Source organism: Lipotes vexillifer, unplaced genomic scaffold (assembly GCF_000442215.2).
Source record: "Lipotes vexillifer unplaced genomic scaffold, Lipotes_vexillifer_v1.1 scaffold1469, whole genome shotgun sequence".
NCBI classification, from domain to species: domain Eukaryota; kingdom Metazoa; phylum Chordata; class Mammalia; order Artiodactyla; family Lipotidae; genus Lipotes; species Lipotes vexillifer.
The window spans coordinates 289,551-361,639 of NW_006770161.1; positions in this window are offsets into that span (position 1 = coordinate 289,551).

Consider the following 72,089-nt stretch of genomic DNA (forward strand, 5'->3'; position numbering starts at 1 on the left):
CAGCCAGGAGGGGCTCCCATCTCAAAGGTAAAGAGACTGGCAAGAGATTATTACACAGTAACAGTTTCAAAGACAAAGTGATCTTAACCTGAAAGTGGAGAAAGAGAGAAACAGATGGATGGAAATGCTTTTGGAACATAAGATCCACAGAACTTGTGGCTTGATTGCTTAGAGATGGTGAAACTTTTCTCTTAGGATGAGGATGGTAGATGGATAGCAAGGCCAGTGTCCACTAGGAGTAACAATAAAGTCCCTGCGAATCTGCAACATGCTGGAAAAGCTGACCATTGGACCAGAAAAATGATTTTAAAAAGCAAGGATACAAAACTAAACACATTCTTAACATGCAATCCAACAATCATCCTCTTTGGCATTTACCCAAGAAGTTAAAAACTTAAGTTCACACAAAAACCTGCACACAGAGCTTCGTAGCAGCTTAATTCATAATTGCCAAAACTTGGAAGCAACCAAGATATCCTTTAGTAGGTGAATGGATAAGTAAACTGTGATACATTCATACAATGGTATGAATTCAATGCTAAAAAGAAATGCACTATCAAGCCATGAAAAGACATGGAATTTTAAGCACATATTATTAAGTGAAACGTAAATGTATATTACTTAAAAGGATACATATGTATGATTGCAACTATATTATATTCTGGAAAAGGCAAAACCATTGAGAAAATAAAAAGATCAGTGGGAGGGAAGGAGGGAAGGAAATAGGTAGAGCATAGAGAACTTTTAGGGAGTGAAAATACTCTGCATGATTTTATAATGATGGATATATGTCATTATACTTTTGTCCAAACCCATAGACTATATAGCAGCAAGAGTGAACCTTAAGGTAGACTATGGACTTTGGGTGATTACAATGTGTCAACGTAGGTTCGTCCTTGGTAAAAAAGTACCATTCTGATGAGTGATGTTGACAACAGGGGAGGCTATGCATATGTGAGGGCAGGGGGTTTATGGGAAATCTCTGCACCTTCTTCTCAATTTTGTTGTAAACCTAAAAGTGCTCTAAAAAATTGTCTCTAACTTTTTTTAAAAGGACAGCCTCATGAAAATAAATTCAACCATTGGGATCATCAGAATGAGTAGTGTGGAGACCATTCTTCCTTGAAACCTGGTTCCCAAGCTCCAATATCTTGAGCCATTTTTCACTTGTTAGCTTTCCCTCTGCCCTTTAACTATGCTCATCTCCCAAGTAAAGCTGCAACCTCTTCTAGTGTTCCAGAGACCTCCTTTTTGACCCCAGAATCTGGTTCTGTCCTCAGTTCAGTTCTAATTCAGACTTCAGTGTCTGATTTGGATTAATTGAAACCACGGGTACATATCAGATTTCTACATTCTGTGTGTAAGTATGTTCCAAACTTCTTAACCAGCTAGAATCAGCTGGCATCTATTGAGCATCTACTACGAGCCAGGCATTGCTCTAGCACTTTACATTTACTAACTTAAATTTACTCCTTGACTGACCCTGTGAGATGAGTGCTATCATCACCCCAAATGGGGACGTGGAAGCAGATCAAGCAACTTGCCAAGTAATAGTTAAGTCAGAATTTGAACACCAGCCGCCTTATGCCAGATCCTGTGATTTAAAGCAATTAGTATATTTTTACTTCAGTTCGTCAAGCATGTGCCTTTCAATGTGTGAGGGTCTACACCTTCCACTTTAAATAAACAAAGAATCAAACATCATAGAAAAGCAGAGTTCAGGTCAGTTAATCCAGATCCCAAATCAGATAGGAAATCAATACCCAAGAAAGGAAACTGATTTATCTAAGGTGACTTCATCATGACAAAGCCTGGATTCAAATCTTTGTATTTCATTTCACTGCTCTGTCAATGATACAATGCAGTACATGAAAGTACTTTGAAAAAAAATCTGCTCTACAAGTTTATGATGTATTTATTATTGTTAGCATCATACCTCTCCCACCAGGCAAAATGTTTTTCACACAATAGGTGGCCGACAGACATGTTTAGGCTATAAAAAGTGGACTTAGGAATATAATTTAAAATTCAAGGTCTTCGATAAAAAGGGCTTTTTAGAAATATATATGAGGCATTTTTGCAGGGCCAACATTCCATTAATACTTCAAATCATTAATCATATTTTGTGCTTCAAGTCAACACAATTCCTTTTGCCTGTAAACTTCTAACAGATTGGAAACAGGTGACTGGTTTCCTGGACTCTCCTTCATGAGGGAAGCACTTGGGAAAAACTGCATTGGTTAGCAACTCAGGTCCAGGCTAATGAGGGCCTGGACTGCCAATGAAACTGAACTGTGGAATAGGCTGAGGTATCACGGGACCTCATGGATCCGACTGAAGAAATCGGTCAAGGAAACAAGATGACCAGTTTACAGAGCAGGACACCAAGGTTCCCCATGGGCTGTGTGCACAGTGACTGAACTAGGAACTGATGGAAATGGAAACCAAACTCACATCTTACAACTCCAAAATTCTAGACCATTAATCAAATACTTTCACTCTAAAGTTATAATTCCATTATGGAGGGGAAGTAATCAATAGCTAATTGAAACATATCTATTGAGCAAATGCCTTTTGCGTAAAACTAGACTGACTTGGGATTTCATGTGAACTGTATGACATGATTTCAGCCCCTCAGAGTGTCTGTAGCAACAATTAACATTAGAAATGTTTGGAAGAATTCTCTAAGCATCTGTTCCATTTTTGCATGATTCTGTTTGATCCTAAAGCCACATGACAAAGTGGCTAAGAGCATGGACCCAGAGCCAAGTTACCAAATCTCTTCTAAGCCTCAGTTCCTCCCTCTGCAAAGTGGGACAATATTAGTACCTATTCCATAGGGCTGTTGTAAAGGTTAAATGAGTTAGCATCAAAAAACCCTATGTCATGATTGAGCGTATAGTAAGCATTCTTTGAATATTCATTATATCTCTATAGATAGGAAAGTCAGGGCTGACAAAGTGTCAAAGTCCCCAAAGGCAGTGCAGGCAACAGTGACAATATAAGAGTCGAAGTTGAAGGTCTGTTGCTATGATGACATGCGAGATGTGAGGCAAAGGCAATTGTTGAGCTATCCTGACAGTACTGGAAATGGACAATTCTACTCAAACTCCTTGGTGTACGTACTTATTTGTATGTAATAATCTGTTTTTAATCTTGTGTATAAATGAATACAGAGGTTAGTTGGTGGGTGCATATTAATCTAAAATAAATGAATATATTTGAATTAATCAGATTTTCAGTCTATGTAAATTGATGATTTATAATGATATTAGCACAAATTGCAATGATAAATCATTTTAAAATTAGATTTAGGGCTGCTTAAAGCTGCAAGGACTCTGGAGATTTGAATATAACTTGAGACAACTTTAAGTTGTAGATTGGTCTTTCTGTAGCTTCATGGCAGAAGCAGGGGACAGGGAGACCAGAGGGCAATGTTAAATCACATTCTATGAAGGGGAGATGGTAACAAGACCTGCAAGGTCATGAAAATAAGAAAAGAACAAGAAAAAGTCAATGAAACAAATATTTTGAGTTTCACAGTTCATTTTCTGGCTTGGGACAGAAAACCTTAAGACTGATTCAACTCAATGCAACGAGGACGAATTAAATTGAGGCAGTTTGAAGAGGAAAGGTTTCTGCTAGTTCCTCCACTTGTTGATGAACTTGGGGCAACTGACTTTACTCAGGCTGGTGATTTCATCTGAAAAATGGGCCTTATCATCCCAACTTTAAAGTATTGTTATGAAAATTATATAATATTGGATGTAAAGTGAAATTTCCAGTTCATGCAGAACAGAGTAGTAATTAAAAGAATAAAGTTTGACTGCCTGGGTACAAATCCTGGCATTGCCATTTCCCAGCGATAAGGCATTGGGAAACTTAAACAGCCTTTCTGAGTCTCAGTTTTCTCAATTATAAAATAGGGATAATTTTAGGGCCAATCTCTTAGGATTGGTGTGAGAATTAAATGTAAACATGCAGGTCCTGTAACTAAGGAGTCACTTGGCAAATATTATCAGCATAAGTGATTGTCATTGATGTTACCATGACTCCTGAGTAGTGATACTGTGAAACTGACTTAAGAAGAAAGAAAGGAGAGACAGAACTGTGATGAATATACCAATGGAAGAGAGACTATGCAGCCAGAGAGTCAAGAAGAAAAGGAAGAAGATAATTGTGCAGGGAAGCTAACATATGGCAGCTGATCTCAATTCCTTTCCCTCATGCAAGAAATACTGCTAATCACATATATCTTCCCTGGACTTAACCTGATCATTTTTTTTTCATATGTATGAGGTTGGAGAACTACCTGCAGAAACAATCACCTGAAGTTAAGAAATTGAGCAAGATAAAGAATAAAGGGTCAGGATTGCTCTGGGCTTCCTCTCCTGAGAATAAGCCCTGTGTAAAGAATAATGATGATCTGTGAAAAGCCTATGATTAGGTAAGCAAATTTGCCCTGGTGTCTGTGATTCTTACCTGTAACTGTTTAGACATAGAAATATCAATGCCCTGAGATCCAGTCAGAATTTATGAACCAACTGGCAATAACATCATTTTGGCATCTTAAGAAGGAAATCCCAAGATGGTTGTAGAACACTGCTCCATAGCTATCTTGGGTGAGGGAAGAGAATGTATAAAAGAATAACTGCAGCAAGAAATCATCAACTACAAGTTTGTGACCCACAAAGAAAATCTTTGTGCACATGTTATGAAAGGAAGTACCATTCTCCTAAGAGCTTGGAATGAAGATGAGGTAACCACTTTTTATGGGCTGAATATTTGTGTCTCCCCAAAATTCATATTTTGAAGTCCTAATTCCCAATATGATGGTACTTGGAGATAGAGTCTTTGGGAAATAATTAGATTTAAATGAGGTCATGAGGGTGAGGCCCTCATGATAGAATTAGTTCCCTAATAAGAAGAAAACATTTTAAGTGTCCTTATAAAAAATATCTACTAGATTTTTCTCTCTACCATGTGAGAACACAGTGAGAAGTGGCCTCCCTCAAGCCAGGAATATGCTCACCAGGAACTGAATCAGCCAGCGCCTTAATCTTAGACTTCCCAGCCTTCCAAACTTTGAGAAGTAAATGTCTGTTGTTGAAGCCTCCCTGTGTGTGGTATTTTGTTAGAGCAGCCTGAGCTGACTAATACATACTTATTCTATGATTAGCACTTGCCAGAGTTGGGAAAGAAACTTGTCAGGGCTGGGGAATATGATACCTCATATTTAAATAAAAATTATTCTATGTGTGTAAGCACACCTTCATGCAGACACATACATGTGTATGCACACACATGCAACAAATGCACACACACACATGCTCATATTTAAAACACACAAACAACTTGACCATAAGTTGCAAAATCACATTAACTGTATTCATTCTCCCTAAAAATCTTACTTTCTGAATTATCTTATAATTTATAAAGAAAAATAGAATGTTTTCCTCTAGACAGAAATAAATGGTGGTCATTTGACAGCCATCCCATTTACCAGCAAATTCTTCCTCATCATCACTTAGTGCATAATTGCTATAGCTTTTGGACATTAGTCCTAAATTAACAAACCATCACTAAATTAACTATTTCTAGGAGAGTCAAATCAAATATGTAAAGGGACATGGGAATTTTCAGAGACACACAGATCTGTTGAAGGATATCCTCCCTAGAGAAACACTCCCACATGGGTCCAAAGAGTCATGCACTATATACAAAGATGCTTATTATATCATCATCTGAAACAATAACTAAAGTTAGGAAGCAATCTAATGTCCATCAATAGGGGAATGTATAAGCAGAAGTGTTTTGCCTTGTTTTGTTTCAATGAAGTAACTCTATAAATATTAGATCTCTAAAAAGTATTATTGAATAAAAAAAAAAAAAAACTTCAGGTAGACATAGAGGGGTGGGATAGGGAAGATGGGAGGGAGGCTCAAGAAGGAGGGGATATGAGGACATGTGTATGCATATGGCTGATTTGCTTTGTTGTGCCACAGAAATTAACACAGTATTGTGAAACAATTATACTCCCATAAAGATCTATAAAAAAAAACATATACTAGGATGTGTGCTAAGTAGTTTACATACATTAATATACAACAGTGTTATTAGGATTTTGTGAGTTTACACAACTTAAGTAACTTGCTGAAAGTCCCACAGCTATTGAGAAGCAAAATTTGAGTTTCAACCCAAAACTGTCTGACTCAAGATCCTAAGTTATTACCCCCAGATTATGGAGCCCTTATCAATCCCCAATAGTTTGATAAGGCTAAGAAGGTAGGCAGAAACCACTATCACATGATGTTGGAGTGCCCAAGGGCTGTGTTTGTAGTATAACTCTCCGTGGGGCAGGATACAACATTCCCCTCATTATTTGGTCCTTTTTATCCAGACTGCCTGGTTTTGAATTCCAATTTTACAGCTTATTAAATGTAGGTAGGTTTGATGATTTACTTGACAATTTTGTCTTACTTTCCTCACCTGTAAAAGGGGAATAAATTAAAATATCTACCTTAAGGGGTGTTATATTAAATTAAATAATTAAATAATGGGATAATTAATAATTATGTATAATAAGTCTACCTAACATTTTTATAGGATTTACTATGTGCCAGCCACTATTCAAACTACTTTTCATAAATTATCTTGTTTAATCCTCACAGGGACCCTTAGACATAGTACTGTTACTCTTCTAAGTTTATATACAAAGAAAATGAGACAGGGATAGTTTAAGCAATGTTCCTCAGGTCACAGAGTTAATAAATAGCAGAAATGGAATCCTAGCTGGGCAATTTGCTTCTTGATATCTACTTTCAAATCAAGAATAGTCTGATTGCCTACAACAGCAGTGATTTTTTTTTTTTTATTGTGGTTGATGTGTTATTTAAGAGAATGTACTCAGGGATTATGCTCACACTAGGGTCCTACCACTGGGCTCATTTACCCCCTGCCTGTGAAAGGACAACCTAATGACTGGAACAGAACCAGATAATGTACAGAAGACTGTTAATAGACCTCTCCTAAAAAGGAAAGCTGAAACACCAGGGCTGCAGGGCTCTGACCCAGGCTGTTCCTCTCATTGCAGATTAAAAACAAATAACTCTCAAGAGACCCACTTATGGAGCCTTAAACTAGATTTTCTGGCAAGGAAGCTGAGAAGGCACTTTACACTTAAAGTCGTGTCCCTGACGTGTTTGCTGCTTTTAGGATGATTGATGTAAGTGGTTCCAAATAAATAACAATGAGCTGGGGGTGAAGGTGTCCTCAGCTTCCAGGCTTGAGACGTTGGATGCAAGGACCACGTACACACAATCACCTACGGCCGCCTTATTGCTCAGCCTCCTGTCTTTCCCGAAGGCAAACCTTGTCCTTTCTTCTGATTATTTTAAAATGGAGACTGGTGGATCACAATAACAGGGTTTCAGTTTCATCCCATCATCAGAACTAGGAACAGAAAAGCACAAAAAGATTGACTAGCTCACCCAAGGTCATATTGCTGGATGTAGAAGAAGCAATGCCCATCCCATATTTTCCTGTCTCCCTTGTCTCTGCCCTTGTAGCTACAATAGTGTTTGGGAAGAGCTTGTTGCCAAACCAGGTTCTTTTGCCCCACGCACAGCAAGCCAAATGCTGAGATGCTGAGGTTTGCAGCAGAGAAAGGGTTTATTCACAAGGCAGCCAAGCAAGGAGATGGAAAAACAAATCTCAAATCCACCTCCCTGAAGATGAGGGCCTTGGGATATTTACGGGATAAAGAAGCGGGGTGATCTGAGGCATGGGGAAAGGTAGTTGGAGGTAAGAAAAAAGTAAAGTAATCAGTGTTACGTGCAGGTGTATCTGAGTTACATGCTTCTACATAGGAACCATGTTCAGAAAAAGATGGCATTAGCATGATCTGAGGTTGGAGTTTTTGGCCCTCTGATGTCAAAAGATCATCCATCAGACACTCATGCAGGCCCAGTGGCCTCTACCAGTTTGAACTGGACAAGACTAGCTCCACAATCCTGAGAAACAACTTAAGCAACCTTTATTATAGTGACCCATACATCAGAGGTGTTATCCATAGGGGACAGTTAAAGGAGTATTGTAATATATTGTTTAAGCTACATGAAGCTTGGAACGTATGCAATTTGCAGGAACATTTAAGGTTAGCTTGACTGGCAAAAGCAAATTAGAGGGTATTATTTATTAAGCAAGTTGTAATTTAAGGAATCTGATGACTGCCCTCGATTTCAAGTTTGCCTCAGTAAGTGTGATCATCTCTATGCAACTGTGAACCAGAGCCCCTTTGAACCCTTTCCATCATCTATAGAAAGAAAAAAAAAAGTATCACAGTAAGATGATAAGAGAACTAGATTCAGATATTCAAAGCAAAACTGTCCTCTATTGAATTTCTATTACTTAATACATTTGTAAGAAGTCACAAATTAATCCTCTAAGCAAAAGGTAGACCCTAAAAGATTTTAATTTATTGGTGAGTCTTGCTCAGTGGTATTTAAGGCTATCAAGTCAAGTGATAATGTAGTATATGGATTATAGAAGAGTCTAGACTTAGAAAGACAAGTTAGGAAGTAGTAGTAAAGACAATTCTGTGTCTGCCACAACATTTCCTCTTCCTGTACATAAAAAAAAAAAAAAATCTGAAGTTCCCAGTTTACCCTGCAATTTGGCTGAAGACATGAAGCTGAGTTCTGGCCAAAAACAGATGGGCAAAGTGATATAAGCCATGTCTAGTCATTCACTATCAGCAATTTATCCTTAAGAAATTCTTGTACAGTTGCATGAAATTGTATTACAAAACTGTTCATGCAGCATTATTCATAATAGTGAAAACTTAGAAAGAAACCACAAGTCCAACAGGGTACTACTAAATAATTAATTGGCATATCCAAAACTTGGAACTGTATACAGCCTCCAAAATGAATAAAATAGTCTCAATTATTATGAGTGGCTTGTGACATACTAACCCTCCTGTTGAGAACAAACTAAAAGCTGGATTAAATACATTTTAAAAAGACACTTTTTGAAGGCATCAGAGAGCAACCAATGCAGATGAGAATCAAGGAGTTAGAACAGCAAAGAGAAAGTAAAGTACTAAGATGAGATTTACTCCATTGTTGATTTTTTCCTTTGGGGCTTTGCCAATCTGCAGCAAGGGGTACAAAGGATAAACAGAAAGTAGTGGCAGAGAGTTTGCAGTAGTTTCATTGAAAGAGGAAGACAAAAATTAGAAATAAGGGTGATTAAGGTAGCCAGGACTAGAGGGGCCCAGATCACATAGTAAAGAGCCGCACAGAAAACTGAGCCCAAAATTACTCATGCAATGTCCCCAAGATTACTCCCTGATCCTAAACTGTACATTTATGGAGCTAGATAATGAAATTGATAGCAGAAATCAACTGCTAAGAGGTTAAAATCTAAGCAAGGATTCAAGCAGTCTTATGGTGATGGGGAGCAATAAATTGGAGTCCAGAGTCCATCATGGAAGAAGGCCCTGTAGAAACCTAAACTTTCAGTTGAGAGCATTACAAACTATGTTCAAAAAGTAAGGGAACACATAAAAAAGATAAGCCCTAATAAAACCAGAAACTCAGGCTTAATTGGATCAATTCCCATACTTTACATAGCTTCCAAAAGAAAAGTAAATCTCTCCAGGAAATTAATGTCATCCAGAGACTCTAAAATTTTCCATATACAATGTTGGGTATTTAACAAGAAATTAAAATCATGCCAGGACAAAATAACAAATGACAAGAACCAAAAGAAAAAAAACAGACAATAGAAACTTTCCCAAAGGTGATCTCACAATTGAATTTTCAGACCAACTTTAATGAAATTATGATTAATTAATTCAATAAAATATAGGATAAGGTAGAGAGTTTTACCATTTGTAAACTGATATCTATAAAAATAGCCAAATACAAATTCTAAAATTGAAAATTATAACTGAAATTAGAATAAAAAGTCACATTAAAGAAAACAAAAGAGATAATTAATGAACTGAAACAGATCAGTAAAAAAAAATGTCCATATTTATGCACAGAGTAGAAAGATAAGTATAGAGAAAAAAGTGAAGTTTTTTGTAACATGGAGGAAATGTCTAATATATGTGTAAGAAGAGGAAAGAGCAGAGAAGAGAAAAGAAAATTGATCAGAAAAGTATTTAAAGACAGAATGGCTGAGATTTTCTAAAACTGGTGAAACAAACTAAAGATTCAAGAATATCTTCGAACCCAAACAACATGAATATAAGGAAATAAATCACAAAAGAAATATCATAAAAAAATTGTTGAAAAACAGAAACAAAGTCAAAATCTTAAAAGAAGAAAGAGAGAAAAAAAAAAAAGAAAAACAACTCATCATTCTTAGCAAGAATTATGGAAGCCAGACAATATAATGAATTTTAAACTGCTTCCAAAAACAAACAAAAAACAAAACTAACAAACAAAAAAAACTTACCAAGCTAGAATGTTTTCTCTAATAAAATAAATATATCTTTTGAAATGAAGGTCAAGTACATTTTCAGAAAAATAAAAATGGAATTTGTGATCAGCAGATCTATAAGAAAGGAAATACTAAATGCAATTCTTTAGGCAGAAAAGTAATCCCAGATAGAAGCATATTAACATAAAAAGAAATGAAATACAACAGTAAAGGAAAATATGTGGAATGATAAATGAATATTTGCTACATAAAACTAAATAATAAAACATTTTGGTGTTTAAAATATAGAGAGAATCAAAATACACAATAGCAATAGTACATGAGTTGGTAGAGAGCTAAAATGAATTAAAATATTCTTAGGCCCTTGTATTATCCGTAAAATGGTAAACATACTAACTTGCATTAGACTTTAATAAGTCAAGGATGCATATTGCAATCTCTAGGGTAATCACAAAAATAATAATAAAATTTTATTGTGTATTATATGAGTGTGTGTGTGTGTGTGTATATATATATATATGAAATAAACTAATAGAGGAAAATATAATTTGTGAAATATGATTAATCCTACAGGAAAGAAAAAAAAATAGAAGTGAATAAGACAAATAGACTAAGCAACTAATAATAAGGCAAAATTAATTTAAATAAACAAACAACTTATATTAAATGTAAATAGACTAAATCTTTCCATTAAGAACAAAGATTGTCACACTGGGATAGTCAGGAAACATACCTTAAATATAGGTACAAAAATGTTTGAAAAATCAAAGAATAGAGAAATATACCAGGCAAAACATTAATTGAAAGAAAACTAATATGGGGCTTCCCTGGTGGTGCAGTGCTTAAGAATCCACCTGCCAATGCAGGGGACACATGTTCAATCCCTGGTCCGGGAAGATCCCACATGCCACAGAACAACTAAGCCCATGTGCCACAACTACTGAGGCTGAACTCTAGAGCTGCTCACCACAACTACTGAAGACCACATGCCACAACTACTGAAGCCTATGCACCTAGAGCTTGTTCTCTATAACAAGAGAAGCCACCATGTTGAGAAGCCTGTGCACCACACCAAAGAGTAGCCCCCACGTGCCAAAGCTAGAGAAAGCCCGCATGCAGCAACGAAGACCCAATGCAGCCAAAAATATAAATAAATAAATAAATAAATGAAAACGAATATATCTATATTGACCTTATATATAACTTTAAGGTAAGAAGTATTACTAAAAATAGTTTTTACAATGATAAAGGAGTAAATCAAAAAAAGATATAAAAATTCTAAATTTCCATACATTGAAAAATGTAGTATCAATATATTTATGCCAAAAATTGACAAAAAGAAAAATCTATAAGTGTAGTTAGAGGTTTTAACACAGTTTTCTCAGTGACTGGTACAACAAACAGCCCCCCAAAAATCAGTAAGGATGTCACGGATTTGAATATCACAATTAACCAATTTAACTAAATGATCCTGTATACAGTATGGCATCCAACAACTGCAGAATAACATGTTTTTCAAATATACATGGAATATTTACCAAATGATCTTATGCTGATCTATAAAGCATATGAGCAAATTTCAAAGAATAATTATGACAAAATATGTTCTGTGACATCCATGGTATTAAGCTAGAAATCAATAACAAAAACAAAACTAGAAAGATCCACAAGTGTTTGGGATTTAAGAAATCAAGCAATGCCCTTGTAAGCAACACCAGGGTAAAAAGAAAAAAAGCACAATAAAATTTTTTTTAACATTTTGAACTGAATTATAATAAAACTACATTATTCCAAAGTTTGTGACAGATGGATAAATCAGTGTTTAGACCCTTATCTTATTCCTCACCTTTCACTGTGATATTTTGCTGCAAGTTTCATATAGATATACTTTAATAAGTTAAAAGATCCCTATTTCTAATATTCTAAGAATTTTTATATAAATGACTTTCTCAAAAAAAAAAAGAAAGAAAATGTATAACTTTAAAAGTTTATATTGTTTCCCCTGGTCTCATTAACCTCAACATTTATTAGTGTAAATTTGAAACAGTAAATAATCGAGTGTGTTAATTGCCATGTGAGGATAGAATTTCAGCCTGTCATAAGAGCATGTAGCAGAGGTGCTAACCCAGTCAGGGATTCAAGGAAATCTTCGTGGATGTAATGACTTCTGAATTGTTATGAGGGGGAATCATTAGTTATTCAGGTAGATAGGGAGAGAAAGGGTACTCTAGATAGAGTGAATATTATGCTTAAAGACCCAGGACTGAGCATGGGACATACTTGGGAACATGAGACAGGTGGAAAATGTATGATAAAATATGTCTGGTAGAATGGAAGGCAAATTCCTTCCACACCTAATTCAGCACACCTGCAAATTTCTAATTATTAAATTCCTTGCAAATTCAATTTTTCTAACCTCACTGACAACACTCAGTCCAGCTAATTTGCCTCTCATCTGGATTCCTTAATCATCTTCCAAGTAGTCACACTCTATCTTAGTTTGCTACCTGCCCCCACTTACAAACCATTCTCTAGAGCATAAAACCTATCAGCTTTTCATTAACCTAGCTAAATTCTCAAGTTTATGTTACTTTATAAGCCTCTCTACACCCTTCATGATATGGTCTTTGTATACCTGTCTACCTTCCTAATGTGAACATCCTCTTTCCTTCAGTTACCACAACTGCATATATTAAAAAATAATAATAGGGCTTCCCTGGTGGTGCAGTGATTGAGAGTCTGCCTGCCGATGCAGGGGACACGAGTTCATGCCCCAGTCCGAGGATCCCACATGCTGCGGAGCGGCTAGGCCTGTGGGCCATGGCCGCTGAGCCTGCACGTCCGGAGTCTGTGCTCCGCAACGGGAGAGGCCACAACAGTGAGAGGCCTGTGTACCGCAGAAATAAATAAATAAGTAAATAATAAAGGCTAAAGATTTATGATTCAAATATTTATCTGAAGTAGCATTAAAAAGAATAGTAAATAAAACTCAAGGAAGTAGAAAAAGGAAAATCATAAATATAAAAGAAAAATCAGTAAAATAAAAACTGTAAAAAATCAGTAAAGTAAAAATTTGGTTATTTTTAAAGACTACTAAAATTTATAAACTTCTCGTAATTCTATGGAAAAAAATGAAAGGGCACAAATAACATATATCAAAAAGAAAAAAAGAACATTATCACTGCTTGTACAGTGATTAAAAAGATAATAGAAAGATAATATTAACAACTTCTGCCAGTAAGCTTGAAAGCTTAGAATAAATAGACAAATTCCTTAAAAGCACAGTTTACCAAAATTGACATAGAATAAATAAGAGATCTGAATATTCCTGCATCTCTTAGGAATTTAATCCATAAGTAAAAGCCCTACCACAGAGAAAACTTCAGTCCAAGATAGCTTAACCAGGGAATTCTTTTGAATATAGAAATAAGAAATCATGCCAAACTTACATCAATTCTTCCCAGGAATGAAAAAAAAAAAGTGTGGTATCTCTTGTTATGATATTGGCACAACCTCAACCCCAAAATCTGTCAATGAAATTACAAAACAAAATATTACAGATCAATCCTAATGAACACACACATACACACAAGTGTCTGAAACAAAGTAATAGCAAATCAAATGCAGTGATACCTAAAAGGACAATGCCTTGTAACAATGTAGGGTTTATTCCAGCAATGCCAAGTTGGTGTAATATTTTTAAAAGTTAATCAGTGTTGTTCACCACATTAACAGAATGAATAAGAACTCCACACGAACATCTAAATTAGTACAGAGGAAGCATTTGATAAAATTCATCATGCATTCATGATTATAAAAAATGTACTCTAGAAAAGAAAAAAAATAGAAGGAAACTTTTCTAATCTGATAAAGACTATCTGGTTTAAACAAAAAAGAGAAACCTACAGTAAGCATAATATTTGTGATGGAATATTAGAAACTTTTCCCCTACGATTGGGAATGAAACAAGAATATCTGCGGACTGAGATTTTCTCTGCCGCCAAACTTTTAGTCAAGATCCTCTGAGCCTTCTGCTCAACTAGCCCAAACTGTGACCTTCCATGTCTATCCTTGTAGAGTCTAGGTTTAGCAAGAATCCTGCTATCAGTTTAGTCAGAATCCCCACCCTCAAAATCTTATTACCCTGATATTTGATCAAAGTCCTCATCTCCCACCATCTCCCAGGTAATATCTGATCACCCTGCCTGCCTTCAGCAAGAATCCTATCAGGTCAATTTAGCAAAGAATTACCCTACCCTTAATTTTTCATTCATCAACACCACCTCCCCTTGATCCTTGGCTATAAATCTTGACTTTTCCTTGTTGTATTCTTAGTCAAGCTGAATCTCTATCCTGTATTGGAAAATCCTATGGCAGTCCTTACATCTATCATGATTATCCTTTACTATTTCAACAAAAGTCATGAATAATTATTTTCATTAACAGTGCTATCACCTCTTCTACTCATTATTGCTATAGAGGGTCTAATGAGTGCAATAAGATACAAAAAGAAAGTAAATAAAGTTAAAAATTAAAGGAAGAAATAAGTAGTATTATTCATAGAACATGACAATATAAATATAAAATGCAAAAAAATCTACAAATAAATTCTGAAAATAAATAAGTAAATTTTACAAATTTCTAATTACAAAGTCAATATAAAAAATGATTGTATTTCTACATTCTAGAAACAATTAGGAAATTTACAGATTTTAGTATACCTACCCTTAAAATACATCAATACCTAGGAATAAATCTAATTTTTAAAATGGGCAAGATTGCTACACAGAAAAACACAAATATTACTAAAAGAAAATTAAATAATTAAATAAATGGAGGCTTACACCATGTTCATGGATTACAAGACTCAATATTCTAAAGGTATCAGTTCTTCTCAAATTAATGTATAGTTTGCTTCCAACAAAAATTTCACAGAAATTGATTAGATGATTATAAAATGAATATAAAAATGAAAAGGGTTAAGAATAGTGAATATGATTCTAAAGAAGACTAAAGCTTAATGACTTACATAACAAGATACCAAATCTTATAAAACTACAATTCTAAGTGTGGTAGTGGTGATAGGATATACAATAAAACAAAGAAATAGAAGAGACTCCAGAAACAGCCCCAATCATATACAGACTTCTGATTTATCACAAAGTTTGACCATGAAATGCAGTGAAAGAAGCATGGTCTTTTCAATAATTTATGCTAAATCAAATAACTTTACCCCTTTCCTCACACCATATACAAAAACAAATTTTAGATGCATCATAGATCTAATTGTGATAGATGAAAGAGTAACACAGGAGATAAGATAACAGCTTCATTTGGGGTAGGCAAAACATTCCTAAATAGAAAACAGGAAACACTAACAATAATACAAGAAAATACAAATAAATCAACTTCATTAAAAGATGACTTAAAGAGCAAAAAAGCAAAACACAGAGTGGGAGAAGATATTTGCAACACATGCATCCAAACTACATTCAGAATTTATTAAAAAACTCCAATAAGTCAGTAAGAAAGAGGAAAACAACCCAATAAAATAAAGGCAAAAGACTTGTCCAGCCACTTATCAAAAGAAATTGACCAACTGATTCATAAGGTGTTCAACCCTTAGTCATAAGGTTTTCAACCTTTAGTCATAAGGGAAATGTGAAATAGACACAATAAATTACCACTAGAAAGCCACAAAATTGGCTGAAAGTTAATTTTTTTTTTTTAAAAATGACCAAAGTGTTGGCAAAGATGTAGAGCAACTAGAATCCTAATACAATGCCTATGGAAATAAAAATTCTTGTAAGTCACTTTGGAAAAACTGTTGGCAGTAGCAACTAATGCTAAATATGCACATGACTTATGTCATAGCAATTTCACTTCTAGGTATGTGCCCAGGAAAAATGTATATATATTCATCAAAAGACATGTATAGGTATAAAAATAGGTATAAAGGTATTCATAGTAGCCCTAAAACAAGACAATCTAAAAGTCAATCAAAGCACAACAAATAGATTATATTACAGTCATACGATACAATATTCTGCAGCAATAAAAACGAACTAACTACTACTCCATGCATTAGTGGAAAAATTCCACAACCATACAAGCAAAGGAATCCAGACTCAAAAAAGTTAATGCTAAATAATTCAATTTATATTAATCTTAAGATAAAGGAAAACTAATCTATGGTGATAGAATTCAGAAGAGTGATTACATTCAGTAATGTTGAATAAAATGACTGGGAGGGATAAGAAAGAGAATTCAGGGATAGTGGTTATATTCTATATCTTAATTTAAGTGGTGACTACATGGATACATTTATTTAGGAAAATCATAAAGACCTACACTAAAATTCTGTGCATTTTACAGTATATCTTAATTTTTTAAAAGTTTACAAAACCAAAATGAGACATCACCTCACACCTGTCAGAATGGCTATCATCAAAAATCTACAAATAATAAATGTTGGTGAGAATGTAGAGAAAAAGGAGCCCTAGTACACTGTTGGTGGGAATGTAAATTGGTGCAGCCACTATGGAAAACAGTATGGAGCCTCCTCAAAAAACTAACAAATAGAACTACCATATAATCAAGCAATGCCACTCCTGGGTATATATCCAAAGAAAATGAAAACACTAATTTGAAAAGATACATGCTCCCCAGTGTTCATAGCAGCACTATTTAGAATAGCTAAGATATGGAAGTAACCTAAGTGTCCATTAAAGATGAATGAATAAAGAAGATGGTATATATATATATATATATATATATATATTACAATATATGTTTATATATACACAATGGAATATTACTTAACCATAAAACAGAATGAAATTCTGCCATTTGCAACAGCGTGGATGGACCTAGAGTGTATTATGCTTAATGAAATAAGTCAGACAAAGACAAATACTGTATGTTATCACTTATATGTTGAATCTAAAAAAATAAAACAGATGAATAAATACAACAAAACAGAAATCAGCTCACAGATACAGAGAACAAACTAGTGGTTACCAGAGGGGAGAAGGGAGGGAGGGAGGGCAAGATAGGGGTAGGGGATTCATAAGTACAAACTACCATATATAAAATAAATAAGCTACAAGGATATATTGTACAGCAGAGGAAAATATATCCATTATTTTATAGTAACTTGAAATGGAGTATAATCTACAAAAATATTGAATCAATATGTTTCACACCTGAAACTAATATAATATTGTAAATCAACTACACTTCAATTTAAAGTAATTAAATTAAATTAATAAATGTTTAAGTTTAGATCTGCATGTATAGACATAGAAAGATGCCCAAGCTATAATATTAAATGAAAACAGCAAGTTGTAGGACAGTCCCTATTGTATGAGCCTATGTTGGAAAAGTAAACTTATAAAGCATAATGTGTGCAGATCTGAAAGAATACACTACCTACTGTGAAGGCTATGTGTGATAATGAGACATCCCTCCAAATCTATATTCTTTATTATTTTAGTTTTTTCACAACAAACACAATTACTTTGCTGATTGGGATATTTTTAAGCTTCTGAAAAGCTATTAGGCAAGTGACAGCTGGAAGTGAACTGAAATAAACACATGGTATCAAGACTTTTAATATTAAAAAATAATTTGAATTTGATTCTTTTGCCCTGAAGCATGCCTGAACACATGAAGTGAGAAAGGAGTCTACATGTCTGCAATGTTTTAAGCAGGGACCATAACACCAGTATCAAAATTACATATTTTAACCCAATGCCATAAATTAAAGGATATATTCAGGTCTTCTATCGCCCTTCTCCACCTTTCTTCCAACCCTTTTCTATATGCTATATTTTCACCAACTTCATTTCCCTCCAAAGTCTTCCGTATTTTCCCCCTCAGGAATAGAATGTATTCTGCCATATTACTTTCAATTACCGTTTAATAATTTATGAAATTACTCAGCATCATACCTGCAGTATTTCAGTTAGGCCCCATTACATTGTAATGAGGTTTGATTTAACATGGTCATTATAAATGCTGCTAAAGGTTAATAGGGGAAAAAAAGTTTCAACCCAATGCATTTTATTTCACTCATTTAGGAATAAAATAAGCATCTGTCACTAAGCATAGGACTTCGTTTTCCTGTAAGCAGCAGGGTATGATTACTCTGCTCACAAAAGTTTAGCAGAATATAAAGGACTACTATCTGGCAGAAAGCCAACTTGTGGGAGGCACAGTGTAAAACTGCCTTTCCCAAGGATTGTGCTATAGAGTTTGGGGGCAGGAAAATTATTTATTGTGCAGGACTGTCTTTCCCACGGCAGAACATTCAGCATTCCTGACCTTTGTCCATTAAGTACCTATAGCATACCAGTTACTGTTACAGCCAAAAATAGCCCCATGAATTTCCAAATGACCTCTGGGGGGCAGCACTTCTCACAGTTTGGTACCACTGGTTTAAAATGTTGAGCACTAGTTTTTAAAGTCTAGAAAGTCTAGTTTTGAAAGTCTAATTTATGCTGAACAGTTCATTTGAATGTAGTAAGTGAAAAAAAGTAACTGTTTATGATCTCAACCATCCTCTAAGGAGGGTGGAGCCTTTGTTTTGTGAGCCACTACTGTGACTGGAAGGGCCAGCTTATACCCCCAAGAGCTGGCCATGTGCATCTTTTCCCAACTCTACCTTCAATGACTTCACCTTGGAACTTTGAAATCAGCCATGGTGGGAATTTTTGGAGATCCAGTTATTAAACATTCACCAGTATACCAATGTTCTTAGGGGATGTGACTAAATGCATGAGCTAAGCAGATCTGAATTATTACACATAATGGAGAGAAAAGAATCTGCAGCTCCTAGAGAAAAGTCACTTCAGTACATGGATAGAGAAAAGGAACAAAGCAGAAAGTTGCAGCCTTGCTGTGTTGTGACCATCAATCTTCAGTAAATTCTTCTCAACTTAAAAAGTGCTTGAAGCAAGGGAGCAACCAAGACAGATGCTGAGTTTTGCCTGAATGTGGGTCTATTCATTCACTCAACAAATATTTAGTGAGCACCTATCAAGTACCAAGCATTGTTCTAGGCACTAATCTGACAAAGCCATTCAAATGCAACCCACTTAACTGCAGAAACAGGAAACAGGAGAATCATGAAAAAGTATGTAGAAACTTTATGGAGGATTTTGAACATTTCCTTGGAATCAGTGAAGTACCAAGCAAATTATATCTGAATGTGAAAGGAGCAAGGAACTGAATTTCATATGGAAAATGGGAATTTAATAGAGGCTTAGCTGGAATGAAGCATCCAATTTCCTGGCATCCAAGACTGAATTGCTTCCCTTCCCCCAACCCTGAAAGTAGTATCCCTCAGCCATTCACCGAACTCTAGTACTTGGGAGAGGCTGAAATCAAGGGCACACCAGAATGGTGTGGAGTCTGGAGGCCACATAACATGAAGACACCAGTCTTAGAGAAGCTCAGGGGCAGGGGTGGGGGGAACATGAGATCTGTCTTCAAATGCCTGAGGGCCATCGGTTTAGAGAGAAATTACATGTTTCCTCACTAGCTCTAAGGGCAGGAGTAAAATCAATTTGACAGAGTAGGTGGGAAGATTTCATCTCAAAAAGAGAAGAAAAAAACATACATATATACAACTACCTTATATAAAATAGATAAACAGGGCTTCACTGGTGGCGCAGTGGTTGAGAGTCCGCCTGCCGATGCAGGGGACACGGGTTTGTGCCCTGGTCCGGGAGGATCCCGCATGCCGCAGAGCGGCTTGGCCCGTGGGCCATGGCCGCTGGGCCTGCGCGTCCGGAGCCTGTGCTCCACAGCGGGAGAGGCCACAGCGGTGAGAGGCCCGTACCGAAAAAAAAGAAAAATAAGGTAAACAACAAGGACCTACTGTATAGCACAGGGAACTGTACTCAATATCTTGTAATAACCTATAATTGAATCACTTTTCTGTATACTTGAAACTAATACAACATTGTAAATTAACTATACTTCGATTAAGAAAAAGAGAGAGAGAAAACTTCTAGCAGTCACAGCTGACTGGCACTGGAGTGACTGTATCTCAACCTTACTCCATGCCAACAGGATAAAGTCCTAGTCCTTCCTGACAAATAAAGTTGTATTTCCCAGAAGAGAGTAATTATTTATGAAATGTCCTTAGCAGGATGTCCATTGTTTAGAATCGCTTGTGGTAAACAAACCTAGAATCTATGGATTTAATGATTTCCCAGGGCACCTAACCTAAGTTGTACAATTATCTGGAGTATAAAATAGAGATAACCCAAACACTCTCCTCTGTGTACAGTAACCTGCAAAGCCTCATGATAGGTAGAGACTTTACCTATCATGGTTGGCCAGAGATTTCATATCTGATGCAGGAAGAAAAGACCTAGGGAGCCATACAGAATGTCCAAGACCTCTCCTTGTTTCGCCTTTATCCCTGAAATTAAAATTGTTTTTATCCCTGAAATTACTAGTAAATCTTGGTATGGGGTAAGATCTTTGAATATGTAAGCCAGATTGGACAATCCAGTTCTCTGTGTTAGCCCACTAGCATAGTGACTGCCTCAATAAATATTGGTTAAACCAAATACCCAAATAGAATGTGCCTTATTATAAGTCGGTTCTCATTTGTAGAGTTACTACAACTGAAGCTGAAAGAATATTTCAAATATACCATCTAGTGGGGATTCTACGTTTGATGACAGCTTGTACTAGATTAAACTTTAAAGTCCTCCAATGTTAACATTCCTTAATATAATGATCCATCTTTGAAAGCTTGAGTCTCATGCACTCAATCTCGCCTCAGACTTCAGTTAAATAATACGCAAACCTGCAACAGCATAAAGTTCAACTTACATGGCTCTTGCTGCCACAGAGTGACTTGAGAGACAAAGCCAAGAATGACTGACTTTTATCAGAGTCATTAAAAAAATCTTGAGAGAATTTTGATACATTATTTCTACGACCTTGGTAAGAACCTTGTAAGTTTATAAGGAGAAAAAGATACTCTTCTCTCTGATTAGGAAATAGACTCACAGAGGAAAGTGATTTTTCCAAACTTACACAGCTAATATTTACCAGAGATGGTATCCTCAAATACAAGTCTTTGACCTTCAGAGCCAATGCTCTTCGCTTAATGTTACACGTAATGCCTTATTCTTACCAACTGTGGACAAAGAAGTAGCCACTAACCTCTCTGAATCTCAATTCCCTCTTCTGCAAAATGGCGACAACAATAAACCCTACCTCACATACAACATTGTAAATGTTTTATGATAGCAAATGTGTGTTCAGTAATCTGAAAAAATTCAGAGTACTGATGGAATATCATAATAATGATTCTATATCTCCACCAAATTTTGTAATATCATATTCCTTTCACATTCATTATCACTTACTTCTCCCAACCATCTTGCAAGATGTACAGGGTAGATATTTTCCTTTTCTTTATGGAAAGGAAAGCATGACTTAAAAGGTTAAATGAACTGGCTAACCACACAGAACTGAGACTAAAACCTCTTCCTGTCCAATTCTAAAACTCTATGCTAGATGTTACAAAGATTTTATAAAACAGCAAGAAATCTTACTTCCTCTCCTCTTGAGAAACTTACAGCATGATGAACATGTAGGGCTATTTAATATGTGATGTATGTCATCTAGAAAATGTGACCCATCTTGAAAATAAGATATGTAACTATGGTTTCAAATAGTATTCAGATATCAAAAGTAAAGGTAATTTTATTGTTCATTCATATATGAAGAAATCACTCTTCAGTCAGAAAGCTAGTAGAACTATGACCGCCACTGGATTCCAAGTATATAGAGATAGTGAACTAGGCACATTGTAGATATTCTATAAATCCTTGGTTTTAAGAATAATTAACTTTAGGGCTGGAATATAAATAGAGAGGTGATAAAATGATCTTGAAATTTTCCCAGATCCATGCATTGGTAGCCAAAATTTTCTCAAAGAATACACTTAACAAGAGTTTCACTGACTTCTTCAGTAAAATAGAAAGTATAGAGTACCTGTAAGACTTGCTACAAAAAGAATTCCAACTGTCCACTAAATCTTTTCTTCCTTTCTTCCTTAGTACATAACTAAATTGCATTTTCCATTTAGTCACATGATGGGGTCATGCAATTTAGTCATGTGATGGGGTCTGAGCCAATGGGATGTGAGTAGAAGTGATGTGTGCCTTGTCAAGATCTCGGCCACAAAAACTTCCAGACTCTTCCGTGTTCTTCTCCTTTGTGTGGCCAGAGACCAAGAAGGTCATTGGGATAGCAGTGGAAGCCATGTGTTGAAGATGGCAGAGCCACTACCAACCTGAGTCCCTGAAAGACTGAATGGAGCAGAAATTGTCTCCCCCACACCAACCACCTCTGCTGACCTGGGATATACCTGCTCAACTCTTAGGAGAGAAGAAATCAAGCCTTCATCATCTTTGAGCTGCTACATTTTTAGCTTCTTTCTTGCAGCAATTTAGCCCACATAAACTAATACAAATCATAATGTACTCTGCAACTGGAAAGGATTCTTTTTCTTCAGTATTATTCTAAGCTCAGCTCTCTACCAGTTTAATTTTTATGACATATGCCAACCTGCTCATTTTAATAATATGTTCACCATAATGAAAATATCTCTGTGTTGCCATTCTACAATTTCTATTGAACTGTAGCTTTTATCATGGCAATTCTAAGTCAAGAAAATTCAGTGGTTCCTAACACGAATTATCTATCCAAGCTTGGAATGATCTGGTGCAAGAAACAAGCTAGTCACACCCTGTGAAAGAGGCAGTTTATGAAATAGGTAATTCTTATTTACAACCAAGGAAACAAACCCAGAGAGCTAAGTAATACGGTGTGATTTAGGAGCACCAGGAAGGCCTTTCTCTTTTAGCCTGTCTGCCATTTACAGAGCATCGCTGGTAAGGGTTTCTAGTCTCCCCTACTTGATCCATCCAAATATCACTTTCAATTAGGCTTTGTAAGGCACTACTTTATTCTTTTGTTCCCAAACTCAAAAACTTATAATGACTCCTTAATTGTATTTTACCCTGGCTTTCAAAACTCCCCTGCAGAATCTGGCCCTACTTTGCCCTCAACCTTATTTCCCACCAGACAGACAAAGATCTTTCCATGGAGTGAACCCCCCCAGGCATGGCCCACAGGAAGTACTCCCAATCCAGGAACCACACATTCTCACCTAGGAAAGGGTGAAGGGAGGCTGCAAATGTTCCTATGTTCCTCCTCCCCTGTGATTGCAGGAGACAGGAAAAGAGTTCACTTGCAATAGTTCTCAATATCATTTCAAAAATACAATATTAAGATTTAATCTGCTGTGGCATCTAGTACAGCAGAGAGTCCTCCTAAGCTCTTGAAACCATCAAATCATCCACATGCCCCACATATAAATGGGGCTCCATTACCACCCATGACTCTCTGATCTGGCCCCAAATGACTTACAGGATTCTCCTTTACAGACTATGTCCCCACCTGCCTGATTCTATTATCATCCAAATTATAGTCTTACCCTTCTGAGTTCTATGCTCCTAACTCAAGGTTAATGCCTCTTCCTGAATACAGTTGAGTCCCCCCTCCAGCTCTGCCACTCCAGTCACCTCAGAAAATGCTCCTCTCCCAGTCTCAGCCCTCTCGGTTTTTACAAATTTTGCCCATCACCCTGTCCCATACCTGTGAGAGGACCCCAGGGTTCAAACCAGAACATGTAGGAGGAGCTCAGCAAAGGTCTGCTGATCTCATCATTTTGAACAGTTGAGCTGAGATATATATCAGTCTTTCTACCCCTCTTATTTTAATTCCTAATAATAATAATACAATCATTTATTAACTGAGCCCACCCTCAGATTTCCCCACTCAGTTGTCTGGGGTGGGGCCCGAGAATTAATATTTCTAACAAGTTTCCAGTTGATGCTGCTGATGGTTGGAGGACCACATTTTGAGAATGACCGTCCTCTGCTTACCCCTGCTCTAAACCAAGTGCCTCAGGTATACTCACAAGGTTATCTCCCTTAAGTGTCAAGAAGGACAACAGTGTGGGCTGGATTTCCACCCCTATCAGCCATCCCAGGAACACCACAAACAAAGAAACAAAAGGAATATGAGGAAACTCCTTTCTTTCTCAGAGAAGCTATTTGTCCCCTGTCCCAAGCTCCTGATGGGTTAATGTGAGGGTAGGGGCACCAGGCTGAGAAGCCCTGGTGAGGGCTGAGCACAAAGGTGGATGAGACTTACAGGTCAAATTACAGCAGCCACCAAACAGACAGGCGACGGGAGTCATGGCAGCAATATCTGAGAAACAACATTATGACCGAACGGATCCCAAGGCCATTGACAGCTAGCTCTGAGACAGGCCCTCTTATCCCCCAGAACAAAAGTACATGGCATGCTCTGGGTAAACCTCCAGGGAATGCTTTAGCCCAGATCTCCTGACTGACTAATAGGAGTTTTTCCTTTTCACAGCAAGGGAGCCATTCTTTCTTGATGCCTTTCTGAGTATGTCTGTGGCTGATAACAAACTAATTTCCCTAAGAAAATGCCCTTTCCTTCTCTCCCTCTCTCTTTCACCATTCTGTTCCTAAAGGAGAGAAAGGGAGAGAGAGAGAGAGAGAGAGAGAGAGAATGAATGAATGAATAGCAATTTTTCACAGTGTTCCTTAAGTCATCTCGTGCTGATGGGTCCAGAATAAGAAAGTCAAGGCCAGGGTACAGCCTCACACCTGCCCAAGTTGTGGATGTGGGACTGCCTTCCCTGGTGAAGTGAGCACCTGCTCAACCTCATACATTCCCCTGTGGGTACCTAGCTGCCATCATCACGTGGGTCAATCCGTCCCTCCTCTGGGTTATCTGGTTAGGTTATCAGGAGCCAGTGGGGCTGCTGCTGAATGCCCCTAGGTCACCTGATAGCTGTGGCTGCCCCTGGAATCTCTGTGGGAAAGGGGAAGGGGCGGGGCCATTCACCCAGGATGCTTCTTGATTTCTGCCTTTAGAGTTCTTCCGGATATCCCACTACCCCCCTTGCCTGCAACTGTCTGGGATCCTCAGATATGCAAGCGATTCATTTTCTATCCATCAGAGATGAGACTTAAATAAATAAAAAGGTACTTCGTGGGGCGGCTGGGCCTAATGATAAGCAATTACAGGAAGCCAAATGAAGGCAGTGCTTTGTGCGGGGCCTGTGAAATTGGTTAAGCAAAAAGAATAATGGCCCGTTTCGGTGATTCATCCCTTTGCTCATTTCAGAGGGAGCATTATCTCAGTTAAGTGATGCAATTAATATGAAAATGAGGGAATCATTGTTTAAGGAGATGAGAGGAAAGCGGAGTGGGGGCCTGATGCCACAGTGGGAAGAATAAGGGCCACTGAGATGGAAATTTGCATAGGTCAGTAGCAATGTGACGTCTCTAGCATGTATTCAAAGCTTAGCTTGCATTGTAATACGTAGCCATTAAATTCTCATTACAGTGACCTGTGTCCAATACAATTCAATTTTTCTGAATCTTAATGATAAAAAGTTAATTACGTTAAGGTGAAAACCTTTTGTACTGAGCCCTAAAATAAAGCACAGAAAGGGCATTGTGAGTACCTCAGGACACGGCAGGTAGAGCTAGGGGGGCTTAAATTACTGTTTTATTAACCATAACATGATTTGCAAGTTGACTTTTTTGAGAGCTTTGCAGATCTTTTGTAATAAAGTCAAGAGTGATAAATAAGGTATTTGCCTCTCCTCTTCACTTTTTTTTTCCTTCCCTGGTTCTCTGATGGTATTTTTCCACTCAGTAGCTGGAAGACCATATTCCAGGGACTGGTTCACATCTTTGGACATAGAAAAGGAAGAGAAGAGGGATTGGAGTGGAGCATGTGTCAGAGAGCTCAGAGGGTCAGGAGTCATTGGACTCAGATCTGGTGCAGGGCTGCCACCAGCTCACTCTGTGCTTTGGGCATGGCATTTCACACCCAAAGGGCTCCAAGCAGAGAAGGAGAAAAGAGCATAATCTGTTTTTTACAGCAGAGGATAACTTGTAGTTTCTGCCACTTATCAGCTCTGTGTCCTTGAGCCAGTTACCTAACCTCTCAGAGTTTCATCATTCTCTTGGGAGCAAAAGATAATGTTACCTTTCTTGAAGGAATTGCTATGAGGATTTGGAATCAAGAATATACCATGGGGCTTCCCTGGTGGCGCAGTGGTTGAGAGTCTGCCTGCTGATGCAGGGGACAGGGGTTCGTGCCCGGGTCTGGGAGGATCCCGCATGCTGCAGAGTGGCTGGGCCAGTGAGCCATGGCTGCTGAGCCTGCGCGTCCGGAGCCTGTGCTCCACAAAGGGAGAGACCACAGCAGTGAGAGGCCCGCGTACTGCCAAAAAAAAAAAAAAAAAAAAAAAAAAGAATATACCATGTTTCATGCCAGGTAGGGGGAAGGGAAAGGAAGATCATCATCATCATCTTCATTGTGATGTTAGACCCTACACCTCACATGCTACAGGAATGCAATAAGCATCAGCTCCCCTCCCACGGTGAGCTTCCATTTCTTCCTTTATAAAACCAGAGGGCAAATCATGATTTTTATATCTTGACAAGATAGAAAAGTAGAAGAGATTGCTGGCTCCCTTCACATAATCTAACACTGGAAACTCCCAAAACAGAGAAAGAGAAGTTGACAGATCTATTAAACTAGCATAAGAACTGTGTGAATCCAAGAGAAGGTGGTTGGATCCCTTGGGAAGGGGGGTGGTGGAGGGTGTAGGAAAGACAACAACCCAGAGGAGAAGACGTCCAGGGTAGACCACTGCAAGACAATGGCAACAGGGTACCTAACATCAGGTTGGCATATCGGCCAGCTGAAGTGGAAGCAGCTAACAACGTATGCAGGCCAACTAAAATCTTCCTCCTCCCACACCTCTGTACCCAAAAGCCAGGCATTTTCAACAGAAGGAGAAGAAAATCTTAAAGAACATCAATGTCAGGGAAGTGGTAGGGTTGTAACTGTAAAATTTCTATGTCTTGAGATGTAATACTCCTTCCCTTCTTCCCTATACTCACCAAGAGAAGCTGCAGCCAAGACCTGCAACTTAGCCTTCAGTGCTAACAGAACCAGGAAAATATCTGCTCCAAAGGGGAAATAACACAATATTTGATCAGTTAAATGACTCTAGTAATACTAGCAAAAGCTTACCAATACTAAGTGTGTGCGAGACATGGTACTATATGTTACAAATATCATTCTATTCAATCCTCACAACTGCTCTGTTAACCCAATTTTAAGTATCAAAAATGAAGCACAGAGAGGTTAAGTTATTTGCCCATGATTACACAGCTGGGCATTGGCAGAGCTGGGTTTTGAATGTAGACAGTCTGGCTCCCACTGAAGAACAAAATTCAACTGAGTAAATCTAAAGATCTAATTGGCTTTATTCAACAATTCATGAATCAGGCAGTGTCCCATCTAGCAGACAGAAAGGAGCTCCAAAGACCTATACAAAATGGAAGACTTTTATAGGCAGAAGGGGTTGGGACAAGGAAGTTATTAGCAAGTGGACTGTTCGTGGCAAGGTCTCCTTCCTCTAGGAGATGACAGGGGTCTATCAGGCAGATTACCTCACTAGTGCTGAAGCTGAATCTGGCCTCTGCACACCAACACTGAATTAAATCTCGGAGACAGAGTTTTGAGTGAAGCAGAAACTAATAGCTTTATTGCTTTGCCAGGCAAAGGGAGCCACAGTAAGCTAATGCCCTCAAAACTGTTTGTCCTGACCTGGAGAGGGTAGTGAGGAGCTTTATAGTAATGGTTCAAAGAGGGTGTGATCAGCTTGTGGACATTCTTCTGATTGGTTAGTGGTGAGGTAATTGGGAGTCAGCTTCATCAACCTTCTGGTTCCAACCAGTCTGGGGTCTATGTGCTCGTGGGAAGTACATAGTTAACTTCTCCCACCTGGTGGAGGTTTCAATATCTACAAAACAGCTCAAAGATTTTGTTATGTATATGCCTTGAGGGGGAACCAGCTCCCTGCCCCAAGGCTGCACTATTGTTTCTCTGACTTTTCCTCCCTTGATTCCACATCCCCTCCTTTCCCTAATTAGCAACTGTTTGAACCTGTTCTTGGAACTCAGGGAAAGTCATGGAGGCTGAATAAGCCTGTTTCCTGTAATCAAGAAAAGGAGGACACAGAAAGGCTTTTGTGCCCAGGTGCCCCACAGGGTCCTGCTGGGTATCAGTGATGACCAGGTAATTTCGGATTGACTGATTTAAGATTCTACTCCTCAGAGAGGTTAAAACTATAATTAAGTATTAAGTCTTGGTTTGGTGAATGGGCTTAGAACAGGTAACTCTATTGTGGGTCTGTTGTCTCTTTTTTAACACTCCAAAGCTTATGCTTTTACAAGTACACTTTACTGCCCTTCTGGCAAAAATATGACAAACTGAATTATCTGCACCAGATAAAGAAAATTAATTGATCAGATAAAACATAAGTTAAAGATAAAATTATTAAATATCCCCAAAGAAATAAGGAGAATATCAGAAACATAAAGAAGGAACATGAAGAACAAAATAAAGACACTATGTTATGAAAAACATGATACTTATAGAATCCAATAAATGGATTGAAAATGAATATAGCTGCAAAACAAATCAATGACCTGAAAGATTAGATTGGAAATGCTATGAATGGCATTAAAAAGGGATAACCGATGAAAAGTATGAAAAAAGAAAATCTAGAAGATAGAATTATAAGCACCAATATATGCATAGTAAGACTCAGAGAAAAAATGGAGAAAAATACCTATACAAGTAAATGACTAATTTCTCAAATTAGAAAAATATTGAAAAGGTTTATAGAATACAAACATATAAGAAACCACCCATATTTTAACTCACTTTAGAGAAATTTATTAACATTAAAAACAAAGAGAAAAATAACATCAATAAACACTTAAAAAATTCTTTAAAAAATCCAAAGAAGAAAGTGACCTACAATGAAATAAGGTCCAGTTGATATATGATTTCTCAGCAGCAAAAATAACATGCAAAAAACTTTGAAACTAAAATTTTATATCCATCAAAACTATTATTTGGATACAAAAGTCTTTTTAGGTACACAAGATTTCACTTGGACAACCAGACAAAACTCTCTTTAAAATGTAATTGGAGAAGTATTTCTAAATGAAAATAAAATAAAATTTTATAAGATATAACTACAGTAAATTTAAAAACAAAACAAAACAAAAAAACAGGAAACATGGCAAAGATGTTTAAAAACATATAATGACTACATTAAATATTAAGAGATTAAACTCATATCTCAAAAGGCAGAGACTCATGGGTTGGATCAAAACAATATCCAATAATTAGTTGTATACAACAGGCCCACATAAAGGACACTAAAAATGTTGAAAATAAATATGTCAGGAAAATATGAACCAAGAGAAAGTGAGAATAATAATGTAATACCACACAAAATAGAGTAGAAGGCAAAAAAAAAAATCAGGATTTTTTTTAGTATGCTACTAAAATAAACAATAAATCAAGAAGCTATAAAAGTCATGAATGTATCTGTACCCAAGAATATAGCATTTAAAATATCTACTGATTTTAATGTTATATATTTTTGTTCCTGCAGTCCTGAAAATAGTAATAAGTCCTAAAAATAGTAATATTTTCAGGACTGAAAATAGTAATAAGACCCCCAGGTGCCTCCATACTCCATGTTGTTTTCTTAGTCTTGCCCACACTTCTGTAAGTTATTCTTTCATTAAAGTATCTTCAACTGAATCATCCAAGTTGAATTCTGTATCTTACACAGATTCTGGCTGATACAACTTTATAATAATAATAAAAAAAAAAACCTAGAAACAAAATTCTATATTTATATGGAGAATAGAAAGGAAAAGGAGCAGTATATGGATTCTGGAGTTAGACAGACCAAGTTTGAGTCTTAGCTCCACTGCTTACCATTTGTATGACCCTACACAAGATGCTCAAAGTCCTTGAGTTACGGTTTCCACAAATATAAACATTATGTAATAATACCTGCCTCGTAGTGCTTTGTGAGTATTCCCAACATTGTAATCAATCAATAAATTTTGGTGGTGATAGGAATACTAGAATAGTAGGAGTGGTAATAAAAATACTAACACTGATGCCAATACTAATAATAAAAAAATATGAATGTTAAAATTGTTATTGGGCTTTTTACAGTGCAAATGATCCTTCATGGTCAATCATACTATGTACATAAAAGCAAAGGATATATTCTTTCTTCAATAGCAAGAAAACCCAATTTATAATTCTGGTATCTTGACGAGAATGCAAAGCACTCATATATACCTACCCTGATGAATTACTTAACCTACCTTGGAGATAAAATATCTAATATTATGAAGCAACACTCTCAGCATATCTTACAGTGAATACATTCAGATGAGGTTGCATAGAGTCACCTACTCTATATTTGAATGTCAGGAAAAATGCCAGGACCTGAATAACAATGGATCAAAAAGAGAAGAGAGAAATATGCACGAGAGTGGAAAAAAAAAGGGGGTTCTTTTTAGAGAAGGAAGCAGATATGTTCATCAGACTAGCTGTTTGGTGGCATTTGGAGGGTGATAAAGAAATGTACAAACATGACAAACAGTGAAAAATCAACAAGACACAGGAAATCAAAAGGATGAGGTAACAGAAAACAAACTTAGGGACTTCCCTGGTGGTGCAGTGGTTAAAAATCCACCTGCCAATGCAGGGAACATGGGTTCAATCCCTGGTCCAGGAAGATCTCACATGTCATGGAGCAACTAAGCCTGTACACCACAACTACGGAACCTGCACTCTAGAGCTCATGAGCCACAACTACTGAGCCCACGTGCCACAGCTACTGAAGCCTGCACACCTAGAGCTCATGCTCCACAACAAGAGAAGCCACCGCATCTAGAAGCCTGTGCACCACAACGAAGAGTAGCCCCTGCTCACCGCAACTACAGAAAGCCCACGCACAGCAACAAACACCAAACGCAGCCAATAAATAAATAAATAAATAATTTTTTTAAAAAAAAGAAAGAAAGAAAGAAAGAAATTAAGTCAAATTTGCAATAAGACTGAAATCAAAGCATTCTTTTGCCCCTGTCAAGAAGCCATTTATATTCTTCCTGCTGGGACACAGAACACTCCAGAATACATTTGTAAGCCTCAAGGATTCATGACTAAGGAAAGTATTCAAAAATATTAGTCCCAGTCTCATGAACATATTTAGTGTATCTTCAGCTAACTTGACTCATTTTATGGATCAAGGCTTTCCTAAAGATTCATAACATTCTACATCAGTAATTCCCAAGCATGGTTTAGCATACAGTCAACTGAACAATCTGGTAAAGCACATATTCCCAAATGGAAAGCTCTGGAATAAGAGCCCAGGGAGCGGTATTTTCAACAAGTAATCCAGATCATTTTTATGCAGCCAGACAGGAAGATAAGTATAGGATACAAGCAATTTGTGGAACCACTCTTTTGTAGAGCCCTAAATAGACCATTTTTCTACAAGTCCAATACTAAATATCTCTCCTCACTTATTGACTTTCCTGGGATATTGGCATGCCCTATTAACAAATTTACTCATTAGTGTTTACTGAGTATCTACTATGGCATGAGTTAAGAATGAGGCAATTCCTGACCTCCCTCAAAGAATTCAAAGTGCAGAGAAGTTCAGGTCTGGGCACTATGAACCTAACACAAAGTAAAGTAAAACAAGTGCTGTAAGGAAGTACAACAACAGAGAAGAAAGGGGATATGGATCTTGTCCAGGATGATCAGAGAGTATTCCTTAAAAGAGGTGGCATTTGAACTGAACCTTAAACAAACAGCAAGATTTAAGTTACAGACAAAAGAAAGAAAAGTGTTTTGTGCTGAAGGAATAGTACAAGCAAATGCTTGGAAAGGTAAGAAGGTAGAAGGCATATATAGCTAATAATGAATAGTTCAATATTGCTAGAATATCTAGGGTATGTCACCTGGGACCACATTAACAAAGGCCTTGAGCACATTGAAAGGATAGTGAACCTTTGTTGGTAAGCTGTGGGGAGACATTAAACGTTTTTAAAGTTGAAAAAAAACAAGAAGGAGAAGTTACAACTGACACCACCAAAATACAAAGGATCATAAAAGACTACTACAAGCTACTATATACCAATAAAATGGACAACCTGGAAGAAATGGACAAATTCTTAGAAAAGTACAACCTTCCAAGACTGAACCAGGAAGAAATAGAATATGGATGGGCCAATCACAAGTAATGAAACTGAAACTGTGATTAAAAATCTTCCAACAAACAAAAGTCCAGGACCAGATGCCTTCACAGATGAATTCTATCAAACATGCAGAGAAGAGTTAACACCTACACTTCTGAAACTCTTCCAAAAAAGTGCAGAGGGAGGAACACACCCAAGCTCATTCTATGAGGCCACCATCACCCTGATAGCAAAACCAGACAAAGATATCACCAAAAAACAAGGAAAATTACAGGCCAATATCATGGATGAACATAGACGCAAGAATCCAATAACAAATTAAAAGGATCATACACCATGTTCAAGTGAGATTTATCTCAGGGATGCAAGGATTCTTCAGTACACTCAAATAAACCAATGTGATACACCATATTAACAAATTGAAGAATAAAAACCATATGATCATCTCAAAAAAATGTAGAAAAATCTTTCAACACAATTCAATACCAATCTATGATGAAAAAAATCTCCAGAAAGTGGGGATAAAGGGAACTTACTTCAACATAATAAAGGCCATATATGACAAACCCAAAGCAAACATTATTCTCGATGGTGAAAAACTGAAAGCATTTCTTCGAAGATGAGGAATAAGACAAGAGTGTCCACTCTTGCCACTATTATTCAATATCATTTTGGAAGTCCTAGCCATGGCAATCAGAGAAGGAAAAGAAGCAAAACTGTCACCATTTGCAAGTGACATGATACTATACATAGATAATCCTAAAGATGCCACCAGAAAACTTCTACAGCTAATCAATGAATTCAGTAAAATTGCAGGATACAAAATTAATACACAGAAATCTCTTACATTCCCATACACTAACAACAAGAGATCAGAAAGAGAATTAAGGAAACAATCCCATTTATCATTGCAACAAAAAGAATAAAATACCTAGTAATAAACCTACCTAAGGACATAAAAGACCTATACTCAGAAAACTATATGATATTGAGGAAAGACATCAACAATGACACAAAGCAATGGAGAGATATACCAGGTTCTTGGATTGGAAGAATTAATATTGTGAAAATGAATATACTACACAAAGCAATCTACAGATTCAATGCAATCTCTATCAAACACCAATGGCATTTTTCACAGAATTAGAACAAAAAATTTCACAACTTGTATGGAAACACAAAAGACCCCAAAGAGCCAAAGCAATCTTGAGAAAGAAAAATGGAGCTGGAGGAATCAGTCTTCCTGACATCAGACTCTACGACAAAAGTACAGTAATCAAAACAGTATGGTACTGGCACAAAAACAGAAATATAGATCAGTGGAACATGATAGAAAGCCCAGAGATAAACCCACGTACCTATGGTCACCTAATCTATGACAAACGAGGCAAGAATATACAATGGAGAAAAAACATCCTCTTCAATAAGTGGTGCTAGGAAATTTGGATAGCTACATGTAAAAGAATGAAATTAGAACACTCCCTGACACTATACACAAAAATAAACTCAAAATGGATTAAAGACCTAAATGTAAGGCCAGACACTATAGAACTCTTAGAGGAAAACATAGGCAGAACACTCTATGACATAAATCACAGCAAGATCCTTTTTGACCCACCTCTTAGAGAAATGGAAATAAAAACAAAAGTAAACAAACGGGACCTAACTTAAAAGTTTTGCACAGCAAAGGAAGCCATAAACAAAATGAAAAGATAACCTCAGAATGGGAGAAAATATTTGCAAATGAAGCAACTGACAAGGGATTAATCTCCAAAATATACAAACAGCTCATGCAGCTCAATATCAAAATAACAAACAACCCAATCCAAAAACAGGTGGAAGACCTAAATAGACATTTCTCCAAAGAGGACATACAGATGGCCAACAAACACATGAAAAGATGCTCAACATCACTATTTGTTAGAGAAATGCAAATCAAAACTACAGTAAGGTATCACCTCATACCAGTCAGAATGACCATCATCAAAAAATCTACAAACAATAAATGCTGGAGAGGGTGTGGAGAAAAGGGAACCCTCTTGCACTGTTGGTGGGAATGTAAATTGATACAGCCACTGTGGAGAACAGTATGGAGGTTCCTTTAAAAACTAAAAATAGAACTACCATCAACCCAGCAATCCCACTACTAGGCATATACCCTGAGAAAAAGAGTCATGTACCGTAATGTTCATTTCAGTTCTATTTACAATAGCCAGGACATGGAAGCAACCTAAGTGTCTATCAACAGGTGAATGGATAAAGAAGATGTGGCACATATATGCAATGGAATATTATGCAGCCATAAAAAGAAATGAAATACAGTTATTTGTAGTGAGGTGGATGGACCTCAAGTCTGTCATACAGAATGAAGTAAGTCAGAAAGAAAAAAATCAAATACTGTATGCTAACACATATATATGGAATCTAAAAAAGAAAAAAAATGGTTATGAAGAATGTAGGGGCAGGACAGGAATAAAGACAAGGATGTAGAGATTGGGCTTGAGGACACAGGGAGGGGGAAGGGTAAGCTGGGACAAAGTAAGGGAGTAGCACTGACATGTATACACTACCAAATGTAAAATAGATAGCTCGTGGGAAGCAGCTGCATAGCACGGGGAGATCAGCTCAGTGCTTTGTGACCACCTAGAGGGGTGACATAGGGAGGGTGGGAGGGAGAAGCAAGAGGGAGGAGATATAGGGATATATGTATATATATAGCTGATTCACTTTGGTATAAAACAGAAATTAACTTACCATTGTAAAGCAATTATACTCCAATTATGATGTTTATAAATAAATAAATAAATCCTTAAAAAACTAAAAATAGAACTACCATATGACCCAGCAATTCCACTACTAGGTATATACCCAGAGAAAACCATAATTCAAAAAGGCACATGCATCCCAATGTTCACTGAAACATTATTTACAATAGCCAGGACATGGAAGCAACCTAAATGTCCATCAACAGAGGAATGGATAGGGAAGATGTGGTATATATATACACTGGAATATTACTCAGACATAAAAAGGAATGAAATTGTATCATTTTTAGAGATGTGGATGGACCTAGAGACTGTCATACAGAGTGAAGTAAGTCAGAAAGAGAAAAACAAATATCATATATTAACACATATATGTGGAATCTAGAAAAACAGTATAGATGACCTTATTTGCAAAGCAGAAATAGAGACACAGACATAGAGAACAAATGTATGGTTACCAAGGGGGAAAAGGGGGAGGTGGGTTGAATTGGGAGGTTGGGACTGACATATATATACTATTGATACTACGTATAAAATAGATAACTAATGAGAACATACTGTATAGCACAGGGAACTCTACTCAGTGCTCTGTGGGGACCTAAATGAGAAGGAAATCCAAAAACGAGGGGATATCTGTATACATAGAGCTGATTCACTTTGCTGTACAGTAGAAACTAACACAACATTGTAAGGCAACTATACTCCAATAAAAATTAATTTTAAAAAGACAGAAAAAGAAAACAAACATGATTTGAGCCTTGTTATGGGAAGATGACTCTACTGCAGCGTAAATCAAAGAGGCAAATGACTAGAAGTGGGGACATCAATTTACTAGCTATTATAATGATCTAAATGAGAAATAACGAGGCTTGAATGAGAACAATAGCACTGGATGTGGAAAGGAGGGGGTATGACAACTGTAATCAGAGCTTTGCCACTTACTCCATGCATGTCCTTGGGCAAAGAAGTTAACCTCTCTGGATCTGTTTCCCCCCTTTAAAAGGAGATTAATAATTACCTGCTAGGTCTCCTTCCCAGGATTATCATGGGATATGTAATCACAGAAATCACATAAAATGCTTTACAAGTATAAGGAGTTATTAACATTAATGATGATAATAAAGTCTCTAGCTACTGAAGGGAAGGCACTCGGAGACAATTGTGAGACCAGAAGCACTGGAGGAGAGAAGGCTGACCTTGCTTTCCCTTTTCTTTTAAAACACTTTCACCTTTAAACCGTCTGAAGCTCTTATTAACTCCCCTAACACTCAACTCAGACAAATTCTAAATCACCCACCCCACCTTTATTTTGCTAATTTTGGACTTTAAGCTACCCTTTTATGACACTCATGCATCTTAGCTCACATATTTTCCAAATGGGCACACAAGTTCCAACAGCTGGGCATATTGAGAAAGTAATGGGAAAACCTACATCTTACCTGAAGCTTAATGTCTTTAGGCAAATGAGAGAATGGTTTCCTTATTAAGCAAATGAGCTGTCTTTCCTGCCAGGAGAAAAGGAGATAATACAAAATGTAGGTCTTTGGAGATAAGACTTGGGCTATTATCGTGAATGTGTATTTCATTATTTCTGGCAGACAAAGGTGTATGTAGGAGGTGACACTGTTCAGCCTTTTCAATGATGTATTTGGCTTCAGTGTGAGACCCTAAGGAGCCTTAAGCAGAAGTCTCCGTGAAGTTTTCCACTTGCCTTCCATTCATGTTTTCTCCCTCATCTGCTTCAAGATCCCTACCAAATCTCTCTCCCAGGGCACAGTGCTGATTGTCCATAGCACAGAAATATCACAAAGAAAGGATATATCTCAGGTTCCGAATGCCCCAAACCATGATTTTTGGTCTCCAAATCTGCTCCTCCTCCTTTGTTTCCTCTCCAAAAAGCCCACTGAAACCCATTTTCCCAGGTCAGAGTCAATTTCCACTCCTCCTTGTTCTTTTTCCCAAATTCCACCTGGTCTTCAGGTCCTGTCAGTTCCCAAGCTGTCTCCAAGCCCACGTGGGTCTCAGCCAGGATGGAGGGGGCCTGATTCACACCCCATTGGTCTTTATCTACCACACAAGGGAATCCCTTGACTAACCTCAGCATGAAGACAGCCACTATAGAGAACAGTATGGAGGTTCCTTAAAAAACTAAAAATAGAACTACCATATGACTCAGCCATCCTACTACTGGGCATATACCCAGAGAAAACCATAATTCAAAAAGAGTCATATACCAAAATGCTCATTGTAGCACTATTTACAATAGCCAGGACACGGAAGCAACCTAAGTGTCCATCGACAGATGAATTGATAAAGAAGATGTGGCACATATATACAATGGAATATTACTCAGCCATCAAAAGAAATGAAATTGACTTATTTGTAGTGAGGTGGATGGACCTCGAGTCTGTCATACAGAGTGAAGTAAGTCAGAAAGAGAAAAACAAATTCCGTATGCTAACACATATATATGGAATCTTAAAAAAAATAATTGATTCTGATGAACCTAGGGGCAGGACAGGAATAAAGACACAGACATAGAGAATGGACTTGAGGACATGGGGAGGGGGAAGGGTAAGCTGGGATGAAGTGAGAGAGTAGCATTGACATATATACACTACCAAATATAAAATAGGTAGCTAGTGGGAAGCAGCTGCATAGCACAGAGAGATCAGCTCGGTGCTTTGTGACCACTTAGAGGTGTGGGATAGGGAGGGTGGGAGGGAGGCGCAAGAGGGAGGGGTATGGGGATATATGTATACATTTAGCTGATTCACTTTGTTATAAGGCAGAAAAGAACACAACATTGTAAAGCAATTGTACTCCAATAAAGATGTTAAAAAAAAAAGAGAGAGAAAGAACAAAGTAGGCTCCAACTACCCCTGAATCAGCCCCGACACTAAAACTGGGAATGCAAAGGAGCTGGAGATGGCCTCCTGATTTATGGAGAGATGAGAAAACCAGGATATTAATTAGGGTCATTATATTCCTTAATAACGAGATTCAATTGACTTATAACCAGTTATAAGCTCACTGTCTCGTACTACATTTTTACTTGTACTTAATCAATTTTACAGTTGCTAAATTACGAGATGTGCTATATAGTTGTGAAAGAAAAGGAAGGATTTATGCATGTTCTATGCTAGGCTGTGCAGTTGAAAGTGAAACTTAAGTGTTGAAAGAGTTCTTCAGAAAGCCAATATTAGTCTTCCTCACTCAGTCCCCAGCTTTCCAGAGAAGAGATCATTGACAAAGAAGAAAGCCTGGACTGCCATTTCATTCTGCAGCCACTGTGACCTGACTTCAGTTTGTGGACCAGGTTTCCTGGAGCAGTTTGTGATTCCAGTATTGGTTGAAAATTTGTTTCACAACCACTTGCCAGGAATCCCAGGCCTTCTTAGTTACTCAAACTCTAGAATGAGAGAACTGTCTTCAAAGACCAAAATTATCACCTTCATCATCATCATCATTATTTTTCTCCAAAATGTTTTGTGACCTTGAGCAGGTTACTTATATCCTTGAGCCTTATTTTCTGGTGTGTAACGTGAGTTAAAGTAGCTTCTTCCTCCATAATCCAGGGTTTCACACACACAAAGTGCTCAAGTCCTATTTGCTGCTAGTGGTATTAATTACAATAGTATGTCAAGCCAAAAATTATCCATATTCAAGTCTACTGCCTGACCAAAGGACCTTGCACTATAGTGTGGTTTCTGTCTTTCAAACAAGCCTCACTTATTTGGTTTAGGAGAGGAGGTTGAAACAAGCAACCATGTTACTCCCCAGAACTGTCCCCACTACACGCAGGAAAATAGCCCTACTTCACCAGCCCCAAGTGGATGACAGACTGCCTTTTGTTGACCATAGTCTTATACACATATACATATAGCATTATACAAAGAGACAACGACATTGGGGAAAGATTATCTTAGCTGCTATTACAGGAATCTCCCTTGTGAAAGACCCTGAAGTTTTGTTTGAGAATAAATAGTAGACAAGACATTTCAGCTAAGGGATGAGGTCCCAAGGAACATGCCCAACAAAAAATAAATGTTTACTTTGCTGCTTTCTAAAGAAGATAGATTTTTCTGGCCGAGGGAACTTTGTTCTGTTAAACTCCTAGTTGTCTTTACTCTATAAATCTAGGAACGTGACCTGGGAAGGAAGAACTTGCTCTGCTTAATATAAATAAATAAAGTATTTGGAGTTCCCCCAAAGGTAACCTTTGAAGGGATGGAGCCTTCACCTTGGATGGAGAAGAGAGAGGAGGAAATCCCAGAAGTGATGGGACTCCAGTGGATAAAACTTTCTCTAGTATTTAGATATCAACTAGGGAAGTCACAGCTTCTATCTGCCTGCAGCTTGAAGCAGTATGAAAAAAGTAGACCTAAGGGACTAAGGTAAAATCTACATAGTGAAGCCAAATTAAAATAAGTTTAGTGAGGTCTTTTCACAGCTTAAGTAATCAACAACAATTTATGTGGATTAAGTTGTGGATCCATAAACTATAGTTTACCCATTCTAAGATGCACATATTTTTTCATACTTTAATCTCTCTGCAGTCAGGTTTAATTTTACAGCTGATGATGTGTTAATATTACTTGGCAATATTTTTCTTTTTCTTTCTTTCATAGAGGTAAGGAGAAGAATGGTGGATTTTACAATCAGTGACATTTCAGATTTTTTTGAAATATGGCGGTGGATTCAATAGATGTGTCAATAACTTCAACTCTCCAAACCATGTTTCACAAATACTGGTATTAACTCAGTCCTTAGGGTTGCAGGGTTAGATTCCATGCCCACAAAAACAAGTTCTTTTTATTATTTTTTATTTCAATTGACATCTCTCAGAGTTCAGATGGTTCTTATCTGAGCTCTAACATGAGACAGAGCACAGAGCAGAGGCAAATTTAATTTCACCTGACACCTTTGCCCCAAGCTGATTAGCCAGCTAACAACATGTTTTGATTAACTCACTGTGTCCTAACTATTTTGAATCTTTCTGCTTTCTTATCAAGACAGTGAAGGGCAATTCAGAGCACTGCGCCTCCATAAATGATTAAGTCCAATTAGGCTATGTCCTCTCTCTGCAAGACTCATTGGCCATTCCCATTCAGTGAAAGAAACTTACCTGATTCTTATTCCACATTTTTCTTGTCAAAGAAGAGACCTGAGCTTTCTAAATCTATCTTAGCCCAGTGAGACTCTGGAGACCAAAAGCCCAATACAATGTCTTTAACAGAAGGATGAGCACAGCACAATGAGACTCTTCCTCAATGAAGCTACAGACCTTTAATAAGAACAACCAAACACAGAACACACACACACACACACACACACACACGATGCTTGGCATACTTGAATTTCTTGTTAAGGCCATAAGTTTTGGATCTAGTTAGAGATAGGGACAAAACAGTCAGCATGTGTGATTGAGGAAACAGCTGGCACCTGTAATGCACAAGCATTAACTAGAGTCATCCATGTACAAAGATTTTAAAAGATATGACAAACAGAAAAAGGAGGCTACACAAATTTTTGGTGGACCTTGTTGTTTGGGTGACCAAAACAAGATCAGCAATAGTTAGACTCCGCAGGTCACTCACTATGTTCCAGACACTCATACACAATATCACTAACACCCATGACGATATTGTAGAGGAGGTTCCATTGTCTGAGGCTATGTAATGAGCCTGAGGTCACAGAATCAGCAAACACTGGGGCTGAGATTCAAACTCAGGACCCTCTCCTGCCAAACTTCTTGCTGTCTCTCTTCTGCCAAGTCACCTGTCATTTTCAGGCTTTGTCTCGTTTTCCAGCCCTAAAAAGAATTCCCCACGCTTCTCCGAATGAAATTACAGCTACATCTCCAGGTGGTGGGTGACCTTCTCACTTTGCGTATAACCTTGTGTTTCCCATTCAGGGCTGACAGGTAGCCATGGCCCTTCCTTTTTGAAAATGTCAGTGAGCCATCTTCAAGGGAAAAAGGCGATGCTGACATTCTACTTTTCCTGTGACTCCCTGGAGAATGTTTAATCCCCTTGACCTTATGGCTATTTAAAAAGAGTCAATCCCCAGACCTTGTCAGCTGGTGACAGCCAGCATTTTGTCTAATGGGCCCGAGGGTGGGCATGGTTTGCAATGGGGAAGGGTAACATCTGGCTAGTGTTTAAAAATCAAATGGGGTTTCTCAATGATTATTATTCATCAACAGTATTCAAAAGCATGTTTTGCCTGTATTGTTGTTTGCAGGCAAAAACAAATCCCAAGCACATACTCAAATTCTACATTGCTTTTATGATGAGGTAGCAAGATGCAGCTTTCTGCTGGAGAAGCAAAGACGCCTAATTTGATTTTTATGTCACCAAAAATTGAATATTACAGGATTATTAGGAAATATTAAAGCATAATATCTATGGGCATTAATAACTATCACTTATGAAGCCAGACAATGACTTTAGTAATTTACATTATGCACTTGTGTCCTCATAATGACTCTCCCATATGTATTTCACATTTTACAGATGAAAAACTGAGACTAAGTCAGAGACACAGGACTGTAGCTGCTCTGAGAAATATTTGTCATTTGCTTATGACAATATTAGTATAGAAATTGAGAGTGTTGGGCTTCCCTGGTGGCGCAGTGGTTGAGAGTCTGCCTGCCGATGCAGGGGACACGGGTTAGTGCCCCGGTCTGGGAAGATCCCACATGCTGCGGAGCGGCTGAACCTGTGAGCCATGGCCGCTGAGCCTGCACGTCCAGAGCCTGTGCTCCGCAACGGGAGAGGCCACAACAGTGACAGGCCCGTGTACCACAAAAAAAAAAAAAGAAAGAAAAAAAAGAAAGAAAAAGAAATTGAGAGTGTTTAGGAACTTTTACAGGCATTTGACACCACCATGACAACCAAGCAACCTCTCATTTTGCTGGTGATTTATTTTTACTTTTTGTATTTTCCAAAAGTATCACAAATGGATTGGAAATTAAAAACCAATTTGTCTTTTACCACAGATGGTTTTAGAAACACTGTTCCAAAAAAACTCTTCCTCTCGACTGATGGTCAAAATGTAGGAAAAATTAGATTCAAATAATTCTAACTTGCCATTTAATGATTTGTCATCTTCATCAAAGTGGCTAAGCTGTCAGAGTGGCGGATGGGGTCCAGGCATCTATATTATTTAAAGCTCTACAAAAGATGTAAGGTCTGGGAGGGTAACATCTTTAGTCTGTCTAATATATCCCAAAGGAATGGATATAACCCAAAGGAACAGTGTCTGGTACTAAGGAGATGCTTATTGTTAAATATTGGAACAGATGAACAACTTCTAATGGACAGATGTGCTTGAGAACCATTCTTTTCCACACTCTTATCCACTCTAGAGATTTTACCTATGTCAACATGCTAAAGGTTCCCATGAGCTTACATCCACATACTAACCTCAAAATCTGTGAATATGTTAGGTTACATGGCTAATGAGAAATAAGGCTGAAGATGGAATTAGGGCTGCTAATCAGTTGACTTTAAGATAGATTCACCTGGTATATCTAGTAGTCCCAGTATAATCACAAGGGTCCTTAAAAGTGGAGGAAGGAGGCAGAAGAGGAGAGTCTGAGAAAAATGAAAAATGAAGATGGAAGAAAGGAGTCATGAGTGGGTTCTATAAGCTAAAAAGGGCGAGGAAATGGATTCTTCCTTAGAAAAAGGAACACAGACCCACCAATACCTTGATTGTAGCCCAATGAGACCCATGTTGAACTTCCATGGGTCTACTGTAAGATAATAAATTTGTATTATTTTCAGCAAGTTTGTAGAGATTTGTTACAGCAGCCATAGGAAATTAATACACTGAGTGACGATATAAAAGGTAAGTAGAGAAGGCACTTTGAGGGGCCTAATGAAGTTACGACAGTCCAGGGCAACACTAAAAAATAAGAGTCAGCCATAAAAACATCTGGGGGAAGATTCCAGAGGGAAGAATTGAGTATTGAGTCCCAGAGGGAGGACTCACCTTGGCATATTCCAGGAGCAGAACGGAGGCCTGAGGGGCTGAGCTGAGGGAGTGAGAGGGAGTGTGAATGGGATAGAGCTGGACAGGTGGGCAGAGGTCCCATTCAGGGCCTGCAGGGCCACGGCAGGGAGACTGAGGTTTACTCTAAGAGCAGTAGACTGCTGTCAAGGTTTCAGCAAGGAGATAATACAATATACCAATGATCTTGTGGTTATAATCTCCTGGGTACTTCACAAGCAGCCCAGACTGAACCAAGTTCAAGGCTGGTCAGTAGTACTGAGATTGACCAAGTCACCCAACCCAGAGGCCTGAGAGGCATCCTAGACCTCTCCTTCCCAACCCAGGCTCATTCATTTCCCCCCCTAACCAGCTCTCCATACACATACCCTGTGCTACATTCATGCATCAAGAGAAGCTCTCACAGCTACCTCCCAGATGGGTCCCTGCCTCTGGCATTGCCAGTCATCGCTAACCATCCTCCACACTTCAGCAAAGCCACATGTCCAGTAGGCAAACCTGACCATCCCCTGCTTTAAACACTTCAAAGATTTCCTATAGAAATCAAGATGAAGTCTATCTCCCAGGGCCTGCACTAGGGTGAGACAAGTGAGGTACTTTCCCCCTGGGACAAGATTTAAGGAGGTGCCAAAACACTCAGTAATCAAAATGAATAATATATTAACTTTATTGTGATTTAATTTACATACCAAAAAGTTCATCTGTTTGAAGTGTGCAATTCAATGGTTTGGTATATTTACAAAATTGTGCAATCATTACCATATTCTAATTTTATAGCAGTTTTTAAAAATTTTTACTGGAGTATAGTTGATTTACAACTAATTTTATAACAGTTTTATCACCCCAAAAGTAACCTTGTACCTATTAATAGTCACTCTTCAGCACTCTTGCTACTCCCTCTAGCCCTAAGCAATCACCTAAACTACATTATATCTCTCTATATTTCCTTATACTGAACATTTCATAGAAATGGGATCATATAATATGTAGTCTTTTGTGACTGGCTTCTTTCACTTAGCTTATGCTTTCAGGGGTCATCTATGTTTAACATGTATCAGTATGTTGTTCTTTTTTCATGGTCAAATATTATTCCATTGTATGGATATGCCTCATTTGTTGATCCATTCAACAAAATGGATGGATATTTGGGCTGTTTCTATCTTTTGGTTACTATGAATAATGCTGCTATCAACATGCATGTACAAGTTTTTTGTGGACAGATGTTTTCATTTCTCTTGGGAGAATACCTAAGAATGGAATTGCTAGGTCATATGACATCTCTCTGACTCTTTGAGGGACTGCCAAGCTGTTTTCCAAAGCTGCTGCACACTATTTTACATTACCATGAGCCATGTAGGAGAGTTCCAATTTTTCCATATCCCTAACAGTATTTATCATACTCTGTCTTTTTTATTATAGTCATTCTACTGAATGTGAAATATTATCTCATTGTGGCTTTGATTTCCATTTTGCTAATGAATAAGGATGTTGAGCAACTTTTCACATGCTTATTATAGCCAGTCATATATCTTCTTTTAAGAAATGTCTACTCAAATCCTTTGCTCAGTTTTTAATTGGGTATTTGTTCTTTTATTATTGAGTTGTAAGCATTCCTTATATATTCTCGATACAAGTCCCTTAACAAATATATGATTTGCACATATTTTGTCCCTGTCCTTGAGCTGCCTTTTCAATTTCTTGATGGTATCCTTAGGAGCACAAGTTTTTAAGCATGATGAGGTCCAACTTATCAATCTTTTATTTTATCACTTGTGGTTTTGTTGTCATATCTAAGAAATTATTAATTAACTCATGAACATGAAGATTTATTCTCCGTGTTTCCTTCTGGGAGTTTTATAGTTTTAGCTGTTACATTTAGGGCTATGATGTACTTTCAGCTAATCTTTGTGTATGATATGAGGCATGGGTCCAACTTCATTCTTTTGCATGTGGATATACAGTTGTTCGGGCAACATCTGTTGAAGAGACAAATACGCTTTAATGCAATAAAGACAAGATCAGTAACAGTGTCATGCTGAGCCCTATTGGATCCTGAGGCAAAAGAAAAAAATCAGTGATACTGATCCGTCCTTATTTAAAATTTTGATATTTTTATCTTGATTGCTAAGTTTTTGGAACCTCTTTAAATGTGACATTTGAAGTACATGCCTCACTCACCTCACCCTAGTCACAGTCCTGATAACACCTAAGCTTAGCATACTAAGTCTTCCAAATCCTCACGCCTACCTGCCCTTCCAACCACCTGCATCTCAGCCCATCATACCTCAGCTTTATCACTAATAGTACCAATTTGTTCATATTTCCTGCACACATCATGCTGTGTCAGGTATCTGTCATTTTGATCATAGTCTTCACTTGGCTTGGAACACATTTCTCACTTTCCATTGCCTAGCTCATTGCCATCATACAAAGTCAGGTGCCAACCCCTCCAGAAGACTTCCTGGAATCTCCAGGTTGGATGAGATGTTTTTCATCTGTGCTCCCACACTGCTCTGTTTTCCTGCAACATCCCCTATCACACTGTGTAATAATGATCTATTGCTTGTCTTCTCTCCCTCTGGACTGCAACTCTTTGTCCTTATGTCCAACTATGTCATATCCACCCAGACAGTGCCTAGAACATGACAAACGAGGAAATCGATGTTTGTTTAACAGTTCATGTAAATGGGAGTATGTCAGGGAGAAAGCAATTTCATCTGCCTAGAGTGAGCAGAAAAGGTTTTCTCAAGGAACCTTCCTGGTAGGAAGACAGGAGCTAAGCATCTGTCACAGAAAGCCTGCCTGCTGAAAAGAGAGAGAGCAGAGGCTATGCCTGAGGCAAGAGCTGCTTTTCAGCACTCCAGTGATGAAACAAAAATCCCAAAACCATACTAGAGGGGCAGCCCCAGGTACAGGAGGGTGATACAGAAATTCAACAGCAGAAACGGGTCCTAGGGGCCTGTAAGTGAGACAGGGGAGAGGTTGCCTCCAGAGACTGCAGCAGAGAGCTAAAAATAAGTGCAAGTCCCCACTGAGCTCACTGACCTCATTCATTCATTCATTGACTCACTCACTAGTCATCCCACAAACACTTATGGAGCATCTTTTGGGCACTGGTTGAGCCCTGGAATATAGGAGTCAAAGATCAGACTCTCACCCTAGAGAAAGTCATAGTCAAATAAACTATAGCAAAACTACTATGTGCAGGATGGGATACCAAGAAAATAAGGATGTTCATAACAAAGTCTGGCTTTCAGTGGTTTGTTGGATTATTTCATTTGCCCCTCTAAATCCACTCTCCACTTTTATCCACTCTGCTATACCCTGGGAGGCTGAATTCCTCAGAGTACACCATTGAGCTCCTTTGCCCACTGACTTGCAACAGAGTTTGGCCAGTGTTGCACACCAACATGAGAAGGAAGAGAGAGAAGCAGTTTGGAGTTTGGCATTTATTACCATTGCTGTGGGTTGCCGTGGGCTGGTTTTGCCCTACGTCAAGGATCTTGTTGAAAGGTCCATTTCACACAGGCCTCTCTGTCTCCCGATTCTCTTTTTCCTCTCTCCACTACTTCGGACATATGATGGCCAATAGATTTCATAGCCCTGTAGTACTGGGCTATTCTTTGTGGTTTCCCTAAACCCTGCCCCAGCTTTGTAAATAGTCCTTTATTAAGTTCCTCCCAGATTACCCTAATGTGAGTGTGCCCTCTGCTTCTCACTGGGACATCCTAAGGGAGACGTGACAAGAATATCAATAAACAGAAGATGGGAGGAGGAATCCCTTTGGACACATAAATGAATGCATATGGCCATGTACAGGGAACTAAGAGCATGGGGAAGAGTCAAAATCAATGCCTTGGGATTGTTTGCATTTGTGCCCAGGAGGCTGGAATAGTGCAGGGCAATGATTGAGTGTATCTGGGAGTCTGCCCCTAAAGGATAGCAGATTTGGAGGGCAGGGAATTTTTTTTTTCTCCAGAGAAATGCCCAGGGGTAGACAGCAATGAAGGCTTAATGAGCTTTAACCCTTCAAGGTCAGTCCTTCTTCCCAGGTCACCCTGGGACCTCAGAGCAAAAGAAAGGGCAAGCTGATGCACCTCAAGGTCTAGAGAAAAAAAGAAATATGGTTGTTTCCTAAAACCTATAGTATATATCAACAATAAAAGGACAAAACAGAACTCTGCCAAGTTATCTTAAAGGACAAAATGATTTCCAAGGCCTATAAAAGTTGCCTGCAACCTGACAGATCTAGAGGCTCTCGATGTTTCCAGCGTGGAAACATCCACATTAGAAAGAAACATTCATCAGACTCTTTTAACACGATGTCAGCAAGCATTCAAATCACACTACTCACATCCCTCTTCTCAATTTCATCTCCCTCAAAAAACCTTAGGAGTATTATTTGTCTCCTTAATTGTTTTCCTGAAAAGGGGGAAAATTTTATATGTATATACATATATATATATATATATGTATATATATATATATATATATCTATCTCAGATATAGAGTACCTAACAAAAATATTTCATGTTGAAAATCAATGTATTTGGCATCAGTTATTATTATTCCTCAGTCTTCTGTAAGCATTGTTAGCATGGGTCCACATCCCCAAGTCCAGTAGGCTCTGGAATACTTGGAGTATGTGAATCCCCAAAGCTGAGGAAAAGTCATGAACATCAATACTGGCCAGAGGCCCTTTGGCAGCCACCACTCATTTGTCCCTGGACACACTAAGACACAATAGTACCTCAGCGGACCCTCTTTCCCTCATCCCCTTCTTGACTAGTTGATTGCTTGACCAAAATTCAGGACCTTACCTTAATCTATTTTCAGTTTCATAGGATGACTTTTGTCCATTGTTCTTCTTGACTGATTCTGTCAGTCACGGTATCTGCTGACTCTGTCAGACTAGCATAATCCACAAATTTGACAAGCAGGCATGACCCAAGTGATTGATAAAAATGTTAAACAGACAGGCAGAGGGGCTCTTCAATCATACCCTGGTTGCTCTTCTTTTAAGACTGGTCTTTTTCCCTTGAAGTACAGAGCCCAGAATCGAAATCAAGGTTACAGGTGCGGTCTAATCTGTGCATAACAGAGAATGACCCTCACCTCCCTCACCAATTCTGTGCTCCTACTGACCATGGTGAAGAACAAAATTTCTCCCAACTCCATCCAGACTCAAGTTGCTGCCAATGAAACACCTCAATGATTCTGCTGGTATTAAGTTACATCAGTCTATCTTGTTGGTTTTCTTTGGGATTCAAATGTAGGCTATTTGACTATTGTTCATTTCTGTCTTATTATCCTCAGACTGTTGCTTCAACCTGTTGAGATCTATTGGGAAACTGGGACAATGGATCAGACACTTGGTACCTCTCATTCCTCTGCTTTGGTCTAACTCCCTTGCACCATCCTGTCCCTACTTTTGTCTCTGTATTTTGGTTCTAAACTAAAGAGGCATAAACTGCTCTGCAATGTCCTCTAGACTGTATATGCTGCAAACTCTTCAATACAGAAAAAGTCTCAGATTAACACAAAAGTCCACATCTCAGGCTCTGACCCACTCCCCTCAAGCACTGGCCCATGCCACAGAAGATCCAGTAGCAAAGGATATGGGAAGTCTCCAAAACCTGTGGCCAGGAGGCTGGGGTATACCTCTCTCTCCACACTTAGAAAGCTATCACAGGGTGGTAAGCAGCATATGGTACAGCAGACTGAGGATACACCGGGAATCTTTCTGCTACTCTCCAGCTGTAGCAGAAGTTGTTCTTTGTTCTACAACATCATTCCCTTCTTCTCTAAAGAATAAAACTCAATTTCTATTTTCAGTTTCATAGGATGACTTTTGTCCATTGTTCTTCTTGACTGATTCTGTCAGTCACGGTATCTGCTGACTCTGTCAGACTAGCATAATCCACAAATTTGACAAGCAGGCATGACCCAAGTGATTGATAAAAATGTTAAACAGACAGGCAGAGGGGCTCTTCAATCATACCCTGGTTGCTCTTCTTTTAAGACTGGTCTTTTTCCCTTGAAGTACAGAGCCCAGAATCGAAATCAAGGTTACAGGTGCGGTCTAATCTGTGCATAACAGAGAATGACCCTCACCTCCCTCACCAATTCTGTGCTCCTACTGACCATGGTGAAGAACAAAATTTCTCCCAACTCCATCCAGACTCAAGTTGCTGCCAATGAAACACCTCAATGATTCTGCTGGTATTAAGTTACATCAGTCTATCTTGTTGGTTTTCTTTGGGATTCAAATGTAGGCTATTTGACTATTGTTCATTTCTGTCTTATTATCCTCAGACTGTTGCTTCAACCTGTTGAGATCTATTGGGAAACTGGGACAATGGATCAGACACTTGGTACCTCTCATTCCTCTGCTTTGGTCTAACTCCCTTGCACCATCCTGTCCCTACTTTTGTCTCTGTATTTTGGTTCTAAACTAAAGAGGCATAAACTGCTCTGCAATGTCCTCTAGACTGTATATGCTGCAAACTCTTCAATACAGAAAAAGTCTCAGATTAACACAAAAGTCCACATCTCAGGCTCTGACCCACTCCCCTCAAGCACTGGCCCATGCCACAGAAGATCCAGTAGCAAAGGATATGGGAAGTCTCCAAAACCTGTGGCCAGGAGGCTGGGGTATACCTCTCTCTCCACACTTAGAAAGCTATCACAGGGTGGTAAGCAGCATATGGTACAGCAGACTGAGGATACACCGGGAATCTTTCTGCTACTCTCCAGCTGTAGCAGAAGTTGTTCTTTGTTCTACAACATCATTCCCTTCTTCTCTAAAGAATAAAACTCAATTTTTAGCAAAGCACATATGACCATCTGGAATCAAAACATTTCCAGCTCCTTTACAGCTGACAGTGGTCATGAGACAAAGCTCTGACCAATGAGATGCAAGAGATTGTGTCATAAAGGACTCTGGGGCTTCCCTGGTGGCGCACTGGTTAAGAGTCTGCCTGCCAACGCAGGGTACACGGGTTTGTGCCCCAGTCCAGGAAGATCCCACATGCCGCGGAGCGGCTGGGCCCATGAGCCATGGCCGCTGAGCCTGCGCGTCCGGAGCCTGTGCTCCGCAACTGGAGAGGCCACAACAGTGAGAGACCCGCATACCACAAAAAGAAAAAAAAAAAGAAAATAAAGGACTCTGAGGAAGGTTTCTTAAAGGGGTGGGTTGGGAGGAGTGATCTTTTGTCCTTACCTGCTGATGCTTGCTGCTTTCCTGGAATGTGAATGTGGTGACTGGCCTTCCATCCACTGGCTTTTCCTGCAACCATCTTGGGACCATGCAGTAAACCTGAAGGTAGAAGTGGGCTGTAGAGGATTATGGAAGAGAAAGATAGAAGCCTGGTCTCAAGGTCATTCCAGACCTAGATTACCTCAACACCGGCTTCTTTTATAGAAGTAGCAAATAAGCCTCCATTAACTTAAGCCAGCCTAGGACTTCCCTGGTGGCGCAGTGGTTAAGAATCCACCTGTCAATGCAGGGGACATGGGTTTAAGCCCTGGTCCAGGAAGATCGCACATGCCATGGAGCAACTGAACTCATGTGCCACAACTACTGAGCCTGTGCTCTAGAGCCCGCAAGCCACAACTACTGAAGCCAATGCATCTAGAGCCTGTGGTCCACAACAAAGAGAAGCCGCCACAATGAGAAGCCTGCAGACCACAACAAAGAGTAGCCCCCGCTCACCGCAGCTAGAGAAAGCCCGTGAGCAGCAATGAAGACCCAATGCAGCCATAAAATAAATAAATAAATAAAAATTATTTAATTAAAAAAAAAAAAACTTAAGCCACTTTCCAGGATCCACTTTCTGCTGTATTCAAGTAAAGTTATCCCTAGCTGCTTGACTTTGGAAAAGGCTCTTGCTGTCTAACCCTATTTCTCCAGCTGCAAATTGAGACTAACAATGAGATATGGAGGGAAATAACACACTGGATACCCCACTCTTCCTTATTCACTTAGCACACTTTTACTCAGCAACTGTCATAGGTCAAGCATTACAAGATGCTAAGAATATGACAGCAAAGATACAAGGAATTCAGTTGGCAGGTTTTGTTTTATGACCATTTTTCATTTCTTTATTTCTCTCTTTCTTCTTTTCTTTCATTCCTTCTTTCTTTAAACAAAAACTTATTAAGTATCAACAGAGGTGCCAGCCCTGGGACAAGCCCTGGGACTAGGGCTACCATATTTAGCAAATACAAAGACAACAAATAATATTTTCAGTATAAGCCTGCCCTTTGCAATTGTTTTATACTAAAAGTATATTTGTTGTTTAACTGAAATTCAAACTTAAATTCAACTTGTCCTATAATTTATCTGACAATCTTCCCTTAGGCTACCATGGTAAGTAAGACTAAAAGATTTGGTCTTCAAAGAGCTCCCTTCCTAGTGGAGGGGACAGCTAGTAAACCAGTGGGGAGCTGAGCATCATCACTGAAGGTAGGGATGAGCAACATGAAGAAAATAAACCAGCTATGGTGACAGGAGAGGCTGCTTTTCCAGATATCTGGATGTTGACATGGAGCCAACCAAGCCAGAGGAGGCCAAGTCCAGGCAGAGGAGGCAGCAAGAGCAAGATCAAAAGCCCTCAGGTGGGAACATGTTTGGAGTGTCCTGAAATTCCAAGGCCAGTGTGGTCAGTATCAAGGAGGAAAAGGTAGACCCAAGTCAAGTCACGTAGAGTCTGTAGGTGAAAGAAAGGCAATGGACTTTATTTTAAGAGTAAGGGGCAGCCATTAGAGGGTTATTATCAGGGGAGTGGTAAGATCCAATTTATTTATTTTTATTTAGTTTTTTAAATTGTGGTAAGAACATTTAACATAAGATCTGCCCTTTTAATAGATTTTTAAGGGCACAATACAGTGTTGTTACCTAAAATGCACAATGTACAGCAGATCTGTAGCACTGATTCATCTTTCACAACTGAAACTTTACACCTGTTAATTAGCAACTCCCCACTTCTCCCCTTCCCCAGATCCTGGCAGCCACCTTTCTATTCTTCACTTCTATGAATTTCTTATTTTAAATACCTCATGTAAATGAAATCATGCAGTGTTTTTCCTTCTGTGACTGGCTTATTTTGCACAGCATAATGTCCTCCAGATTCATCCATGTTGTCACAAACGACAGGATTTCCTTTTAGTTTTAAAAGACCTTCCTGACTGCTGGGTGGGGATGATATAGAGCTGGAGGGGTGAAGGCAGCAGCAGGGAAAAGAATGAGGAGGCTTTTCAATAACTCAATTGAACTGATGGAGGCTTCAGCTGGGGAATAATAGAGTTGCTGGTGAGGATGATCCAATAGGGGATGCATTTTGGAGGTTGAACAGAAAGGACTAGTAAATAGAGTAACAGTGGGGCTGCAGGAGAGATGGAAATCATATATGACTTCTAGGAATTAGTTCTGAGTAGCTGAGAAAAGGGGTTCTCATTTCCCACGATGGGGAACACCATTCCAGTGGGTGGGGTGGAGTAGGACATCAAGGAGTCTGTCTTGGCCAGGTACCTTCCATTAAATATTCAAATGGAGATATTAACTATTCAAAGTTATTTTTATTACCCCTAATTTATAAAAGAAAACTGATGTCCAGAAAACTTTAAAAAGCAAAATTCACACCCAAATCTGTCCAGATCCAGCTTATTTCACTAGACCACATTATTTCAACCCCCACCCCATGCCGAAATAAGCTGAGTACCAAATAAGGTGACAGATTTTCAACTATAAAGACTATGAATGTGAGATGCTGTCTGAAGATGAACCAGGACATGGAATCCACAGGACTGAAGGAACAGGTGAAATGTGCCCAGCTCTGCCTGGGATTTGGGTCCACCATATGCCAGAGTCAATCACACTTCCCAAGACAGGCTGTTGCAAAGCCAGGAACACCAACACACCATCACCTGTGAATCATTTACATTGCCTTCACTAAATAATTGACCTCCGCACAGCAAAATGGGTCCACAAGCTCCCCAAATATCATGGGGCTGGTGCATAATTTGCAGAGCAATGCTCGACCTTTCCATGCAGGGAGAATGAAGCTTGGACAGCTGCCAAAGTTGACAAGGGCATCAGCTGGAATGGAGAGGAGCAGCAGCTCCAAGGAAGATTGTGTCTGAGAAGCAAAAGCAACTACTGAATCCTAGATTCCCAAGGCAAAAGCAAGGCAGGGAAATATGAGAGTCAGACTACCTCTGTGCAGGAGTGGGAGACAGGAAGAGGGAGCGCATTGTTAGCATGTGTTTTGGAAGTCTAGGAAAATATTATTGATGTCACACTCTTCCTGATTGCTGAGAATCTGAGACCCAATCAATCAATCCTGTCCTTTGCAAATCATCATTGCCTCTGGCAAGAAGCATATTTAGTAAATAACCAAGCATTTTGAGATGATGGGATATAATAATGTGGGTTTGGGGAAAGAATATTGGAAGTGCGGTTTTCTGTGCCTGGAATTCTTTCTTCTCTCCCCCTTATGCACTTGAAAAATTCCTGCTCCTTTTTCAAGAATCATCTCAAGGATCACTTCCTCCAAGAAGCCTTCCTTCACACACTCAGGCAGACCAAATTTCCCTTCTCATGAAAAACTACATTTTGTAAATGTTGGTCTCCTACAGTGGACTGCAAGATTCTTGGTAACAAGGAACATGCTGAAATCTGTAGTCATAATAAACAATAGATATACAGATGGTATATAAATGTACCATCTGTACATTATGTTTGTAGAACAAATGAATGAAACAAACAAGACAAATACTGTGACTTACAAGATATTTTCCCAGCCATTGCATAGAGTATTGCTGCTTTAAGGATCAACAGTAATATCAGAAGAGCATGTCAAAATGAGTATGAAAGAAGCAAACACACAGTTTACTCGACATCTTCAAGAATCTTTCTGCACCTTGATCCACATGAACGAATACTTGCCATTTCTGACCCCATGTCGGCTTCAGCCCTTTGAGTTTGACATCTGGTTGATGCTATAATGACCTGACTCTTAACTGGGTGATTGAATTCTTGAATCGACACACATATTTTCAGAGTGAGTTTCCAGCCCTGTCACTTGGAAGCTGTGTGACCTCAGTTTAGTAAGTTAACTTCTCTGAACTTCAGCATTCTTATTTGTAAAACAAGCACATTACTAGTATATTATCAATATACCTACCTCTTTGTGATGCTGTGAATATTAAATGAGATAGTGCATGTAAAGATCTTAGCATAAGTATCTAGCACTTAGTAAGCATTGAATAAATGTTGGCTATTGCTATGTTTTTGCTTTACTCCAAGAGGTATGGTTTACTCTGTCTCTGTACTTGCCTTCTATTTTCTCTACCAGCACCACACATCTTCAGCTTGGCTCTGGGACTTGCTGTCTGAATACACAATACCCAGTGGGCAGTCCCAGAATGTGTTTGACAACCACAGGCTCCATCCTTTTAATGGTAACCTATTTCCATTCTCTGGACACTTCTAAAGATCAGAATTGAAGAACTGAATGATCTTAAATTATTTTTAAGTTAGCAGTCTATGCTACTTTGAAAGCAACTCCCCACAAAGACTGGGTCATTTAAAGCCCTGGCTTACATTTGAGTTCCTTGATCTTAAAGCTATAGTAACAGGTAAAATTTAAATAGCATTAACTATATGCTTGGCACTTTTCAAAGTATTTAAAATTTTTCTTATGATAAATTGAGGCACAGAAAAGTATCATGTGTATGAAGATAGGGCTTGTTATACTATGTTTAGGAGAACTTGCTGCTTGGAGGTAGATAATAAGTTCATATACCTGAGGAAATAAATACATTATCACTACTAAAGTGTCCAATATTTCCCAGTTTTAGACATCAAGGAAGGGACAGTTTCTGGTACAGAAAACCAAGCCTTGTAAGGTGTAGATGGGCAAGAAAAAGGTTGCTCATCTTCTTCTGAACCGACTCTCTTTAGCTAAGATTTTTATGTATCTAAACATACTTGAAGGAAGGTGGGAGAAGTTGGCAATAGCCTCAGAAAAGTCTGTGAATGGGAGCAAAGCTGGGAGACAGCCTGTGAAGAGCCCAAGGCTGCTGTTAGATAGCAAGTATCGTATAAACCAAAATATCGGGTGGTGCACTGCTCTCTGGGGTTAAGTCTCCTCTTTGACCTCAGAGCCCTGCTGGTCATTCTTGCCTGATTCTGTTGTACCATGGAAAATGAAGGAATGGATTTAGGTCTACCTTGGATGCATGTGAAAGTAAGTCTGAAAATAGCTTTGTTGGCAGCAACAATAAGAGGCCAAAGGGATGGGTGTGTCTCTGGGATGAGAAAGAACCCTTCCCTACTATGAGGAGCTTCTGCATCCATTGCTGTCCAAGGTGGATGAGGATTAAATTTTATTAAAGGTTCTGGTACATTTCTTTACCTGTCCAAAGGTGAGTGAAACCCATAGGAGAATGAAAAAGAGGCTTCTTTCAGCCAAATCTGGAGGCTGCTCTAGGTCAGGTAATTGGGGTCCCAGGGAAAGAAAGAAAAATAAATTAAATTCCTTCATCTGGAAAATAAATACCAAATGGAAAGTTAGTGTATGCACTGCATGAGTGAGTAAGGGAGGTTTAATTCTCTAATCATTGCCTCTAGTTTTCCCATGGAGATGAGCAGCAAGTTGGTGGGGAGAGTTAATCAGGGCATAAATATTTTGCCTTCCTGGCTTCTCTTACCTAATTAAATAATAAAAATATTTCCCCTTAACTACTTAGTTCTGTTTTTTAAAAAAAAATTAAGACAATATTTTAATCTTATGCTTGATTTGAAACAAAACCACAGATTTACTTAGCAAACTCCAATGACACTGAATTCAGTGTTGGGACTTCAATATGATAGGGTCTCAATATGATGAGCTCCCCCAGAAAGCATCACTTCTGACGCCCCTGGAAACTTCTCACAACACACTTCCACACACTTCTATGACATTTTAGATCTCAGATGGTGTTTTTTCACCATTTCAGCATCCATTTACAAAATTCACCACCAAGAGTCTATGATTTCACTAATATTCACCTATGTTCTTTTGAAATGTTGTGTCTATTAAGCAAACTATATATATAAAGTAATAATTAGTTTGTTTCCCCCATTTTGTATTTAAATTTTCCAAAAAGTGTTTCTTTCAAGTGATCGACTTGAAATTGATCAATAGAATCCCAGCCAAAATGTATGTATTCATTCAAAGATCATGAATAGAGTGAGTGCCTACTATGTGCCAGGTATTGTTTGGGATATTTGGAATAAGACAGTGAACAAAATATTTTTAAATATTCCAGGTCCTTGATTAGCACAAATTCTAGTGGAAAAGTAAAGTCAAGACAAATTTACAAGAAAATAATAAGTAAATTATATTGTGTACTATAAGGTCATAAGTGCTGTTAGAAAAAGGAAAGCAAGGTGAGCGCAATATCCATGAATATGTATGGGGTAACATGACGAACATTGGTGGGGGTGTTTAGGGGGTAACTTAAAATAGACTGGTCAGCCCAGAATTCATGGAGAAAGTGCTGGTTAAAGGAAGTAAGAGTGAGCCATATGTATATCAGGGGGGTGAGTATTCTAAGCAAAGCCAGGAACATCAAAACAGTGTGTCAGGGGCATAGCTGGCCCTGGTACAGCTGGGCAGAATCCAAGGAGAGAGTTGTAGATGACGCAAAGAGATAGCTGAAGAAGACACGGTGGAGATCTGCATTGGACATTGGAAAGACAATGCCTTCACTCCAAGGAATGGAGAGCCTTGGAGGATTTTAAAGCAAGGAATGACATGGTAAGAAAAGTATCATTTTTCCTAGGCTGTGCTCTTCTATTTCATCTACCTATAAGATAACCAGCAGGCTTTCTGGAGTATTGAAAATACCTGAAGCATCTTCCAGGACCACCTCTGGTCTACAGGAAAAGTCCAAGAACCCAGGATTGCTGCCAATATTTGTGTTACAGAGGAGAAAATGGAAACTCAGAATGGGCAGTGGACTAGCCTATGGTCAGCCCCTGAGCTGAGACTTAAACTCACAAGTTTTGGAAAAAGTTCTAGTGAGGAAGTAAGCTCATTATATAATATTTGTCAGACTGAAATCAATCAAGTACCTTCCAGCTGATGGGAAAGATAGCTTTTCAAGAATAAGAACTTGTCTTTCAATGCTCAGACCAAGGCAATCCCTTCTAAGAAGCTTTCTCTACTCCCATCCCCAAGTGGGAAATGAGTGAATGCTGCCAGTTCCAGACCTCCATAGCTGTTGGTGCACATTCATGACAACTGTCCTGTATGGAGCCTTTACTGTGGGCCAGGCATTTAACCTCCATAATCTCTAAACTTCTCAGCAACCTCTGATGCAGGTACAATTATCTTTATTTTACAAATGAATACATGGAGCCTCAAGGAAGTTCAGTAATTTTCTCAGAATCACACAGCTAGCAAGTTGCAGAGGTCTACTGCACACAGCCTTGGAAACCCATCCTGTTGCAGATTTGGATTCAAGTCCATTTTCAGCTGTGAATAAGTGCCAGCGAAGGCTGGGAGCTCATCTCTTTCAGTCACACTGGATCCCTGGCAACTAGAGTAGTACTGGGCCCAAAGGGGATGCTCAGTGGTTATTTGCTGAATGATGTTCTCTCTGAGGCTCAAATTCCTAATATATAAAATTCTGATTCCATATAAAAATTGAACTAGTTAATAAAGGACAAAGTGTTTTATAACTCACAAAGACCCATATAATGGTTATTCCAAACCTCAGATGCTATGATTTGACCTTTAGTTGCTGTTATGTCTGTACCTTTCCTCTCTTAATAGCCTGTAAATAAGCTATGATACATGATGGAACATTGTGCCACCATGTAGTCTGATGAATAAATAATCAGGAAGAGATTTTATTTGGGGGATGATACAAAAGCCATACAAGAATTAAATCAAAATAACTATGCATCCCTCAAACTGTACCTGTGCACTGTATCCTATAGGACCTGGCCCTTTAAAAACCGACAACCAAAGTTGTCACTCTCAGGAGTCTGAACTCCTCTCTCAAGTTCAGGACTTCTGACTTGCGGGTCATTCTCCTTCAGTGCCTATATCAACTTGCATAAACAACTACAGAAATCAATGGATGCTGCAGCTGGATGGGGAGAGGCTGCAAAACAGATGATTTTCCTCCCTAAGGAAGAGAAGAGGTAAAGGGGAATAGGAGAATTGACTGAAGGTGTCAGGACAGTCCTTTCTTGGGGCGGGGGGGAGGCGATGCTTAGAGCTCTCAGGAGGGCAGGTTGCCACTCTAGCAGCACAGAGATGCCTTCTTTTGACAGATAAGCCTGCCAGAACTGCTTAGGGGGCCCGAACTGGCTTCCTGTTACTCTCCAAGGACTTGGCCTGGTTTCCTCTCCAAAGTCGTACTGTCAGCCTCCTCTTTCTCTCTGAGTTATTGCCCTAAAAACCTGCCTGTGGAGAGAGGCCCTGGCTTCTCAGCCACAACCCACCCACCCCTTATTGCTGTCACAAAAGATGTGCACAAGGGCCGTATGTGCCTCCTGTGGAGAAACACAGATGTCCACAGCAGTCATGGCTCTATACAGGGCTGACTCACAGCCTAGGTGGCTGGTTCATCATGCCAGATTCTGTCTATAGAGCTTCCCAGTGGCCCAGTGGTCTCTGGCTATCTTCTCTCATCCCTGTCATATCAGGGATCTGATCCCTGATCATCCCTGCAGCCTCCCCTCTCACCAAATCTGCTCTCCCCTCAGACCCCATCCTTTCTGAATTCCAGGCATTCCCCAACCCCTCTTTTTTAATGGGTACCCAGGATTTTTATTTTACCAGATATGGCAAAACACACCAACACAGAAATGACTGTCATGAGGGAGGAAGTTTACTCACCATTCTCATGCACCCACAGAGAACCATGCGGGGAAGCACCACAGCCAATCAGGAGGCAGAGGGGAGAGAGGGACTGTGGGCAAGTGCCTGTATTGTGCTTTCCACAGGAAAGAACCAGTGAGGCAGAGTGAGTAGGTTTAGGACTGGTTAGTTTGAATACTTCCAGTGGGTTCTGGGGCATTGGAGCTCTCCATAGTAATCTGGTACCTGATCTGGGGTGATTAGGACAGGGAAAGTGGTCTGGAGTGTGAGATCCCGATAAAGGGGATGGTTGGTGGTCTAGCCTGTGGATTGGCTGGTTTGCGTAGGAAAGACTCACTCACAGGCCAGTTATCTCCAGGAATTAGCTATCTCTGGGAGGGGCAGTCCCTCAAGAGTCAGCAGAGCCACAGGATGTCAAAACATCAAACATATAGAACAAATATATAAAATTGCATTTGTTAATTACTTCTCAACAAAGTTGGAAAAAATATAGAATGAAAAGACATGATTATTACACCCCCTACACTCTCCCAGGTATCCTAGAAGGGCTGGTTTCATACCTATGGGAACCCTGAGGGAGGAGGCTAATTGTTTGGCATCCCTAGGTATTGGGGAACCCATCATTTCTAATTCCCAGCTCACCTCAATCAGTAGTCAAGGAGAACTCATGATTGAACCAGCTCACTGAACCAAGTGCTCCACTGTGCTTTAAAAGAGGGATCTGGGAGTGAGAAAGATAAATCCCTGTCCCTAAGGAATGTCCCTTAACTGTTTAGTCAACATCTCTAGAGGACCATGAGTCAGCCACTGTGCAAGGCTTTGGGGGATAAACATAGTGAAATGGACACAGCCTTTCTGTGTTAGTTTCCTGGGGCTGCCATTAAACTGTACCACAAACTGGGAGACTTTAAACAACAGAAATTTATTATCTCCATTCTGGAGGCTAGACATCTTGAAATCAAGGTGTTGGAGGGACATGCTTCTTTGAAGTCTCTGGGGAAGAAACCTTCTTGCTTCTTCCACCTTCTGGTGTTGCTGGCAAACCTTGGTGTTTCTGGGCTTCTGGCTGCATTACTCTGATCTCTGGCCCCATCTTCACATGGTTGTCTTCCAGCTGTGTCTGTGTCTCTGTCTTCACATTGTATTCTCCTCTCTGAATGTCTGTATCCAAATTTCTCTCTTCTTATAAGGACACCAGTCATTGGGTTATGTACAGCCCACCCTACTCCAATATGACCTCATCTTAATTACATCTACAAAGACCTTATTTCCAAATAAGATCACATTCACAGATATTAGGTGTTTGGGGAGGCATAATTTAACCCACAATACTCCCCATGATGTATTCTCCACCTAGCCAGAAGAGAAAGACGCATCCAGAAATGACCTGTGACATTTTGTGGGGGAGATATTTTGAAAAGATCCCAACACTTGTATATTGAAAACATGTAAAGTTCTTTATTCACTCTATCTCCTTACTTCCCTCTCAAAATCCTCTCTTATGGCAGATGTAATTTTCGTCATGACTAGACAGCACCTCTGTGCCCTCAAAGAATGCCAACCAAGGTCACTTCAGAATCCAAGGCAAAGAAAACCTGATCACATCTCACTTCTTGCCAATGCTGCCCTGAGAGAGTATCAGTGGATTTGTGTATTGGGAAAGTATATGTCTTACTCTGTCAGGTGCTTTAACAAAATACCAGACACTGGATGGTTTAAAAATAAGAGAAATTAATTTCCTACGGTTCTGGTGACTAAGTCCAGTATCAAAATGCTAACAGATTCAGCATATTCCAGGTTGCAGACTGCTAACATCTGGTTATGTCCTCACATGGAAGGGGAAGGGGAAAAGAAGCTCTGTGGGGTCTCTTTTATAAGAACACTTACCCATTGCAGAGGAGTAAGATATGGAGATCACGTTCCTCACCACAGATACATCAGAAATACATCTACATGTGGAACAACTCCTACAGAACACCTACTGAATGCTGGCAGAAGACCTCAGACTTCCCAAAAGGCAAGAAACTACCCACGTACCTGGATAGGGCAAAACAAAAAAGAAAAAGCAGAGATAAAAAAATAGGTATGGGACCTGAACCTCTGGGAGGGAGCTGTGAAGGAGGAAAAGTTTCCACACACTAGGAAGCTCCTTCACTGGCAGAGACAGGGGGTGGCAGGGGGAATCTTTGGAGCCACAGAGGAGAGCGCAGCAACAGGGGTGCAGGGGGTAAAATGGAGAGATTCCCACAGAGAGGATCGGTGCCAACCAGCACTCACCAGTCTGAGAAGCTTGTCTTCTCACCTGCTGGGGCAGGTGGGGGCTAGGAGCTGAGGCTTGGGCTTCAGAGGTCAGATCCCAGGGAGAGGACTGGGGTTGGCTGCATGAACACAGCCTGAAGGGGGCTAGTGCACCACAGCCAGCCAGGAACGAGTCCAGGAAAAACTCTGGACCTGCCTAAGAGGCAAGTCCATGGCTATCACCGCGGACCCCAGAGACAGGCATGAAACACTAAGGCTGCTTCTGCAGCCACCAAGAAGCCTGTATGCAAGCACAGGTCACTATCAAAACCGCCCCTCCTGGGAGCCTGTGCAGCCTGCCACTGTCTGGGTCCCATGATCCAGGGACAAGTTCGGCCTGCCTCAGGCTGTTGCAACGTCATGCCAGCCTCTGCCCCCACGGGGTCACCCCACATTCCGTACCCCTCCCTCCCCCAGCCTGAGTGAGCCAGAGCACCTAATCAGCTGTTACTTTAACCCCATCCTGTCTGAGTGAAGAACAGATGCCCTCAGGTGACATAAATGCAGAGGCAGGGACAAATCCAAAGCTGAACCCCAGGAGCTGTGTGAACAAAGAAGAGAAAGGGAAATTACTCCCAGCAGTAATGTCTCCACAATCAACTTGATGTACCCTGAATCTGTGGAACACCTGATATACAATGAATCATCCCAAAATTGAGGCAGTGGACTTTGAGAGCAACTGTAGATTTGGGGATTGCTTTCTGCATCTAATTTGTTGCTGGCTTTATGTTTATCTTAGTTTAGTATTTAGAGTTTATTATCACAGGTAGATTTGTTAATTGATACGTTAGTTCTCTTCCTCCTTTCTTTTTTTTATATATAGATATATATTTATGTTCCTTTTCCTCTTTTTGTGAGTGTCTATATGTATGTTTCCTTTTGTGATTTTGTCTGTATACATTTGCTTTTACCATTTGACCTAGGGTTCTGACTGGTCTTTTTGTTTGTTTTTTGTTTTGTTTATTTTTTAGTATAGTTATTAATGCTTGCTATCATTGGTAGATTTGTTTTTTGGTTTGGTAGCTCTCTTCTTTCTTTCTTTTTTTTTCTTTTTTTATACTTTTTAATTTTTTCTATTTAATAATTATGTTTTATTTTTTATTTTAATAACTTTATTTTTTTTTCTTTCTTTTTTCCCCCCCCTTTTCTTCTGAACCGTGGGGTTGACAGGGTCTTGGTGCTCTGACCGGGTGTCAGGACTGTGCCTCTGAGATGGAAGAGCCAAGTTCAGGACATTGGTCCACCAGAGACAATCCAGTTGCATGTAATAACAAACAGCAAATCATCTCGCAGAGATATCCATCTCAATGCTAAGACCCAGCTCCACTCAATGACCAGCAAGCTTCAGTGCTGGACACTCTATGCCAAACAAAAAGCAAGACCGGAACACAACCCCACCCATTAGCAGAGAAGCTGCCTAAAATCATAATATGGTCACAGACACCCCAAAACACACCATCAGATGTGGTCCTGCCACCAGAAAGACAAAGATCCAGCCTAATCCACCAGAACACAGAAACCAGTTCCCTCCACTAAGAAGCCTACACAACCCACTGAACCAACCTTAGCCACTGGGAGCAGACACCAAAAACAGTGGGAACTATGAACCTGCAGCCTATGAAAAGGAGACCCCAAACACAATAAGTTAAGCAAAATTACAAGACAGAGAAACACACAGCAGATGAGGGAGCAAGGTAAAAACCAACAAGACCTAACAAATGAAGAGGAAATAAGCAGTCTACCTGAAAAAGAATTCAGGGTAATGATAGTAAAGATGATCTAAAACCTTGGAAATACAATGGAGAAACTACAAGAAACTTTTAACAAGGACCTAGAAGAACTAAAGAGCAAAAGAAAATAATGAACACCACAGTAAATAAAATTTAAAATTCTCTAGAAGGAATCAATAGCAAAATAACTGAGGCAGAAGAACAGATAAGTGAACTGGAAGATAAAAGAGTGGAAATAACTTGCGCAGAGCAGACTAAAGAAAAAAGAATGACAAGAAATGAGGAGAGTCTCAGAGACCTCTGGGACAACATTAAATGCACCAACATTCAAATTATAGGCATCCCAGTAAAAGAAGAGAAAAAGAAAGGGACTGAGAAAATATTTGAAGAGACTATAGTTCAAAATTTTCCTAATATGGGAACGGAAATAGTCAATCAAGTCCAGGAAACGTAGAAAATCCCATACAGGATAAATCCAAGGAGAAACATGCCAAGACACGTATTAATCAAACTATCAAAAATTAAATACAAAGAAAAAATATTAAAAGCAGCAAGGGTAAAGCAACAAATAACATACAAAGGAATCCCCATAAGGTTAACAGCTGATATTTCAGCAGAAATTCTGCAAGCCAGAAGGGAGGGGCAAGACATATTTAAAGTGATGAAAGGGGAAAATCTACAACCAAGATTACTCTACCCAGCAAGGATATCATTCAGATTTGATGGAGAAATTAAAACCTTTACAGACAAGCAAAAACTAAGAGAATTCATCACCAAAAAACAGCTTTACAACAAATGCTAAAGGAATTTCTCTAGGAGGAAAAAAGAGGAGAAGGAAAAAACCTGCAATAAAAAAACCAAAACAACTAAGAAAATGGTAATAGGAACATACATATCAATAATTACCTCAAATGCAAATGGACTAAATGTTACAACCAAAAGACACACACTGGCTGAATGGATACAAAAACAAGACGTATATATATATGCCATCTACAAGAGACACACTTCAGACCTAGGGACATAAACAGACTGAAAGTGTGGGGATGGAAAAAGATATTCCATGCAAATGGAAATCAAAAGAAAGCTGGAGTAGCAATTCTCATATCAGACAAAATAGACTTTAAAATAAAAACTGTTATAAGAGACGAAGAGGAAACAACATAATGATCAAGGGATCAATCCAAGAAGAAGATATAACTATTGCAAATATTTATGCACCCAAATAGAAGCACCTCAATACATAAGACAAATGCTAACAGCCATAAAAGGGGAAACTGACAGTAACACAGTCATAGTAGGGGACTTTAACACCCCAATTTCACAAATGGACAGATCATCCAAAATGAAAATAAATAAGGAAACAAAACCTTTAAATGATACAATAAACAAGATGAACTTAATTGAATATTTATAGGACATTCCATCCAAAAACAACAAAATACACTTTTTTCTTAAGTGCTCATGGAACATTCTCCAGGATACAACATATCTTGGGTCACAAATCAAGTCTTGGTAAATTTAAGAAAATTGAAAGCTTATCAATATATTTTCTGACCACAACACTATGAGACTTGATATCAATTAGAGGGAAATATCTGTAAAAATACAAACACACGGAGACTAAACAATAAACTACTAAATAAGCAAGAGATCACTGAGGAAATCAAACAATACCTTGAAATAAATGATAATGAAAATATGACGACCCAAAACCTATGGGATGCAGCAAAAGCAGTTCTAAGAGGGAAGTTTATACCAATGCAATCCTACCTAAAGAAACAAGAAACAGCTCAAATAAACAATCTAACCTTACACCTAAACCGTTAGAGAAAGAAGGGAAAATAACTCTCAAAGTTAGCAGAAGGAAAGAAATCATAAAGACCAGATCAGAAATAAATGAAAAAGAAATGAAGGAAACAATAGCAAAGATCAATAAAACTGAAAGCTGCTTCTTTGAGAAGATAAACAAAATTCATAAATCATTAGCAAGACCCATCAAGAAAAAAAAGGGAGAAGACTCAAAACAGTAGAATTAGAAATGAAAAAGGAGAAATAAAAACAGACACTAGAGAAATACAAAGGATCATGAGTGATCACTACAAGCAACTCTATGCCAATAAAATGTACAACCTGGAAGAAATGGAAAAATTCTTAGAAAAGCACAACCTGCCAAGACTGAATCAGGAAGAAGTAGAAAATATGAACAGACCAATCATAAGCACTGAAATTGAAACTGTGATTAAAAATCTTGCAACAAACAAAAACCCAGGACCAGATGGCTTCACATGCGAATTCTATCAAACATTTAGAGAAGAGCTAACACCTACCCTTCTCAAACTCTTCCAAAATAGAGCAGAGGGAGGAATGCTCCCAAATTCATTCTACGAGGCCATCATCACCCTGACACCAAAACCAGACAAGGATGTCACAAAGAAAGAAAACTACAGGCAAATATCACTGATGAACATAGATGCAAAAATCCTCTACAAAATACTAGCAAACAGAATCCAACAGTACATTAAAAGGATCATACACCATGATCAAGTGGGGTTTATTCCAGGAATGCAAGGATTCTTCAATATACACAAATCAATCAACGTGATACACCATACTAACAAATTGAAGGAGAAAAACCATATGATCATCTCAATAGATGCAGAGAAAGATTTCAACAAAATTCAACACCCATTTATGATAAAAACCCTGCAGAAAGTAGGCAGAGAGGGAACTTTTCTTAACATAATAGAGGTCATATATGACAAACCCACAGCCAACATAGTCCTCAATGGTGAAAAACTGAAAGCATTTCCACTAAGATCAGGAACAAGACAAGGTTGCCCACTCTCACCACTCTTATTCAACATACTTTTGGAAGTTTTAGCTACAGCAATCAGAGAAGAAAAGGAAATAAAAGGAATCCAAATCAGAAAAGAAGAAGTAAAGCTGTCACTGTTTGCAGATGACATGATACTATACATAGAGAATCCTAAAGATGCTACCAGAAAATTACTAGAGCTAATCATGAATTTGGTAAAGTAGCAAGATACAAAATTAATGTACAGAAATCTCTGGCATTCCTATACACTAATGATGAAAAATCTGAAAGTGAAATCAAGAAAACACTCCCATTTACCACTGCAACAAAAAGAATAAAATATCTAGGAATAAACCTACCTAAGGAGACAAAAGACCTGTATGCAGAAAGATATAAGACACTGATGAAAGAAATTAAAGATGATATAAACAGATGGACAGACATACCATATTCTTGGATTGGAAGGCTCAACATTGTGAAAATGATTCAACTACCCAAAGCAATCTACAGATTCAATGCAATCCCTATCAACTACCAGTGACATTTTTTACAGAACTTGAACAAAAAATTTCACAATTTGTATGGAAATATAAAAGACCCCGAATAGCCAAAGCAATCTTGAGAATGAAAAACGGAGCTTGAGGAATCAGGCTCCCTGATTTTGGACTATACTACAAAGCTACAGTGATCAACACAGTATGGTACTGGCACAAAAACAGAAATTTAGATCAATGGAACAGGATAGAAAGCCCAGAGATAAACCCACGCACATATGGTCACCTTATCTTTGATAAAGAAGGCAAGAATATACAATGGAGGAAAGACAGCCTCTTCAATAAGTGGTGCTGGGAAAACTGGAAAGCTACATGTAAAAGAATGAAATTAGATCACTCCCTAACACCATACACAAAAATAAGCTCAAAATGGATTAAAGACCTAAATGTAAGGCCAGAAACTATCAAACTCTTAGAGGAAAACATAGGCAGAACACTCTATGACATAAATCACAGCAAGATCCTTCTTGACCCATCTCCTAGAGTAATGGAGATAAAAACAAAAATAAACAAATGGGACCTAATGAAACTTCAAAGCTTTTGCACAGCAAAGGAAACCATAAACAAGACCAAAAGACAGCCCTCAGAATGGGAGAAAATATTTGCAAATGAATCAACTGACAAAGGATTAATCTCTAAAATTTACAGGCAGCTCATGCAGCTCAATAACAAAAAAATAAACAACCCAATCCAAAAATGGGCAGAAGACCTAAATAGACATTTCTCCAAAGAAGATATACAGACTGCCAACAAACACATGAAAGAATGCTCAACATCATTAATCATTAGAGAAATGCAAATCAAAACTAACAATGAGATATCATTTCACACTAGTTAGAATGGCCATCATCAAAAAATCTAGAAACAGTAAATGCTGGAGAGGGTGTGGAGAAAAGGAACACTCTTGCACTGCTGGTGGGAATGTGAATTGGTACAGTCACTATGGAGAACAGTAAGGAGGTCCCTTAAAAAACTACAAATAGAACTACCATATGACCCAGCAATCCCACTACTGGGCATATACCCTGAGAAAACCATAATTCAAAAAGAGTCATGTACCAAAATGTTCATTGTAGCTCTATTTACAGGAGATGGAAACAGTCTAAATGTCCAGCATCAGATGAATAAAGAAAGATGTAGCACATATATAAAATGGAATATTACTCAGCCATAAAAAGAAACGAAATTGAGCTAAATTGAGCTATTTGTAATGAGGTGGATAGATCTAGAGTCTGTCATACAGAGTGAAGTAAGTCAGAAAGAGAAGGACAAATACCGTATGCTAACACATATATATGGAATTTAAGAAAAAAAAATGTTATGAAGAACCTAGGGGTAAAACAGGAATAAAGACAGAGACCTACTGGAGAACAGACTTGAGGATATGGGGAGGGGGAAGGGTGAGGTGTGTTAGGGCGAGAGAGAGACATGGACATATATATACTAACAAACGTAAGGTAGATAGCCAGTGGGAAGCAGCCGCATGGCACAGGGAAACCGGCTCGGTTCTTTGTGGCTGTCTGGAGGGGTGGGATAGGGAGGGTGGGAGGGAGGGAGACAAAGAGGGAAGAGATATGTGCACCATTGTAAAGCGATTATACTCCAATAAAGATGTAAAAATAAATAAATAAATAAATAAATAAATAAATAAATAATAAATAAATAAATAAATAAATAAAATCTTCTAACAAACAAAAGCCCAGGGCCATATGACTTCAGAGGCGAGTTCTATCAAACATTTAGAGAAGAGCTAACACCTATCCTTCTGAAATTCTTCCAAAATAGAGCAGAGGGAGGAACACTCCCATACTCATTCTATGAGGCCACCATCACCCTGATATCAAAACCTAATATCTCTCAAAGAAAGAAAACTACAGGCCAATATCACTGATGAATATAGATGCTGAAGTCCTCAACAAAATACTAGTAAACAGAATCCAACAGCACATTAAAAGGATCATACACAATGACCAAGTTGGGTTTATCCTAGGAATGCAAGGATTCTTCAATATACGCAAATCAATCAATGTGATAACCCATAGTAAAAAATAGAAGAATAAACACCATATGATCATCTCAGTAGATGCAGGAAAATCTTTTGACAAAATTCAACACAACTTTATGATAAAAACCCTGCAGAAAGTAGGCATAGAGGGAACTTACCTCAACATAATAAAGGCCATATATTACAAACACATAGCCAACATCATCCACAATGGTGAAACACTGAAACCATTTCTACTAAGATCAGGAAGAAGACCAGGTTTCCCACTCTCACTGTGATTATTCAACATTGTTTTGGAAGTTTAAGCCACAGCAGTCAGAGAAGAAAAAGAAATAACAGGAATCCAAATTGGAAAAGAAGAAGTAAATCTGTCACTGCAGGTGACATGATACTATACATAGAGAATCCTAAAGATGCTAACATAAAACTACTAGAGCTAATAAATGAATTTGGTAAAGTAGCAGGATACAAAATTAAGGCACAGAAATCTCTTGCCATCCTATACACCAATGATGAAAAATCTGAAAGAGAAATTAAGGAAACACTCCCATTTACCACTGCAGCAAAAAGAATAAAATATCTAGGAATAAACCTGCCTAAGGAGACAAAAGACTTGTATGCAGAAAATTATAAGACAGTGATGAAAGAAATTAAGATGATACAAACAGATGGAGAGATATACCATGTTCTTGGGTTGGAAGAATCAACAATGTAAAAATGACTATACTACACAAAGCAATCTACGGATTCATTGCAATCCCTATCAAACTATCAATGGCATTTTTCACAGAATTAGAACAAAAAATTTCACAATTTGTATGGAAACACAAAAGACCCTGAATAGTCAAAGGAGCTGGAGGGATCAGGCTCCCTGACTTCAGACTATACTACAAAGCTACAGTAATCAAGACAGTATGGTAGTGGTACAAAAACAGAAAAATAGATCAATGGAACAGGATAGAAAGCCCACAGTTAAATGTGCACACATATGATCATCTAATCTATGACAAAGGAGGCAAGAATATACAATAGAGAAAAGACACCCTCTTCAATAAGTGGTGCTGGGAAAACTGGACAGCTACAGTGAAAGAATGAAATTAGAACATTCCTTAACACCATACACAACAATAAACTCAAAATGGATTAAAGACCTAAATGTGAGGCCAGACACCATAAAACTGTTAGAGGAAAACATAGGCAAAACACTCTATGACATAAATCGCAGCAAGATTCTTTTTGGCCCACCTCCCAGAGAAATGGAAATAAAAACAAAAATAAACAAATGGGATCTAATGAAACTTAAAAAGTTTTGGATGACAAAGGAAACCATAAACAAGACAAAAAGGCAACCCTCAGAATGGGAGAAAATATTTGCAAATGAAGCAACTGACAAAGGATTAACCTCCAAAATTTACAAGCAGTTCATACAATTCAATATCAAAAAAACAAACAGTCCAATCAAAAATGGGCAGAAGACTTAAATAGACATTTCTCTCAAGAAAATATACAGATCACCAATGAATGCTCAACATCACTAATCATTAGAGAAATGCAAATTAAAACTACAATGAGGTATCAACTCACACCAGTCAGAATGGCCATCACCAAAAAATCTACAAACATTAATTGCTGTAGAGGACGTGAAGAAAAGGGAACCCTCTTGCACTGTTAGTGGGGATGTAAATTGATACAGCCACTGCGGAGAACAGTATGGAGGTTCCTTAAAAAACTAAAAATAGAACTTCCACACAACCCAGTAATCCCACTATTGGGCATATACCCTGAGAAAACCATAATTCAAAAAAATATCATGTACCACAATGTTCATTGCAGCTCTATTTACAATATCCAGGACATGGAAGCAACCTAAGTGTCCATCAACAGATGAATGGATAAAGAAGATTTGGTGTATATATATATACACACACACAATGGAATATTATTCAGCCATAAAAAGAAACAAAATTGAGTTATTTGTAGTGAGGTGGATGGACATAGAGTCTGTCATACAGAGTGAAGTAAGTCAGAAATAGAAAAACAAATACCATATGCTAACACATATATATGGAATCTAAAAAAAAAAAAAAATGAAGAACCTAGGGGCAGAACAGGAATAAAGACACTGTAGAGAATGGACTTGAGGACATGGGGAGGGGTAAGGGTAAGCTGGGATGAAGTGAGAGAGTGGCCTGGATTTATATACACTACCAAATGTAAAATAGATAGCTAATGGGAAGCAGCCTCATAGCACAGGGAGATCAGCTCGTTGCTTTTTGACCAACTGGAGGGGTGGGCTAGGGAGGGTCAGAGGGAGACACAAGAGGGAGGGGATATGAGGATGTATGCATGTATAGCTGATTCACTTTGTTATAAACCAGAAACTAACACACCATTGTAAAGCAATTATACTCCAATATACTCCAATAAAGATGTTTAAAAAAAAAAAGAACACCTCATTCTTGAGCATGAAACCAAACAGGACCCTATGGGTCTCCTCAGCATGAAAGCCTTTCTGTGTCCCCCATTTCTTGACCTTCCCTGAGTTCCAAAGCACAGGTTCAAACAGTTTTTGATCTGGGAACAGAGAGGATGTAGAGACAAAGGAAGAGCAGTCAAGAGACAATAGTCCAGCCTTGGGACAGGATCCTGGTTCCACCTCAAGAGATACACATAACTGTCTCTTTGAACTCTTCTGCAGAACTAAAACTCCCAACAAATGGAAGATGAACTACTTGATGAGACGTTCTTCATTCCAGAGAGAAGGTCATTGTTTGATAACATTGAGTACCACAGCTCATCAAGAGACCACCTGAGGGCTTCCCTGGTGGCGTAGTGGTTGAGAGTCTGCCTGCCGCTGCAGGGGACACGGGTTCGTGCCCCGGTCCAGGAAGATCCCACGTGCCACAGAGTGGTTGGGCCAGTGAGCCATGGCCACTGGGCCTGCGTGTCCGGAGCCTGTGCTCCGCAACGGGAGAGGTCACGACAGTGAGAGGCCGGTGTACCGCAAAAAAAAAAAAAAAAAAAAAAAAAAACCATCAAAAGACCACCAAAGGCCAGATTAAAGGAATGCAGGCCCTGCACACACCCTGATCCTTATTAGCAGCCCCACCCTTGAACCATTGCTATAAAACTCCTCACCATATCCCTCCGGGTGGGGACACACAGTTTTCAAAGGCACAAGCTCACAATGTACCTCTTTGCCTGGCAAAGCAATAGAGCTTCCTTTCTACTTTACCCAAAACCCTGTCTCCAAGATTGAATTCGGCACCAGTGCACAGAGACCAGGTTTTTGTCATCAAGGGCTCCACCCTCATGTT